Consider the following 52,046-nt stretch of genomic DNA (forward strand, 5'->3'; position numbering starts at 1 on the left):
GAGAATGAGTGAGGGGCAGAGAGCGAGGGAGAGAGAGAGAATCTGAAGCAGGCTCTGCCCTGCCAGCACAGAGCCCGATGTGGGGCTCGAGCTCACAAAACTGTGAGATCATGACCTGAGCAGAAACCAAGAGTCAGATGCTTAACTGACTGAGCCACCCAGGCACCCCGAAAATACCTTACTTCTCACTACTCACCGCTCCAGTCTCTTGCCAATGTTTCCCACTAGCCCAAACCAGTCAGATACCAGCTTACAGGAAGCCCAGGACATATAGCTGGCAAAGACCAGCTCCCCTTTCAGGTGCAGAGGAACACAGAAAAGCAGAAATAGATCTAAGGCTACAATGAGAGGTTTTCATTTGCTTTCAAATATATGTACTTGCTGGTGTTATATTGCTTTTTTAATTCCAGTGGGGAGAAAATGTAAAGTAAATAAATAAATAATTTTCAGAACAAAAACTCTGGGGGCACCTGGGTAGCTCAGTAGGTTAAGTGTCCAACTCTTGGTTTTGGCTTAGGTCATAACCTCACAGTTCGTGGGTTCAAGCCCCATGACAGGCTGTTTGCTGGAATTCTCTCTCTCCCTATGTTTTCCCCTCCCTGTTCAAAAGAGAAAGGAAGAAAGAAAGGAAGAAAGAAGGAAAGAAAGAAAGAAGGAAGGAAAGAAAGAAAGAACAGAAGGAAGGAAGGAAGGAAGGAAGAAAGGAAGGAAGGAAGGAAGAAAAGTAAACTCTAAGCAGTCTCTTAAACTATAAGTTGCTGTGTAAATGGGTATCACTTCGTAGGAGGGTAATTTGGCTACAACGCTCAACAGTTTGGGAGGCCTGGTGGCTCATCTGACTCTTGATTTCAGCTCAGGTCGTGGTCTCACAGTTTTGTGAGTTTGAGCTCCATGTCAGACTCTGCTTGGATTCTCTCTGCCACTGTCTCTCTGCCCCTCCCCCACTCACACACAGTCTCTCTGTCTCTCTCTCTCTCTGTCTCTCTCTCTCTCTCAAAAATAAATAAATAAAGATTTAAAAAATTTTCATTGGGGACACCTGGGTGGCTCAGTCAGTTGCGTGTCCGACTTCAGCTCAGGTCATGATCTCACAGTTTGTGGGTTTGAGCCCCACACTGGGCTCTGTGCTGACAGCTTGGAGCCTGCTTCAGATTCTGTGTTTCCTTCTGTCTCTCTGCCCCTCCCCACTTGGGCACACTGTCCCTCTCTCAAAAATAAATAAATAAATTTTTTTTAAATTAAAAAAAATTTTAAAGTTCATTGTACTTACTCTTTGTCCCAGCAATTTCATTTCATTTTTTTTTTTTAAGTTTTTATTTTGAGAGAGAGAGAAAGCATGAGTCAGATGCTTAACCAACAGAAAGCCACCCAGGCACCCCTGATATGATCATTTTTAAGCCAGGTCAGCCATGTCTACAAAGGTTTATGCTCCAAAATTTGAAAACCAAATTGTAAGACAAACATCTGGTTTAATTAAATGTCTACATATACATTATGTCAGCTTAATAAACTTGGCATTTATTAAAATGTCTTATGTTTTAAAGCTTATAGGCTAGATTTCCTCACTTCATAAGAAATCCTGAGCATGCAGGAAAGTTATTGAGGAATTATAGCTAATAAATTACTTATGGCCAAGTATTTTTAAGAAAAAAAATATTATAATATTGCCCTTTTATATCACACACACACACACACACACACACACAATATTTGATGTTTGTGCATCTGAAGATAATTGTTGGATGTAAAGTAGGGCCTGGAAATATAAAAGTGCTGAAGGTCTAGGCAGGCCTCTCAGAATTTCTTAGCAGTGGCATAGGTTGGTTACACATGCTGGAGGAAAAAGAAGAAAAGATAAAGTAAAGTTGGTCTGGGAAAGTTACTATATTGACCATATTGTTGTCTCATTCTAAGATAATCTCAGGGTGTCTGGGTGGCTCAGTTAGTGGGCTTCTGGCTCTTGATCTTGATCTTGGCTCAGTTCTTAATCTCAGGGTCATGAGTTCAGCACCTGAGTTGGGCTCCACACTGGGCATGAAGCCTACTTAAAAAAAAAAAAAAATGTGTATATATATATATATATATATATATATATATATGTGCATATATATATGCGCATATATATATAATGCTTGTATATATATATGGCTTATATATATATATATAGTGCTATATATGTATATATATATAATTAACATATATATGTTAATCTCCAAAATTTGTAGCAAAATTTAATTTCCTACTTTGTATGCATCCAAATTATTCCAGCTCTTTTCAAAAGAATACATTACTTTTATAATCTAGAAAGTAAGGGTTTTTAAACTAAAATAAAATGTTCATGGACCATCTCACAACACTATGTTTGGGGAGTATAAATTCTACAGCTTTTTTGGAGAATAAGATGGCGCTGCCAAAATAAATACACACACACATAGACACAGCTTTTGACCCAATATACCTTCCACAGTGCACAGAGATCTGCAAGAATGTTCAATCCAGTATTTTTAGTAAAGTTACTGGTCAAAATATTAGCCAGGATTATATTGTGGAACGGGCTTATGGGAGGGTACTTTCACTTTCTATAATACGCATTTCTACAGTATGCATCTTCCAATGTTATATTTAAATTATAGGGTTCAAATTTGCTTATGAATTGCTTCATTCACTCAAAAACTATTTTGTACTTACAATGTGCCACCAGGTTTGCCCCTTTGAATCTGCCCTCACTTGGAAAAGATTGGGTGAAAAAATAATTTAAAATTTTTTTTAAGCTTATTTTTTGAGAGACAGAGAGGGACAGAACATAAGCAGGGGAGGGGCAGAGAAAGAGAGTTACAGAGTCTGAAGCAGGCTCCAGGCTCTGAACTGGCAGCACAGAGCCTGATGTGGGGCTTGAACTCGTGAACTGCGAGATCATGACATGAGCCAAAGTCAGACGCTTAACCAACCAAGCCACCCAGGCACCCCAGGTGAAAAAATAATTTTAAAAGGGACAAAATAGGGGCACCTGGGTGGCTCAGTCGATTAAGGGTCTGACTTTGGCTCAGGTCATGATCTCACCGTTCATGAGTTTGAGCCCCAACGTCGGGATCTGTCTGTGCTGACAGCGCAGAGCCTAGAGCCTGCTTCAGATTCTGTGTCTCCCTCCCTCTCTGCCCCTCCCCTGCTGTTGCTCGGTCTCTCTCTCAAAAATAAATACACATTAAAAAAAATTTTTTTAAAGGAGACAAAATAGGGAGAAGATTAACTGCATGTTTTCTGAATACCAGAGAATCTAGTGGTACAGAAAGACTGGGAAGAAGATAAAATGGAGGGTCCTATCTGAAGAGTTCCTTGATCACATCATCTAAGGAAGGCCTACCTCACCAATGACTTTGGAAAAGAAACTGGTAACTAAAGCTAATTAATTCCTTTAACTGTCAGCCACCACCCTCCAAAACCCAGAGATTTCAAATTGACAGCAAATAGGATTACCTCACCCATCTTCCATAAAATTGTCTTAGTGGATACAAACTATTATCTTTGCTTTCTATATTCTGAAACTATTGAATATTAATAACAATCCCCAGCTTAAATTAAAAATAAAAAAGAACTTCTTCAAGTTTATTTATTTTTAAATTTTTTTTAAAGTTTATTTATTTTGAGAGAGAGCAAGTGAGCAGGGGAGGGGCAGAGAGAGGGGGAGAGAGAGGATCCCAAGCAGGCTCTGCACTGTCAGCCCAGAGCCCAATGTGGGGTTTGAACTCACAAACCGTGACATCATGACCTGAGCCGAAATTGAGAGTCAGACACTTAACCAACTGAGCCACCCAGGCACCCCTTCAAGATTATTTTTAACATGCAATATAAATCATAAGTAGACAACTATTTGGTCACTCTTGGTGGTCTATACAAACAGCTGTTGGTGACATTGATTACTCAGAGTTCAGGAAAAGTGAAGAAAAAAATAACATTCATTGATCAGGAAATACGGGACATACATGGACTCACTCTGGTTTCACAACATCCCCTCTATAAAAAGTATTGATAAAGTTATTTTGTGTATGGGGACCCACTAAATAGAGGCTGCTCCAGTGGCCCAGCCCAGGTCACAAATCTAAACCTAAGTAAACCTTGTGAAAGCATTTCAATCTAAAATGGAACCAGAGGATATGAAATGAATCTCATGAACATGCTTTCAGAAGAAAAGAATTTAAGAACAAAGAGACTGATTTCCATTAAATGCCTGATTTATGGAAGACTGAGACTTATCTCCTTTCCGATGGACATCTGCCAAGAGTCCATCCTCATCCTCAACCACCTAACTTATTGCTTGGACTCTGGCTGGATATCCCCCTCTTTACATTCCCTACACATTGATAATCCTGTCCCAAACCCTCAACAGACTCTCCTGTAGCTTGCTATAGCATGTGTTTCCTGAATTTCATTTCTTCTATTTCCAAATAAACTCAATTCCAGGTAGTTCAAACTTGCCCCAGTTTACCTCAGGTTGATAGTCTGCTCTTAGGAGAAATGCCTCACTGTCAAGGAAACCTAACATAAACCAATTACAATCCTCCAACTCAGCTAGCTTACCCTGCAAAATGGGACCTGCTAATCTTACAAGGAAACCACTAACCGCCTAGCCAATCATGCCCTGTTTCTGTGTTCCCTTTTCTAACACTCTGTAGGACTCTCTCTTGCTCAAAATCTCTCAGGAAGAGTGCTCACAGCTTGTCAGGCACTGCACTTCCCCAGTCCGTGTATTGTTTTACCTTGAACAAAGGACATCAAACTTGTTATGAAATTATATTGCTTTTGCATTTGACAGCATGGACTCCCAATTTTACAGAAGAACCAAAGAGGGGTTGAGTGTTTCTAGACAAGTGCCATGGAGTTCAGCAATATGGCTTCATCTATGACATGGCAGTCAATCCTAATACCACCCAGCTGAGTCTACCAGGCTAGGAACCAGAGGGTACTATGTAAGTATCATAGTGCCAGGAAGCCCTGGATTGGTTTCCTTTGCCAAATTGTTTCAAAGGTCTTGAATTTGACCTATGCCCCAACAGTTTTAAAGCAATGCATCTTGGGGCACCTGGGTGACTCAGTCGGTTGAGCGTCCGACTTCAGCTCAGGTCATGATCTCATGGCTCCTGAGTTCAAGCCCCATGTCGGGCTCTGTGCTGACAGCTCAGAGCCTGGAGCCTGCTTCGGATTCTGTGTCTCCCTCTCTCTCTGCCCCTCCCCCGCTCATGCTCTGTCTCTCTCTCTCTCTCTCTATCAAAAATAAATAAACATTCAAAAAATTTTTTTAAAAAAGCCATGTGTCTTGTAAAACTGCTTATTATCCATTTTTTCAAACATCAAAGAATAGCACAATGAACTCCATATACCCATCACTTAGTGAAGCACTGCTTTTTTTGTTTTTCCATTTAAAAACTTGCTGAGTCACATAAGAAGGTCCATGGGAAGAGACAAAATACATAACTGGTTGGCTGTCCTAGTTCTGCTATGAATAAACTGTGCAGCATCGAATACTTCATGGTGCCACTCTGGGACTCGGTTTTCTCATTAACTGAGATACAAAACTTGGATGGGATCTGGGGGACTTTCCAGACCTTATATCCTATGCTTTGATTCTAAAGTTCATTCATTCAATGTACACTCATTAAGCCACCATTACATTTTGTCTTAACTAATCTCTCTTTGCCCATTCCTACTCATCTACATTCTATTTTTCATCTAGTGGCCTAAAAAAGTCAACTTTTAAAAATGCACATCTGATCACCTTATCACATCATTCCTCCACTACAATCCCCTCAGCACCTTTACATTTCTTGTAGGGTGAAGTTCAAGCTGCTCAACAAGGCCTGTGAGGAGCTGCCAGATCTGGCCTAGGCCTGGACTGCTACCTCTTCTTTCACTAACTCCATGGCACTGGCCATTTCCAGCTCAGTCTCCCTTCATGTGCCTCTGCAACTACCTAGAGGATTCCTCTGGGCCTGAGTACTCTACCTACCTCCATCCCAACACAGACACATTCTGCTTGGCTAACTTGTTTTCATTCTTCAGGAGTCTACCTAAGGATTACATCCTCCAGGAAGCCTGCACCTGAACTATACCAAGTCCTACTAAGTCTGTTATGCTCTGTTAGTATTTGGATGTAGTGGCCTTAAACACCATTTTAGTTAATTAGTTACTTGTGTACTTACTTAACTAATTTCCTTCACCAGACTGTACATTCCATAATGTCAGTTTTTACTGTTTGGTCACCATGGTAATACCAGCACCCAGCACAGGGCCTGGTACAGAACAGGCATTCAAATACGTATTTGTAGACCAATGACATGTTCCCTGCTAGTCTTCAGGGATAAAAAGAAATTCAAAGTTTAGTGGGGAGGACAGACTGAGATGTGATAGACCGTGCATTACTAGAAGAGCTAGGATGAGGGAACAGATGAAAGGCAGTTCAGACCCATTAAAGAGAGACCCAATGTAATCTAGGCCAGGATAGGCTTACCAGAGGAGACAGCAACTTTGTGGAAGAAATCCATCCAACAAGCCTAGATACAAAGTCTCTACGAGAGCAGGGGTGCAGTGAGAGAGGACAGTCTCAGTAACTTTTTAAGAATGTTCAGATGCTGACATTCCTAGGTGATATTCCCCCAGACTCATTTGGCCTGTGGTCAGGTGCCATCCACGCTTTCTCACTTATAGAATGGGTTGGAAGAAGAGCATCTGTTGGTCAGTAATAAATTGGGCTTGCTTAGTAAATGAGTAAGAACTGGGTAAGCTCTTTTTTTTTCCCAAAGAAGGAAGTGGGAATTACAATTAAGGAGGTAGACTTTTCTTTAATTTAAGCTGCAAATGGCAGCATAATTTTTTTTTTTTTTTTTTTTTAGAATAATCACTGATAATGTGCCAACAAGTATAAGGTCATTTTGAGCTGGAAGTCCAAATAAATGGGGTCATTCACATCCAGAGAGAAATTTTAGTCTAATCATTGGCTATCATTATTTTATGATAGTCTTATAATTTTCTTCTATTTTATTAGTTTCTATAAGTATGAATTTAAATACTAATGTATTATATACTTTATAAATATTAGACTCTAAATTTTTTGTGATTCACAACTAAACAGAAACAAAGTTGTAGAGGGGCACCTGGCTGGTTCAGTTTGTAGAACATGTGACTCTTGATCTCAGGGTTGTGATATTAAGACCCATGTTGGACCTAGAGCTTATTAAAAGAAGGAAAGAAAGAAGAAAGAAAGGAAGAATGAAAGAAAGAAAGAAGGAAAAAGAAAAGAAAGAAAGAGAGGGAGGCAGGAAGGAAGGAAGAAAGGAAGAAAGTTGTAGAAAATATCAAACATTTCAGAAATGTGCATCTGGAAGATGAAATCTTATATATTATTCATGCTCAAGAATAAGTAGTATAAATAGCTACGCACTTAGTTACATAGGCTTTTTTTCCAACCATATATAAATATACATACAAAATAAATATTTTTTTCTTAAGTAGGCTCCACAACACAGCTCCTGAACTCATGACCCTGAGATCAAGACCCAAGCCAAGATCAAGGGTCAGACGCTTAACCAACTGAGCCACCCAGGTGCTCCCCAAGATAAACATTTTTAACAAGGATTATTTTGTATTGTCCTGAAACTTTTTTCCTTTAATAATATATCTTGAACCTATTATTTTATGCAGATCTATCTAGTTCTTTTTAATAACTTCCCAGAATTCCATTAATTAAAATTTTTAAAGCATTCCAAGGACAAAATTAAATATTTGCATCCTGAAATTAAGTCTGCATTAGGTTGTGCAAATGAAATATACTCTCATCATTTTCACTGGATTGTGTACCCTAGAAAGACTATAGCAAAATTTGCTCAGATATAAAACCCTCCAAATCTGGTTATATATAAAAAGAACAAAGTGAATTTGTTGGAGAAAATCTCCCAAAAGTAGGGACTAGCTGAATAGAAGGATAGAAAAAGTCAGTATGGAAGAAATAAAGAGGATGTTTCCCAGACCTGCTTATTTAGTGCATTTGTGATATGCAGTTTCAGGATACAATGAAAACTTTTTTCCCTCATTTACAGGAGGGTGGCCTTTAAATAGAGATAAGGGTTTGGTAGAATGGATAAAGAACATTGGTTTGCATATTCAGGTAATTTCAGACTGATGTCTAAAATTCCTCTGGGACCTGGTTTATTCTGGAGAGGGAATTCCTCCTCCCTTATCCCGCCCCCCCCCCCCACCTTAATTACAAATAGGTAAAAACCTATATGAAAAAAATCATATTTTCTTTTCAGATAGACTATTTTGTTGAAATTTCTTTAGTGTTTTAAGTGTTTCTTGAAGTGTTTTAGGAGTTTGGGTTTTTATCTCTGTGCAAGCAGAAACAAAAGGGGGTTTAAAGCAGGAGAATGAGGAAGGCCTGATTATGTTTGCAAAAGGTCACTTTGGCTGGTGTAAGAGAATGGATTATAGGGATGTGTAGCAGCCTAAGTGAGGTTCTATAAATAATGTACAAAGGTCAAGTCATTCCTTGGCTCAAAAGCCTTCATCACAGAATAAAACAAAAAGCTTTTTGGTGCTCCGCCTTCTTTCCCATCTTCCCTCTTGCACCACCCCCCAAAGCCACTGGGAGCTTCATGAGGGCAGGGGTTTTGTTTTCTTCATTGCTTTAGGGCCAATGCTTAGCAGACCTTTACATACTAGTGCTGATAATATTGGTTATCAAATGAATGGTTCTCCTTTGGCTTTAGAATAAAATTTAAAGTTCTTAACTTGGTATCCAAGGTCTATCTAGGGCAGTCTTATCATTAATGTCCAGGGCTTTTGCTGTAGCCACAGTGACCTCGCTTTTAACTTTCTCACAGTCTTAGAATTCCCTGTGGTCCCTGCCTAGAAGGATCTTGACTTCCTCTTTTCTTAGCCAATTCCTTTTCAAACTTCAAGTCTCAGCTTCTATGTGATTTCTTCAAGAAAACATTTTCTTATGACCTTTATAGACTCTAACAACAAATATCCAGTTTTTCACCTTCTTAGTGTTTATCACAAATAATTTTTTTTATTTACAGTGAAGAAAACTTCTTTAAAAATTTTTTAAACTTCTAGATTTTATTTTCTTAGAATTGTTTTAGATTGAGCAGACAGCACCCAGTGCCCATATACTTTCTCTCCTGTGAAAAAGAAAACTCTACGCCGAAACGGCATCACTTAGGCCAGGCCAAGTCACCAAATCAGGGCTTAAGCCCAAACCTAATTGCAGTTTCAACTTCCCCCCAGAAATAATATAGTCTTAACCTGTTAATCAGGAATTTTCTGATAAGTACCAATGAAGTCATCTGTCAAGGGGTGGGGGGTGACTTTCCATGCCCTAAAGGAAGATGAAGTAATCCACTTAATAAGACCCCTGCTTTCTCCCTCCACCCTTAAAGGAAAGGTGACTTTGCTTGGAATAATCCTTCCTTTTCTTTTACTAATAACTTTCTTGCCCCACCCTCCTTCCTATAAAAACCTTCCGTTTTGTACAACCTCCTCAGAGCTCCTCTCTACTTGCCAGATGGGATGCTGCCCAATTCATAAATCCCTTAATAAAGCCAATTAGATCCTCCAGTTTACTTGGTTGAATATTGTTTTTTAACACCCCCCAACACACACACAGTTTCCCCTATTATTAACATCTGTGTAGAGAACAAGATGGAGTCACATATGTCAAACAGTCAAGGACAGTGCAGCTAAGGCCAGATATTGCCAAAACCAGCACAGGCTGATGACACCCAGAATTTATGATTAGCAGAACCAGAAAAGGCCTTCAAAGGCCCAAAACTGATTAAACTCCTTTAAAAGGGAGGGCTTTTGGGGCATCTGGATGGCTCAGTTTGTTGAGCATCTGACTCTTGGTTTCAGCTCAGGTCATGATTTCATGGTTCATGAGCTCAAGCCCCGAGTTGGGCTCCACACCCCACAACATTCTCTCTCATGCTCTCTCTCTCTCAAAATAAACTTATAAAAATAAATAAATGTAAGGGAGGACTTTTTAGCAAACCATTAGACTCTCCAGACACTGACCCTCTTCACATATGACCACATCAGAAGGGCAACTGCTATGGGATGCTTTGCTGGATTGATCTCTGAACATAACAGATACTACACTGCTTGAAAATAATAAGCAGCATGTGCCAAGAGCTTACCCAGACCAGACTGAGTCATCTCAACTGTGTGTTCACTGACTGATTTTGCATTTGGTTTGTTAACTTCCTGCCCCTTGTTGTATCTTGTTTGTTGTGAGACTTTGTATTGTGCTTTGCTTTTTGTGATGTGTATGAAGCCAAGTTAAATGCATAGAGAAATGTTGTTTGAATTTGGATCCTGAACCTGCTATACAATTATGTTAGTCATAAAACATGACTAAATAAGCTGTATTGCGGATGGACACAACTCATGTGTGCACCTTCACAGCATGCTTTTGACAATCTTCCATTAAAATGGCACATTTGTTACAGTTAATGAACCAATATGTGTTTCTTACTTTCAATACATTATTGTGAACCAAAGTCCATACTTTATTCATTTTTTTCTGAAATTCTACTTAATGTCCTTCTTTTCCAACATCCTATGCAGAATATCACATTACATTTAGTATCCTCTTAGGCTCTTAGGCTGTCCTCTTAGGCTATGACAGTTTCTCAGGCTTTCCTTATTTTTTTTATTATTTTTTTTAAAGATTATTTATTTGAGAGAGACAGAGACAGTACGAGCAGGGGGGAGGGCAAAAAGAGAGAGAGAGAGAGAGAGAGAGAGAGAGAGAGAGAGAATCCCAAGCAGGCTCCACAATGCCAGAGCAAAGCCTGACATGGGCCTTGAACTCACGAAACCGTGAGATCATGACCTGAGCTGAAACTGAGTCGGATGCTTAACTGACTGAACCACCCAGGCGCCCCAGACTTTCCTGATTTTTGATAACCTTGACAGTTTTGAGGAATCCTGTTGAGATATTATTGTTTTCAAGTAAGTTCAAGTATGTTATTAATATTGTTTGATGTTATTTTTTCAAGTAAACTTTCTATTTAAGTATAATTTCCCAGTAGTAATTTAATTCTCTGTGGTGTAATTATTATTGATTTTTCCCAGTACACTATAATCTCCATGAAGGTTAGGGTCATGTCCGATTTAGGCATAGCTATATCCCCAGTGATTAACACATAGCTGACCCTCAATGTAAATTGCTGGATGAATAAATTATTTGCTCATGAAGAAACAATTTGTGTAGAACTTATCACTGGAAATTCCCAGTCGTAGGAATTCTCCTTGGGGCTAAGTATGGCCTTCTTAGTGTATCGGTACAAGTTATATTTGTCCCTGTAGTTGAATTCCAGATTCCTTCTTTCCATTAAGTTTTTCCACATTATTTTACTTTATAGTATGTCTCCCTTTTCTCAATATTTTTAGCATTCATTTTGCCATCTATATATGATCTTATTATTTGCTAATCCTTACTGAGCATTATAGAGCATATCCAAGGAGCTGGTACTACAGCAATGTATCAAGAAAGAAAGCGTCCTTAGGGCGCCTGGGTGGCGCAGTCGGTTAAGCGTCCGACTTCAGCCAGGTCACGATCTCGCGGTCCGTGAGTTCGAGCCCCGCGTCAGGCTCTGGGCTGATGGCTCAGAGCCTGGAGCCTGTTTCCGATTCTGTGTCTCCCTCTCTCTCTGCCCCTCCCCCGTTCATGCTCTGTCTCTCTCTGTCCCAAAAATAAATAAACGTTGAAAAAAAAATATTAAAAAAAAAAAGAAAGAAAGCATCCTTTTTTAAATTAAATTAAATTTTTTTTAGAAAACTTACATCCTTTTGACCTTTTGAGAGGCTTATAATCTACGTAAGGAGACTGGACATGTACATAAAGATAAATCACACTAAGAAAACATTGGGTAAATTGACAAATGAATGATATAAAACTGAAGTTGGGTCATCTAGGTGCCTCAGTTGGTAGAGTGTCTGACTTCAGCTCAGGTCAGGATCTTATGGTTCACAAGTTCGAGCCCTGCATCAGGCTCTATGCTGACAGCTCAGAGCCTGGAGCCTGCTTCAGATTCTATGTCTCCCTCTCTCTCTGCTCCTCCCCCACTCACGCTCTGTCTCTGTCAAAAATAAATAAAAATATTTTTAAAAGTTAAAAAAAACCCTGAAGTATTTACTAGGTCTCTGGGAACAGAGAACTCAATGGGACTAACAGAGTATGCTTTGAGGAAATCTGGAAACAAGATTCCATCTTCCAAATTATAAGAACACTTGGTCCTGGTAATGGATATTCAGTTGTCAGCCCTAGAGCCTGGAAATCTCTATAGCACTTCTCCCAAACAAAAGATATTATGTGTCAATGGGGTATGATAGAAGGAATATGAGCTTTGGAGTTAATGTCCCAGCTCTGTCCATTATAAACTATGTGTTCAAGGAAAAAAGTATGTAAGGATTCTAACATTTGTTAAGAAAAGTTATCCAAAATTTGGAAATAAGGCAAAAAGAAGGATGTGTATCTTTTCAGTGTCATACTTGAATTCTGTCTTAACAGACTTGCCCAAGGATGATTTAATTCTCTAGGGAAATCACCACTTTTGCTATGCTGTATACAAGTGATTAGGCTCTATACAAGTGATAACTTTCGTGTGAAGAGTTAACACGAAATTACAAGATAACTTGCAGTTTTTTGTCTGACAGAGAAGCAAATAATTTCTCTCCAGCAGAAAAGATACCTCCAAATGACTACAATCTTATTGCCCTATAGGACATTAACTAGTTTTATCCCTCACCTAGCAAATTTATTTCAGCCTGTCTTTCCTGGCAGACTTCATAAATCTCTATTCTTCAAATGGTTTTTGGACCAGCTTTACAATCTGCCAGTTCCCTCACTAATAAACAAATCTTACACACACACACACACTTGTCTGGGAGACTTTTTTTATTTTTATTTTTTGAGAGAGAGAGAGAGAGAGAGAGAGAAAGAGTGTGAGTAAGAAGGGGCAGAGGGAGAGGGAGAGAGAATCTTAGGCCAGTCCCACACCCAGTGCAGAGCTGGAAGCAGGGCTCTATCCCACGACCATGAGATAATGACCTGAGCTGAAATCAAGAGTTGGACATTTAACCAACTGAGCCACCCAGGCACCCCGTCTAGGAGCCATATTTTAATTTCAGGCAGGTTACTAATAAATATTTTCCTTACCCCTTAATTTCCTCTTTGTAGTTACTGTCATGTGACAAGATCTTTCCTTTGACTAGAGATTCACCCTGTCTCCACAGCTTGTTGGGGTTAGTTTTTCTGTTTATACCTTACTACCAAGTTTAGTTTTGAACATGTGAAATTTGAAATGTCCATGAAACATGTCAGTGGAGATGTCAAGAAAGTTCTGAGCTTAGAGTTGAGGGAAGAGCCTGGGCTGACCATATACATTTGGAAGACATTAACATCATCAAGAAAGGTATTTAAAGTCATAAGGCTAAATGGGCAGGGGTGAAGGAGGAAGAAAAAGAATGAGAGAGGAAATGCACAGTTTACCTGATGCAACATCACAGTGGAACTCCAATATTTACAGACCCAGGGGGGATGAAGAAGTAGGAAAGGACACTGAGAGGGAATGAGGACACCAGATTAAAAACAGTATAGTGTCAGAGAAACCAGAGGGCTGATCTGGGTGAAATGCTGCTTGAGAAGCTGGAAACTGTGTCAGTAGGAACTAGAGTGCATATATTAGATATGGTAACATGGAAGACAGCAGTGACTTGAGAAGGTGGAGTAATGAGACAGGCCTAGCTGGATTCCAATGGGCAAATGGAAGTTGAAGATGTGGAGACAGCACAGGTGGAAAACTTACATTACAGATATACCTGAGACTTCTTGCAGAGATCCAGACTTTATAACCATTTATTACATTTCTAGCAGGATCCTGATGATTTCACCAATGTGAAATCCAACAAGATTGGATGCCTACTACACACCACACTGTGTTATGGTAGAATTCTTGAGAGGAATATCTGAGGAAGCTTTCACTCAAGGGGAATGTGGGTTTTAGAGCCCGACTGCCTGGGCTCAAATCCCAGCCCTTTCATGAATTAGTTCAATGAATTTCAGCAGTTACCACAATATGAGTCTCAATTTCTTTTCTCTTCTTTTTTTTAATGTTTATTTATTTTTAAGAGAGAGAGAGAGAGTGTGTGTGTGTGTGTGTGTGTGTGTGTATGAGCAGGGGAGGGACAGAGTGAGAGGGAGACAGAGGATATGAAGCAGGCTCTGTGCTGACAGCAGAGAGCCTGATATGGGTCTCAAACTCATGAACCATGAGATCATGACTTGGGCCGAAGTTGTACACTTAACTGACTGAGCCACCCAGGTGCCCTTCAGTTTCTTCATCTGTAGAATGGGGAGTACCTACATCATAAGGCTATTGTAGAGATACAAAGGGTTTAGAATACGCCTGGCATATAGTAAGTACTCAATAAAGGTTACTTTCTTGATCTTTTTCAAGGAGCTAGTTTAAGTAAGAAAATAAAGAGGCTTATAAATACAAGGTATTCAGTGTCATGATCGAAGCATGCATTGGGGTTATGAAAGCCCCGAGGAGTTGCTTGGCCTGATAAGGGCCCAGGAAAGATTCTTGTTGAGGTGAGATATAAACCATCTGGACTATATCATTTTTTCTCATGATGACCCTATAAGGAGGATATATTGCATTTTACAAAGAAATTGTAGCTTAGAAAGCATCAGAAAACAGATGATGAAGTTTTTTACGGAACCCAGTTTCCTTAATTTTTTTTTTTTTTTTTTTTTTCTGCAAAACTGTGAAGACCTAGAAGTCTGCAGCTTGGAGATCATACATATCCTGAACAAAAACCATATCTCCAATCCTGTGCTTGATGAAATTTCTCAACTTGCATTTAAACTGCTATGAGGGAGGGAGGGAGACAGGGAGAGATAAAGACTTGGCTAGGGTTTTGATGCTCTGTTATATGGCTTCTTTCCCCAGTGGTGACTTGTGTGTTGTTAATATTGACTCTGGGACTAAAATTTAGTGCTTGGGGTGCCTAGGTGGCTCGGTCTGACTTTGGCTCAGGTCATGATCTCACAGTTTGTGAGTCTGAGCCCCAAATTCGGCTGTCTGCTCTCACCACAGAACCCTTTTGGACCTGATCCTCTGTCTCCCTCTCTCTCTGCTCCTACCCTGCTCACAGTCTCTCTCTCTCTCTCTCTCTCTCTCAAAAATAAACATTCAAAAAATAAATAAAATTTAGTGCTTACTTAACAAGAAAGGAGTGATAGTAAACCAATGTGACCAAATCCCTTTTGTTTAAAACTATCCATGTTTCTCCATGGTCAAGACCTCAACAAGTCTTGATTTAAGGTAGTTTCTTTCTATTCATATTCTTTTCATTCTTTTTTTTTTCTTAAGTTCATTTATTTATTTTGAGAGAGAGAGAGAGAGAGAGAACATGCACATGCATGAGCAGGGGAGGGGCAGTGAGAGGGAGAGAGAGAAAGAAAATCCCAAGCAGACCCCTCACTGTCAGTGTGGAGCCCAATATGGGGCTCGAACCCACAAACCATGAGATCATAACCTGAGTAGGACACTTAACTAAGAGTCAGATGCTTAACCAACTGAGCCACCCAGGCACCCCTTATATTTTTTTCATTCTTATTTTTTATTATTAAACTTTATTTATTTATTTTGAGAGAGCAAGAGAACATGAGTAAGGGAGGATCAGAGAGAAAACGGAGAGAGAGAGTCCCAAGCAGGCTCCATACTGATAGTGCAGAGATCATGACCTGAGCCAAAATCAAGAGTCAGACACTTAACGGACTGAGCTACTCAGGTGCCCCTTCTTTTCATTCTTAAATGTCCCTTTATGAAAAGTCTTTCTTTATTAACCCATTTAATCCCTGCTTTGAGACCTGGGTTCACTGGGTTTTAAGAATTCTGTGATCTAAAATCTTGCTACACAGAGTATAGTCTAGGGACCAGCAACACTGTCATTACCTGAGAGCTTGTTAAAAATGCAGAATCCCAGAGCTACTGAATCAGAAATTGCATTCTAACAAGCTGTCCATGCACATTAAAATTTAAGAAGCACTGTTATAAGATAGGTAAAAGGAATTTGGGAAAACTTCAGGAAACCAAGAGATTTTTGCACAGAAGTAGGACAGAATAAAACTAAATCTAATGTGAAAATGTTTCCTAAAATCAGATTGTTTCCAAAATCAGATTTACAAGTTCAAAATAAAATTTGTGACATTTAGTATGTGCATTCAGGTGAATTGCTACAACGTGTAAGCTCCTTTGTAAGTATTCAACTTTTTTCAGAGAGCTGGAATTTTATATTGATAAGTAGAACTTATCTAATGACAATGGAAAAGACAAATTTCTTATTTTGAACACAGCCCTGAGCAGGGGTGTATGTCTGGGTGACTTAGTCGGTTAAGCATCCTGCTCTTGATTTCGGCTCAGGTCATGGTCTCACAGTTCGTGGGTTCGAGCTCTGCGTCTGTATCTGTGCTGACAGTGCAGGGCCTGCTTGGGCTTCTCTGTCTCCCTCTCTCACTGCCCCTCCCCAGATTCGATCTCTCTCTCTCAAAAATAAATTAATAACATTTAAAAACTAAACAAATAAACACAGTCCTAGGACAAGGTTATCTCTAAGAACATGTCAAACAGAAGAGGTGAACTGACTTCTCTTGCCATATGTTTTTTTCCCTGCCAGAATTGAGTGTAGACACTTAAAAATTTGTTCTTTTCCTATTTCTAAAGAATTCATTTTACACTGCTTGTAGAAACCTAGCATTTTCTAAATTTTTTTTTTCAACGTTTTTATTTATTTTTGGGACAGAGAGAGACAGAGCATGAACGGGGGAGGGGCACAGAGAGAAGGAGACACAGAATCGGAAACAGGCTCCAGGCTCTGAGCCATCAGCCCAGAGCCTGACGCGGGGCTCGAACTCACGGACCGCGAGATCGTGACGTGGCTGAAGTCGGACGCTTAACCGACTGCGCCACCCAGGCGCCCCGAAACCTAGCATTTTCTATGACAATTTGTTCTTGTTCTATTCCACACAGTAAAGAATTTGATAATTTTTATTATGAGACACCATCTGTTTCCTTTCTGTGAACTTCTTGGCTTCATGGAATTTTTTGTAACCACTTCTACCTGTAATTCTATTTGCCAGGTTTATGGGTACATTTTAATATCACTAATGGGAAACAATTTGTGTATTTTATTTATTTATTTATTTATTTATTTATTTATTTTTTTTTTTTGAGAGAGAGAGAGAGCAGGCGTTTGCGGGTGTGAGCGGGGGAGGGGCAGAAGGAGAGGGAAAGAGAATCTTAAGCAGGCTCTACAACCAGTGCAGAGCCCAAGGTGGGGCTCAGTCCCACAACAGACCATGAGATCATGACCCCAGCTGAAATCAAGAGTCAGACCCTTAACCCACTGAGCCACCCAGTCCCCCAATTTGTCATTGCTAAATAATATCAGGACTAGGCTCAGAGAGTCACAGAGAAGTTCATGGTTATGAGGTAACTAATATTACTTCAGCAGATTTGAAATGCAATTGCTTATGGAAGATATTGGGAGCCCAAAGTACAACTTCATCCAGTATGGCTGGCATCCTTAGTTTACCTCACAGGAAAATGGCCAATGGTGGAAATCTGGAGAGAAAGGAACTGAAAAAGGAGCCTCTGGTGCCTGACTAATCCTCGAAGTGTGATGGTCTGGGAATCAAGACACCTATTAAACTGTTTTAAAAGTTCATAATGGAGGCATGATCTTGGGGTTGTAAATTCGTTCGGTGTATAAAAAATATTTTTTAAGTTCATAATGAAGTACTTTCAATAGTCTTAAAATTTCTGTTATTTCCCCCAAATCAGGATGCATTGAAGGTGAGCATTTTATTCTAACTTAATTAAACCAATATGTTGAATTAGGCTATTTTATATAACCCAGTCCCTATGAAGAACTTGTTTTGGTGCCAATTATTGAGCATACTGCACCAAACAAGCCAGGAATTTTGATTCCTATTTCTCAATTCCCTCAAACTTCCTTGTAGTAGAAAGAACATGATTTTAGATTCAAGAGATCTAAGTTTTGACCCCAAGAGAAACTCATTTTTCTCATCTGTTAAGTGGGACTGATAGTACTCTTACATGTGGTAAGATTAAGACAGATCTGTACAACCTGTGGCCCTTAATCACTACTCAATAGATGTTAGTTCTGTCTTTGGCACTGCCTAAAATATCTTAATCCTTCAACCAAGACTGCTGAGCATTGAGCAAAATGGTTTATGGAAGACAGCCCCTTAGGGCATTGCCCTCCCCCTAGCTAGGACCTCCTCTTTTCCCTACCCGGCCTCAAATTCTTCAGCTGCAGCCTTGCACTATTAGGAATCACTGTGATCACAGCAGAGGCAACTTGGGGATCTCTTGGAGCTCTGAGATGGAGTTGCCACCCCACACTGTGATGGTAGACACACATTGTGGGAAGGAAAACCATAGATACCAGTTGAGCAAACCCTGGGGAGTTTCCTTGGCTCTCAATGAAGCCTTTAGCAGTGCCTGCAGCCTCTGCCACTAGTGATGCCACTGTTACTGAGGCAATAGTCTCCATTGTTTCAGGCAGCCTCCCAGGGTAATTGACAGCGACAGGGGTTAGGAGAGGTAGAAAGGCCAAAGAACAGACATCAAAGGCAATTATCGCAAAACCCAGCTTGCTGTGAATGGGGGCAGTCACTCAGAATCTCATTTTGGAACAAAACTCCCCAGACAGATTAAAAATTTTGATTGTCACCAAAGTAAAAATGAGACCCAGGAGCTTTCTATGAAAAAGATGTTTTGACCCAAAGCAGACCAGCATCTGCTTCCTGAGGTTGGGTGTTTCCTGGTTTGCAAATATACTCCTCCTTCCCAGTACCTCAAAATCTGTTTGATTGCATTTCCTAAGTAGTCACATCTGTTTTCCATTCCACAGCACAGTCATACATTCCTTCCTGCCAGCTTGCAGTGAATAATCATGCAGCACCTACTATGTGCAAAGCATTGCTTCGGGTAGCATGAAAATCTGGCCATAGAGGTGGGCAGGGGAGCACATTAATGCAAACCAGAGATCTTACAATAATTATCACCCTGTTGATTATTTTTGTCAGTATTGGCTCCAGGCCATCAGGAAAAATTCCTCTCCAGTTGGCCATAAAATCTGATAGAGCCAATGTTTTTGATGGTCCCAGAGAATTAAGCTTCCCATATTTTTCTGGTTCTTAATATTGGGAAATAGATCCCAAATTCAAATGGTCTCTCTCTGTTTTTTTTTTGGTTTTTTTTGTTTTTTTTTTTTAAGTAGGCTGCATGTGCAATGTGGGGCTTGAACTCATAACCCTGAGATCAAGAGTCCCATGCTCTACTCTCTGACCAAGCCAGGCACCCTTCTCTTTTTTTCAAGTATTTTTTACACTTATATCTTAGTGTGTATACTTCTCAACTTTTATTATTATTTATGTATTTTTTTGGTAATATACCTACATAACCCTAAAATTGAGATCCCTATATCTTATTATTTTACAATTCCCATTTTTTATTTAATAATATAAAGATGTTTACATATCAATAAATACCCAAATTTTAAGTTTTTTTGTTTTGTTTTGTTTTTTTAGTAAGTTCCACACCCAACATGGGGCCCAACTCACAACCCTGAGATCAAGAGTCACATGCTCCTGTGACTGAGCCAGCCAGGTGCCCCCCCCACCCCCATTTGTCTTTTCCTTCTTACTACACATTAACAGCTAAAATTAAACATTCCTGGGCGCCTGGGAGGCTCACTTGGTTAAATGTCTGACTTCAGTTCAGGTCATGATCTGACCGTCTGTGAGTTTGAATCCCGCATTGGGCTCTGTGCTGACAGCTCAGAGCCTGGAGCCTGCTTCAGATTCTGTGTCTCCTTCCCACTCATGCTCTCTCTCTCTCAAAAAAAAAAAAATAAATAAAATAAAATAAAAATTAAATTTTAAATTTTAAATTAAACATTTTATTAATATTACTTATCCATCCTCTATTTATTTCTGTTGACTGTCACGTTCTCACACCAAAATGCGACCTCCAGACTGCAGAGAACTTGTCTGCTGTGTTCCCTATCTGAAACAATGTCAGGTACATATAGGAGGAACTTCATAGATATTTGATAAACAAATGATTAAATGAATAACGAAAACATTTTACTTTAAATTTTAAGATGTAACTACTATTTTATTAAATTTTTATTATTTTACCTTTCTGGACTTCTAATTTACTCCATTTAAAAATAATCATGGCAATCACTAAATTGTACACCTGAAACTAATATTACACTGTATGATAACTATCTGGAATTAATTAATTAATTAATTAAAAAATTTTTAATGTTTATTTTTGAGAAAGAGAGGGAGACAGAATGTGAGAGGGGGAGGGGCAGAGAGAGAGGGAGACTCAGAATCTGAAGCAGGCTCCAGGCTCCAAGCTGTCAGCACACAGCCTCACACGGGGCTCAGACTCACAGACCGTGAGATCGTGACCTGAGCTGAAGTCGGATGCTTAACCAATTGAGTCACCCAGGCGCCCCAATTTATTTTTAAAGATTTTTATTTTTAAGTAATCTCTACACTCAACATGGGGCTTGAACTCACAACTCTGAGATCAAGAGTTGCATGCTCCATTGACTGAGGCAGCCAGGCATCCCTGACTGGAATTTAAATAAAAACTTAAAAAAAAAAATCATTGAACATTCACTCTTAAAAGCATAAAAAACTTTAAGTAGTAATATAAAATTTGGGGAAATTTTTCTTTTAATATTTGGGGAAAATGGCTTAAAGAAAGGCCTGGACTAATTCTAAATATAATTTTGGAAAAATAGGGAAATTGATTTTAAATAACCTGTTTGAAAAAGTTAACCAGAATAACCTGAAATCTGATATATTCTTTACAAGAAGTCATGATAAATCTTTCCATGACTGAAATTCAAGGAACATTGAATCCCCGAAATGACCAGAAGAATCGCTGACAGAAGCATGGACAGATGAAAAATTTTAAATATCATAATTATATGCTCCATTATATATTCACTCACTCCTACTGAGCTTGTCTGAAAACATGCACTTCTTTATGCCTGGCTCACAATTCTTCTTTGAGCATGGATACTTATGAAGCATGGAACTTGCAGGCTGCAAGGGGCTAAAGTTGTTGCTTCTTAAGAATGTGTTTATAGATCTCTCTGAATGAGAAACAGAGAATAGTATTCTTCTTTTGTTCCTCTCATGGAACAAATGAAGCTCAGAGTAACATGCAAAAGTCAGAGGGAAAATGAGACTCAACTATGATAATAAAAACTCTGGATTCTTCTGTTTGTTGATCATGATTAAAGATATCTGTGCATGGCTTTGCCAAACAAAACAAAACAAAAACAAGAAAAAAGCCCTGTAGAGATAAGAAATTTCCCCTTCATATTAACAATGTTTATTATGAGCATTCTCAAGGTGCTATGGGAAATTCAAAGATGTCTATGACAGGACTGCAATCCTGGGCCTCACTGTCTTTATAATCTTAGAGAAGATAAATCCAAAAGCCAGGCCCAGTATAAAATGAAAATGTGGGTTCCCTTCTTAAAAAATTTTTAGGAGTTTCAAGAAAGTGACAACAGAGCATTAAATCAAACACAGAGCCTTTCTAATTGCAGGGCCCTGCATATATTACACACCCATGAAGCTGTCCCTTAAGAAAACAACAAACCATTAAGACCAAAGAGAATGAAATAAACACTAGAGAATACACCAGGTGCTGAGTAAATAAAAAAAAGGAAGAAGCCATTAGGTATTCTTGCTACAAGAAAGGGGCTAAAAGATTATACACAAAAATGTCAATACCACATCCAAGGGCTGTGGCTGTAGGGCTGAGGAGGGTAGGGAATTGTTACAGGGAGATTTTCTTATTTGGTCTCTGTACTTCTGTATTGTTTGGATCTTTTACAATGAGTTTGTATTTATGTATTTGTAATTTAAATAACTGATTTACCAAAACACCTAAGCTATAGCTTATGGTTTCTTAATGCTTATCTCAGGAGTCAGGAGGGAGACAAATCTCACTATTCTCTATTCCTGCACTAAGCCAAAACTTAGTGGCTTCAAACAATAATAAACACTCACTAGTTCAGATAATTTCAGAAATGTGTGAGCACCTTAGCTGGGCACTTCTGGCTCAGTGTCTTTCATGAAGTTGTGGTCAAGATGCACCTGGGGCTTCAGTCTCATCCAAAGGATTGGTGGGGCTAAAGGATCTGCTTGGAAGATGGCCCACTCACATGACTGGCACACTTGGCACTGGCTTTTGGCAGAGGCCTTGGTTCCTCATCATGTGGACCTCTCTGTAGAACTCAGATGTCCTTATGACATGGAAATCGACTTCCCCCAAAGCAAGTGACCCAAGACAGTAAGTCAAAAGTTGAAATGTCTTTTATGACCTAGAACAGGAGTCGGCAAGCTACAAGTGGCCAACAAAGCCAGCTGCCACTTGTTTTTATAAATAGTTTTATTAGAACACAGATATACTCATTTATTTACTTATTGGTTGCTTTAATGCTACAGTGAGAGTTGAGTAGTTACAGTAGAAACCATATAGCCTGCAAAGCTTTAAATATTGACTATCTGGGGGCGCCTGGGTGGCTTGGTTGGTTAAGCGTCTGACTTCGGCTCAGGTCATGATCTCACGGTCCGTGAGTTCGAGCCCCACGTCGGGCTCTGTGCTGATGGCTCAGAGCCTGGAGCCTGTTTCCGATTCTGTGTCTCCCTCTCTCTCTGCCCCTCCCCTGTTCATGCTCTGTCTCTCTCTGTCTCAAAAATAAATAAACGTTTAAAAAAAATAAAAATAAAAATAAATATTGACTATCTGGCCTTTTGCAGAAAAGTTTGCTAACCCCTGGTATAGGCTTGTTAAGTCACACACCATTACTTTCATGGTATTCTATTGATTACAGAGATAAACCCTAATACGGTGTGGAAGGGGGCTACCCAGAGTATGTATACCAGGAGGTGGGCATCACTGGGGACCACCCTGGAGGGTAGCCTCCCTCCAAGGGACTCTCTGAGATCCCTATCATTGCCCTTACCACCTCAAGATGGTAACTATCTGTGGGTCAGCCTCTCCCACTATAATACTAAAGCACCTGGAGGCCTGGGCTGTGCGCTGTTCTACCTTTGCAGTCCAGTGTTAGCACGGCAGCAGCTTTCAGCACAATAGTTGCAAGAGCTCAATAATGTTTAGGTTCTGCCTGCATGTAAACTGGGAGTGGCAGGAAAGCTTGACTTCACTGGGCAAGGGACTTTTTTTTTTTTAATGTTTATTTATTTTTGTGAGAGAGAGACCAAGCAGGGGAGGGGCAGAGAGAAGGGGAGACAGAAGTTCTGAAGCAGGCTCTGTGCTGACAGCAGAGAGCCCAATGTTGCGCTCAAAGTCACGAACCCGTGAGGTCATGACCTGAGCCAAAATCAAGAGTCGGACACTTAACGAACTAAGCCACCCAGGTGTTTCTTTCTTCTTTCTTTCTTTCTTTCTTTCTTCTTTCTTTCTTTCTTTCTTTCTTTCTTTCTTTCTTTCTTTCTTTCTTTCTTTCTCTAAATGTTTATTTATGGGCAAGGGGCTTTTGAATAAATCTTGAAGGATGGGTTTGATTTGATTAAGTAGAGAAAACAAGGCAAAAGAAGGGAAGACAGATAAATAGAAGATTGAAAAATAATAGCAGTACAGCTGTTGATTATTTGTCTGCTGAATTATCATAATCTGCTCTTCTTAAAAGTCTGTGCACTAGTCAGGATCTTTTTGGCTGCAAATGGCAGAAGCCCAGCCGGAGGACATACAGTGGTACAAATAGGTCTCAGGGCTGTCCTGGAGCCAGACTATAATGTCAGAGGAATCCCTTTCTCCATATTTTCCATGTACCTCTGTGTATGGGCTATGTGGCCTCTGGTTTGGTATTGTAATGGAAGAGGCTGACCCAAGAAAGGACTCTTTCTCTAAGGCTGAATAGAGAAATTCTAGGAAATGATTCTGGATTGAGTCACAGGCCCACCATCGCAATGGTGGTTGAGAGTTTGCAAAGGATGGGGTACTTGAATTGGAGGTGCCAACAGAACACCTGACTTGAGTCAGAGGAGTTGTATTTCCCTAAAAGAACCAGATTGCTATCACTAATGCAAGAGAAGAATATTGGGTGGACAATGGTAATGTCTATTTTAACAGTAGCTTCCATATCTTTCTTGACCTTAATGCCCAGAAAGAAAATGAATTTTATCATTAGGACCTGCTACATGTATACAGTACTTTGGGTTCCCTGAGAGGCAGATTCTGGATGGAGAACTGCATACAACTCATTTATTGGGGAGTACTCTTGGATCAGCACCTGTGAAAGAACAAGGGTTGTAGGATTGGACAGAGGGATAAGTTGAGTTGTGATGCTCTTGCAACCTAAGTGAAGCTTCATTTGCTTCTATAGAGAGTTCTGAAGTTGGCTCATCAGTGATGTCCCAAGTTGTGGCAAGAATAGGGTGACCAACCATCCTACTTTGTCTAGGACTGAGTGGTCTCCCAGGATGCAGAACTTTCAGTTTTATTTATTTATTTATTTATTTTTAATTTTTTTTCAACGTTTATTCATTTATTTTTGGGACAGAGAGAGACAGAGCATGAACGGGGGAGGGGCAGAGAGAGAGGGAGACACAGAATCAGAAACAGGCTCCAGGCTCTGAGCTGTCAGCACAGAGCCCGACGTGGGGCTCAAACTCACGGACCGCGAGATCGTGACCTGGCTGAAGTCGGACGCTTAACCGACTGCGCCACCCAGGCGCCCCAGGACTTTCAGTTTTAAAGTTAGGAAAGTTCCAAGCAAACCAGGATAAGTTGGTACCTCTAGGAGAGCCAGACCTTTGTACCCACTTTCCAAATCAACCAGCCATTGGAAGTGGGCTTTCCCTGGGGAGGGATCTTAACCCTAGATGACTTACTTCCCTCAGACCAAGGGCAATTTCTGGGGAGAGACTCATTTTGAGCATTCAGTCCGCAGTAGGCAACATTCCTGGCAGCTGGGGAGTGTGTGTCTTAATCCTGTAGGGGGTGAACAGGGTAGTATACCACAGTATCTACTACAATACATAAAAATAAATAAATGTTTCAGGAAAAAATACCTACTTTTGCTATGTATAATGTACTCTGATATTTTCTATTCTGTTCCATCTGAAAAAATATACTGACTCTCTGAACAGACACTTCACAAAAGACAAATAGCCAATAAACAGTTGAAAAGGTGCTTAACTTCATTAGTCATCAGAGAAATGTAAATTTAAACCACAATGCAATACCACTGTACTCCCAGTCAAATGGCTAAACTGAGAAAAACAATGCCAATTGTTAGCACGGATATGGAGTAACTGGAACTTTCATACAGCATTTATGGAAGTATAAATTGGCACAAGGTAAAAAAAAAAAAGAACTATTTAGCATTGTCTACTAAAGCTAACCATACATATATATTTTGACTTAGTAATTGCACTCCAAGGCATATACTCAAAAGAAATGTACATATGGCCATGAAAAATCTCTAAGAATGGTCATAGCAGCTAGGGCAGATTGTGTATTCCAAAATGGCTGCAACAGTCTCCCATCTCATATGCTTTCCTATAATGTAACCTAGAGACTCTTCCCTAGGCTGAGGTAGGTTCTGTGTTTCTGCCCTTTGAAACTAAGCAAGCTTGTGACTCACTTGTAACAAATAAAATGGTGTAGAAATAATGCTGTGTTAAGTCAAATGCAAAGTCAAGTCAATGGAGGGTAGTAGAATATACCACCCCAAAATATGCCATTTGGGCATTAGGATCCTTTTGAGCCGAATTCAATTGAGAAAAAATAGATATAAGGAAAGCTCTCTGCCTTCCCTCTATGTGCTTAAATGCAGGACATAGTTCGTGAAGGTGTCTCCCCTCTTCTTTCTACCAGGAAGGACAGAAGTTAATCACCAGAGACAACTGTAGAACTTATCAGCCCAGAGATGGCAATAGAGGTATCTACATAACAAACCGTGCTAGGGGGGCCTGGGTGGCTTAGTCACCCAGTTGAGCATCTGACTATTGATTTTGGATCAGGTCATGATATCATGGTTCATGAGATTGAGCCCTGAGTCAGGCTTTGTGCTGATAGCATGGAACCTGCTTGGGATTCTCTCTCTGTTTCTGTCTCTGTCTCTCTCTCACTCTGCCCCTCCCCACCTTGCCTGTGCTTTCTCTCTCTCTCTCTCAAAAAATAAATAAATAAATAAATAAATAAATAAATAAATAAATAAATAAAAACCTTGCTAGGGGCGCCTGGGTGACTCAGTCGGTTAATCGTCTGACTGCGGCTCAGGTCATGATCTCACGGTTTGTGAGTTCGTCATGATCTCACGGTTTGTGAGTTCGAGCCCTGCGTTGGGCTCTGTGCTGGCAGCTCAGAGCCGGGAGCCTGCTTCTGAGTCTTCCTCTCTCTCTGCCCTCCCCCACTGTGCTCTGTCTCCCTCTGTCTCCCAAAAATAAATAAACATTAAAAAAAATTTTTAAAGAAACTTGCTAACCCAAGCCTTACCTCCCATTAGTTCTCCCATATATTTCCCTTCCCACAATTTGTCATCCTAAAAACTTGAAGTCCCTTTCATCTGCTTTGTCATTTCTCTAAAACTTTATTATTCTTTTATTAAGAATAACACTTTTTGTTAAGAATAACCACGCTTTGTGTTACTCATTACTGAGTGTTCCCGTGTGTGTGTGTGTGTGTGTGTGTAATGCACATATTAATAAACTGTTTTTCTCACGTTAAGCTGGTTTTCTGTCAATCTAATTTACAAGGCCCCAGCCAATCAACTAAGATGGGTGGAGGGAGAACCATTTAACGTCTCCTATCAGAAAAATCCATGCAGTTTCTACCTTGCTCCTGGGGAACCCTCATGCTTGGAACTGAGCTACCCTGTAAAAAATCCAACTGTCCTGAGGCTACCATGCTATAAGGAAGCCCATCAACCAGAAGAATCCACATATAGGTGACCTAATTGAACTACTTAGTCCTAAGAGTCTTCCCAGCCCAGGCGCCAGACACGTGCCAGTGCTTCTGTCAATTCGCCTCCAACCACTGAGTCTTTTCACCCAGAGCCCCATACCTCCCTGGAGCAGAGATAAGCCATCCCCACAGTGCCCCTTCCAAATCCCTGACTCACAGAATCTGTGAGCATGATAAATGCCCTTTTTTTTTTTTTTTAATGTTTATTTATTTTTGAGACAGAGAGACAGAGGATGAGAAGGGGAGGGCCAGAGATAGAGGGAGACACAGAATCTGAAGCAAGCTCCAGGCTCCAAGCTGTCAGCACAGAGCACGACGCGGGGCTCGAGCTCACGAACTGTGAGATCATGACCTGAGCTGAAGTCAGACACTCAACCAACTGAGCCACCCAGGTGCCCTGATAAATGGCCATTTTTTTATACTACTATCTTTAATGGCCCAAACTTGAAAACAACCCAAATGTCTATTAAGAGTATAATGGATAAATTGCAGTATATTCATGTAGAATATTCTAGGGCAATGAGAACTATTGATACACACAACAACACTGATGAATTTCATAAATATAATGTTGAGCAAAAGAAGTCAAATACAAAAGAATTACATACCATATGATTTTATCTGTATGAAACTTCAAAAAGGCAAAACTTGGGCCAACTGGCTGGCTCAGTCAGTAGAGCATGTGACTCTTGATCTTGGAGTTGTGAGTTCAAGTCCCATGTTGGGCGTGGAGATTACTTAAAAATAAAAATTTATTTTTTAAGGCAAAACTATAGCTAGTGTAGAAATCAGGCTGGTGGTTAGTTTTGGAGGGAAGTAGCGGCTAGGAAGGCAGAAGAGGAGCGTTTCTGAGATGTTAGCGATATTCTATTTCTTCAGGTCAGGCTGGCTACATGGTGTGCCTATTTTATAAAATTTTATAAATTTTATAAAAAATTATTGGGCTCTATACTTTTGATGTGTGCACTTTTATGCTTATAGGTTAAACTTCAATAAAAATTTTAAAAGATTCTGGCCATAGCCTACAAATTGATTTCCCAACCCACAAACAGAGTACAACTCACAGTTCTACGTAAATGGTGCCCTTTGGAAGCTGTATGGGATAGTGGCCGATGGTGATCTTTCCTCAGACAGCCAAATGGGTATCTCAGGTTCATAAACAAACATCCCCAACACAAAGCCTCCTGCCTATCAGAGCCAACTGCTGGCTGTTCCTGACTACAAAGGCTGTGGGGAATATTATCCTTTCCCTTCAGATGAGGATTGAATTGGAGTGCGACCCTAAAGAAGACAGAAATATCTTGGCGTTTTAAGAACATGGACTTGGGAATTTGATAGATGGTCTTTGAATGGCATGCTGTAAGTTAATTTAACCTTAAATATATTTCATTTTTCGGGGGTGCCCGGGTGGCTCAGTCAGTTAAGCATCCAACTCTTGATTTCGACTCAGGTCATGATCTCTCAGTGCATGGGATTGAGCCCTTCGTCAGGTTCTGCACTGACATTGTGGAGCCTGCTTGGGATTCTCTTTCTGCCCCTCCTGTGTACATGCATGCTCTCTTTCTCTATCTCAAAAATAAATAAACTTAAAAGTACATACATTTTTCTTTTCTTTTTTAGCAAGCTCTAGGCCCAACATGGTGTTTGAATTCATGACCCTGAGATCAAGAGTCACATGCTCTAATGGCTGAGCTAACGAGTCTCCACCTTAAAAATATTTCTTTGGCACTCTGTGCTAGCATTTTACATTTACAGTCTCATCTATTATCAGAACAAGCCTATGAAGTAACTTAGTTGCTAGGATTCTCTCCATTTTGAAAGATGAGGCAATTTAGGACTGGAGAGTTAAATAACCTGTTGGAGTTCCCACACTTAATTTAGATGGGTTAGAAATGTCTAAGGATGGAGCCTGACATATTACTATATTTTCTGAGTTGCCTGAATATATGGGCAAAAAATTGAAGGACTGTGAAGTATGAAACTAGTCAACCAAGAGTGGAAGAAAGGGCTTACCGAAGATGCTGAAGATTCTTGGTCAAGGGCAACATCAGGTTAGAAACACATGAATCTGGAGTTTGAGTTTCATCTCCCTTTGATTCATCTTTGACTAAGTTGAGTCATTTCACTGTTTCTTTTTGTGCTGTTTTTATGTTTTGTTCCCTTCCACAAATCACTGCTTTTAGAGAAATGATTAAGATCTTTGTGTCTTTGGATCTTTGTATGATTAGCTTCTTTGTATCATTCACATCACTGCTCAGTTCCACCTCAAAAGGCCTTTCCTAACCTTGTCTAAAAGATCCGCCTGGCCACTGTCTCACTTGTTTTATTATTCTTTAGTTGTTTTTTTTTTTTCTAGGCAATTATCAATGCTTGTAACCATATTATTTACTTGTTTATTGCCTGTCTCCTCCTATAAAACTTTTTTTTTTTTAAACATTTTTTTAACGTTTATTTATTTTTGAGACAGAGAGACAGAGCATGAACGGGGGAGGGTCAGAGAGAGAGGGAGACACAGAATCTGAAACAGGCTCCAGGCTCTGAGCTATCAGCACAGAGCCTGACGTGGGGCTCAAACTCAGGGACCGCGAGATCGTGACCTGAGCCAAAGTCAGACGCTCAACCCACTGAGCCACCCAGGCGCCCCCTATAAAACTTTTTTAATGTTTATTTATTTTTGAGAGAGAGAGGCATAGCATGAGCAGGGGAGGGGTAGAGAGAGAGAGGGAGACACAGAATCCGAAGCAGGTTCCGGGCCCTGAGCTGTCAGCACAGAGCCAGATGCAGGGCTCAAACCCATGGACTGTGAGACCATGACCTGAGCCGAAGTCGGACGCTTAACCAACGGAGCTACCCAGGCGCCCCTATCTCCTCCATTATAGTGTGAGCTTCACAAGGGCAAAAAATTGTTTGCTTTGTTTACTCAACATCCCCAGTGCCTAGAATAGAGCCTAGGAGTGTACTGGATGCACACTGGGTAAGGAAAAATGGAAAGTAGGAAGGAGGGAAGGGAGGAAGGAAGGAAGGAAGGAAGGAAGGAAGGAAGGAAGGAAAGAAGGAAGGAAGGAAGGGAGGATGAGAAGGAAGGAGAGAAGGAGACTGGTATAAAGACATTTGAGGACTTTGAGATGACATTTTGTGTTTAAGACTATATTGGCAATACTAGCTGCTGTAAGAGATAAATCCCTTAAAATCTCACTGGTTTAATACAAAAAAGCTTATTTCTTACCCAAAAATAGTCTAATGAAGATGTTCTTGGTTGCATGGTTCTTCTCTAAGTAGTGATTCAGGGATTCACTCTCCTTCCATATTAAAAATGTGGCTTCCAAGATTGCCTTGGGAGTCGTCTCCATTCCTGTCAGCTGGGAGGGTTCAAGGGCATGGAGGGTGATGCATGGGAGTTTTAACGGGCCAGGCCTGGAAGTGCTCCATATGACTTTTGACCACATTCCACTTGGTGTACTTAACTGTAAGGGAGGCTGGGAAAGACAGTCTAGCTGCATGCCTAGTATGAGAAGGAAACAGGTCTGATGAACAGCTAGCCTATCTTGCTGCTGTGGTTAAATAACTCGGTCCCTGTTAAATATCTGGAAATAAAGAGTTTAGAGTAAAATAATTCACTACTGTATATTTGCATTTATAAAATCTGCAAACCATTTGTTTCAGAGAATTTCCAAAGTCTCCATCTATGGTAAAACCATTCCCTATTCTTGAGAGGTTTTATATTCCTCAGGGAGAGGAAAGAGAGGAGAAACTTGAACTTGACTTTTGTAAAAACTCCATTTGTATCTAAATTGCTTTACAAGATTGTGAAATGTTTAAATATAAGCTATAGTTTTGACTTGATTACAAAATCTGGCACATTTGCCCCCAAAGGTGTGGATTTTCTAACAGTGTACCTGTCAATACTGAAAAATACATTTCCTAAGGCTTGAAATCTTACCACCTAGAAAGGAACGGATATTTTTTTAATTTCCAAATTCTAATTTAGGCCCAGGTGAAGTCTGGTGTTTCCACTGATTGCCTTACTATAATGTTTCTTTTTTAACTTAATGCTTGCAAGACTATAAGCTCTGAAAGAATGAGTTTCAAGCCATTGGTCAGAGGGGTAGAAAGGGGATAATAGGAAAGAAATAAACATCCACACTTTTTGTCAAGACTGTGCTAGGCACTGTGCCCATGCACTTGACTTCCATTAATCCTCACACTGACCCTACAAAGAAGGTAGTGGGATCCCATATTTATTGGTGAGGACCCTTTGTCTCTGGGAGGCTAACTAACTCACTTGTGTTCCCAACACAGCAAGGGACACAGCTTGGATGTGAGCTGAGGTGGGTCTGGCTCCAAAGTCCATACTCTTGACTTGACCAGACTTGGAAAGAGAATGAAAATGAAGAACTTAAGAAATGAGCTAGAGATCAACACTGATGAGCCCTGGAATCTGATTCCTTAGTCTTCTTTTTGCTGGAAATGATTGACCCCTTTATATCTCTGTTAGCCACTACACTGTAGAAAGACTGAAGTCACCTCTACAGTTAGAGCCTCAGATCCCACTACCAGATCTCTGATGTTTGTAATCACTATTAAAATCACCTTGCAAGGAGTTTTTCCAAAGTAGCTGTCTGTAGGAGCAATCAAGTTCCATTCCTGATTTTGACTGGGAAGTTTTGGCCACACTGATCACGCCTCCATGGGAAAAATGAAACTGACAGATTAAGGGAGCAATTCCAAGAATAATTTTGGCATTCGATTTAAGACTGGAAAATAATTTTCCTTCTTATTTGGGCAAGGAAAATGCCTCAGGGACAGTAAAAGCCTACAGGAGAGGTTTAGCTGAAAGCCCTTTTTCCTCTTCCCCTTTGCCAGGCTCATGTCTGTTAAACAGCTGAACTATTTGCTACCTTCCTGAGTTTGTACTCAGTTGTTTAAAGCAGGCCTGGAAATATGCACATCAGTAAAGTAAAAAATTAAGCCAAATAGCAAGACTTCAGATTGGGACAAACAACAGTCTTTGCAAGTACAAGAATTAAGCTAAAATTCCAGCCTTATCTAGGAGGTAAGTTTTTTGAACCCTAATTATTATATTTTGCAATATTGAATATATGTATCATTTTTGGAAAAGCCACTCCTTTAGAATCTTCTTGGATTGATACTATTTTCAAGTTTCCTTTCTCAGTTATTGCATATAAAGGAACAATTGTGCTAAGACTCATTCCCTGTAAACTAGTACAATCTTCTTGGAATCTTGATGAAGCATACATTGGCAACATTTATCAAAATTGCAGCACAAAATTACATACTTTTTGACTCAGAAATACCACATCCCGGAATTTATATTATATATATACTTGCACATGTACTGATATATGAACATGGTTATTCTGCACCATAGTTTATATAAAGGCAAAAGGATGGAAACTGAAATGTCAAGAGGACTAGCTGAGTAAATCACAGTACACATAAACAATGCAATAATATGCAGCCATCAGGATGAAAAAGGAAGCTAATATTTAATGTACTAATATTTAATAATCTCTAGGATATATAGTAAAACCTTGGCTTCTGAGCATAATTCATTCCGGAAACATGCTTGTAATCCAGAGCACTTGTATATCAAAGTGGATTTCAAGAACCTTTGGCTCAATTGTGATCATGTGACTTTCAGTATCATATACTACTCGCATTGCAAGACATCACTCATTTATCAAGTCAAAATTTATTAGTAATGTTTGCTCGTCTTGTGGAACACTTACAGAACAAGTTACTCATAATCCAAGGTTTTATTGTATTGGTTTTTTTTGGGGGGGGGTTGGGGTTTTTTTGTTTTTAAGGTTTATTTATTTATTTTGAGAGAGAGAGAGAGCAGGAGAGGCAGAGAGAGAAGGAGAGAGAGAGAAAGAGAGACAATCCCAAGCAGGCTCCACACTATCAGTGCAGAGCTGGATAAGGGGCTCAAACTCATGAACTGTGAGATGACCTGAGCTGAAATCAAGAGTAAGCTGCTCAACCCACTGAGCCACCCAGGCACCCCTCTAGGATATATTGTAAATGAAAAAAGCCAAATGTATAACAGTGGTGCAAGTATAGGCAAAAGTTAATTTGTATAGGGTGTATATATGTTTTTGCTTTATATGCAGAAACTAGCTCTGGAAGGACACAGAGAAACTTGTAACTTTGGTTATTTGAAAGAACTGGGTAGCTGGTGAAAAAAAGACTTCCTTGTATGCTTTTTGTATCTTTCAAGTTTTGAACTATATCAACAACATGAAAGGATGATGTTTTAATTGAAAAGGCTGAGAATTAAAACACATCACAAAATAAGAATAACTAATAGTTTCTTTAATAATATTTCTTTTTCCTTTAAAAGATAATAAATAACAGAAATTGTGGAGTTATACGTTGCACCATAAGACCTGGACAGTTGAAAGCTCTCTTTACAATAACTTTGTTTGTTTGTTTGTTTGTTTTTAGTTTAATTTTATTTTTTATCAAAAAATTTTTTTAATGTTTATTTATTTTTGAGAGAGAGAGAGAAACAGAGTATGAGTAGGGGAGAGGCAGAGAGAGAGGGAGACACAGAATCTAAAGCAGGCTCCAGGCTCTGAGCTGTCAGTACAGAGCCCAACGTGGGGCTCAAACCCATGAAAAGCAAGATCATGACCTGAGCTGAAGTTGGACACTTAACCAACTGAGCCATCCAGACGTCCTGTTGTGGTTTTTTTTTTTTTTTTAAGTGTATTTATTTATTTTGAGAGAGAGAGAAAATGAGAGTGAGCCAGTGGGGGGGTGGGGTGGGCAGAAAGAAAGGAAGAGAGAGAGAATCCCAAGCACTGATAGTGCAGAGCCTAAGATGGGGCTTGAACTCACAAACCATGAGATCAAAACCAAGAGTTAGACACTCACCAACTGAGCCACCCAGGTACCCCTACAATAACTTTGAATCAAAGAAAAATCCAACAGAATATCCAAGACTAAACTGCAAACTATATAGAAGACAAATATTATGAAATTTCTAGATATTTTCATGGTTTCAAAGTGTCTCTTCATATATTGTTTATTAGTTGTAAGGAGCACAAGAGTATACAGTGAAGAAACTGGGCAACACCTTGACTGGATGATTGAAATTAATATAATCATAGAGGCAGAAAGATATCTTGTGATACCCTGAAAAGGTCACAAATCACTTATGGGAATGTGAAACCAGGTTGTAATCAGAAGTAAACCCAAACTGAAGAACTGATCTATATTCTTTTTTTTGTTTTTTTAGGTTTATTTACTTACTTTGAGAGGGAGAGACAGAATCCCAAGCAGTTTCTATGCCAACCAGCACAGAGCCCCACACAGGGCTCAAACTCAAGAACTGTGAGATCATGATCTGAGACCAAGTGTCCATTGCTCAATGACTAAGCCACACATGAGGCCCATCTGACCTGTATTCTTTTAAAAATGTCAGTGCTGTGAAACACGGGTTATTTCACATTAAAAGAGACTAAACAGACATGACAACTAAATGTCTTCCTGGACTGGGTCTTGCACTAACAGGAAAAACAATATTATAAAGAACATTATTGGAACAATTCACAAAATGAGACTATGGATTATAGATTAAAGTAATGTACCAATAGTTTTGTATGAAATGTTGTCCTTCAGGGGTGTCTGGCTGGCTTAGTAGGTAGAGCATGCAACTCTTGATCTTGGGGTTGTGAGTTCAAGCCCTATGTTGGGTGTAGAGATTACATTAAAAAAAGAAAAATCTTAAAAAAATGAAATGTTGTTCTTCAGAAGTACATGTAATTGTAGTAAGAGGTGTAGTAAAGGAGAGTCATATATGCAATTTACTCTCAAATGGTTGATAAAAAATTATGCATAATTATGCATGCATCGATATACATCTATAGAGACAGTGAATTATAAAGCAAATGTGGCAAAATGTCAAAAATTGATAGATTTTTTGTGAATGTACTAATTGCAACTTAATTGTTCACTTTAAAATGGATAATTTTAGGGTTCCTGGGCGGCTCAGTCAGTTAAGGGTCTGACTCTTGATTTTGTTTCAGGTCATGATCTCGTGGTTCATGGGTTCAAGCCCCACACTGAGCTGTATGCTGAGAGCATGGAGCCCACTTGGGATTCTCTTTCTCTCTCTCTCTCTCTCTCTCTCTCTCTCTCTCTCTCCCCCCAAACATAAATAAACTTTAATAAATAAATAAGTGAAATAGTTAATTTTATATTATGTGAATTTCACCTCTATGAAAAAAGATTGATGGATTTCAGCAAAGGGTATTAGGGTATCCAGAATTTCTGTGTACTAATCTTGCAATATTTCTATAAATTTGAAATTATAAAAAATAAAGAAGAAGAAGAGGGGTGCCTGGGTGGCTCAGTCAGTTAAGCAGTTAAGCATCCGACTTTGTCTCAGGTCATAATCTCACAGCTTATGAATTCAAGCCCTGTATTGGGCTCTCTGCTGTCAGCACAGACCCTGCTTCAGATCCTCTGTCTGCCTCTCTCTGCCCCTCCCCTGCTTGCACTGTCTCTCTGCCTCTCTCAAAATAAATAAATAAACTTAAAGAAAAAAGTTACAGAATCTCTATGTGTCACTTAGTTTCCAGGAAAATGGACACCCTAATAGGTGGTTCAACAGAGAAGATTTAATTTTGAAATTAAAGCACTTTAGACAGATCTTAAAGGACAGAAAGAAGGAAAGGGACACTGAGGTAACTTCAAGGTAATGCCTGCAGGTAGCAGCTGCCATGCTCTGACAGGTCCCACCGAGCTGAGACTCAGGCCTTTGAGGGGGTACAGTGGGGCTGGTTCAGGGAGCATGGGAAAAGAATCTGGAGGCTAAAACCAGCTGCTGTTGCTACCACCATAGTAAAAAGGCATTGATGGCTGAAGTTTGAGTTTCCTTCTCCTGCCTTCAAGCCCCCCCTCTAGTATCTCCTACTGGTAGAACCTAAAAGCAGCCAGCTGACACAGAAGGAATACAGCTTGCAGAGTTCCAGCCCCACCTCACAAAGTCCAGCATGGAGGATTCAAAACCACTAGCATGTAAGACTCCAAGTACTTGGAAAAGCAATTCTTTCTGGATTTGGATTTGACAGATAATAGCTTAACAATAGACGTGCTCTACATATCAGAATTCTGAGATGCATATATAAAGCCCACCTTGAAAGAAAAGTCACAGTCTTAAATACAAAGACTAGTATAGATTGATTCACGTTATTTAATAATAATGTATATTTATTTAATGTATCTTATTTAATAGTAGTAGTATTAGTATTAGCATTTGTAACTTCTATAAACTGACCTCAAACACTAATCTAACAAATACTGAACCACTGCTCCTATGGAAAATATAGAGTTAGCTTCCTGTGGCCCTCTGGTCACAATATTTTTGTCAAATAATCAATGCATAACTTTGTTTATGGGTGTTTTGCTTAAAAACAGCTTGTTTATTATATATTGTTAATAGATTAACATTGAAGTCATGCCCAACAGCACTATAACTCATGTCTAAATAAAGCTAATCTAACACATGTAATTTTTCCTTAAGGTACATCACAACATTCTTGCACTTAGGAACATTAGGCAGCACCTCAGCACTTAATGTAAAGGTATAAACAGTGAAATCACAAGTAAATAAACAGCCACACAAAAATGTGGAATAAGAAGGCAGAGTGTCACCTTATTCAACCTCAGATAGGAACAAGAACAACAACCAACTCATTTTTTTTGCCATTCTGCACATGTCTGAGAATGACTTCAAAAGCACCTGAAGACTGACTGTATGTAAGTGTGGTAGGCAATATTGACATAGCTCTAGTGATCCCTAATACCTGTATTCACACCCTTGTGAATTCTCTTCCCCTGGAGCATGGACTAGACCTAATGATTTCCTTCTAATAAATAAAATTCAGCAGTAGTGATGGATTGAAACTTCTGTAAGTAGATTACTGTAGGGGAGGAAGAAAATCCTTTGCCTTTTATCCTTCTAAGTCCTCAGCTAGTGCCTTTGTAACAAAAGACATATTAAAAGAGAAAAACAAAATGACATTATTAACATGCATATCTCATAAATACATGGGAGAGACTTGGAAAGAGTAACTCAAAGAGGTGGCTTAGAACTCTGACTTATATATATCTTCAACAAAGAACAATAAATCTGTAGAGAAATGACAGGGCAAAGGAAAGTAATTTTACACTTCCAAGGGTAGCAAACTGTGGGAAAGTAAATATATGGGAAACTAATGGCAAATAAAAGCGAGTTAGGGAGTGCCTGGCTGGCTCAGTCCAAAGAGCATGTGACTCGATCTTGGGGTTGTGAATTCAAGCCCCACTTGGATGTAGATGTTACTTAAAAATAAAATCTTAAAAAAAAAAAAAATAAAAGGCTATTTAGTAAAATTTGTTATGTAGATTCCTCTAGTGTCACCTCCAGGATGCTATGGGTCTAAAATTGTCTCTGGTAATTAACTTTTGTCCTCTCTGGTAGAAAGGGGAGGAGGGATACCTTTTAATATTTATGCCCTACTTTTGGGCAAATGGGGGAGGGCAGGGAGATTTTTCTTGTATCTGCTTCTCAATTGTATTCAGCTCAAAATAATTCTTATTTTGGTTTGTTTTAAGTTTATTTATTCATTTTGAAAAAGAGAGTGCATACATGCAAGTGGTGGAGGGGCAGAGAGAGAGGGAGAGAGAGAATCCCAAGCAGGATCTACACTGTCAGTGCAGAGCCTGATGTGGGCCTTGATCTCACAAACTGTGAGATCATGACCTGAGCCAAAATCAAGAATCAGACACTTAACTCACTGAGCCACCCAGGTGCCCCTCAAAATTATTTTTATAACAAAGAGACCTATTTTGGGGTGACATATCCTGGGTGGCATATTCCTTCATTACAAAATACTGCTACTGTCATCTTACTGGTCCTTTTTATCCCTGGCTGTTCTCTCATGCCTGCTCTGTTGGTGAAGGCCAGCTGTCAAGGAATTAACAACCAACCTCAGACCAACAGCCAAAGGGGAACTGAGCCACTGAGTGACTTTGGAAGTCGTTCTATCCCAGTTGAATCTAGGGATGACTGTGTTATCGGCCAATACCTTGAATGCCGCCTCACCATAGATCCTAAAGCAGAGGGCCCAGTAAAGCTGGGATTTTTGACCCACAGAGACTATAAGATAATAAATGTATGCTGTTTTACAGACACATGGGAAGACGCTCAACATCACTAATCTTCAGGGAAATGCAAATCAAAACCACAATGACATATCACCTTACACCTGTCAGAATGGCTATTATCAAAAAGACAAATAACAAGTGTTGGAGAGAGTATGGAGAAAAGAGAACTCTTGTACACTGTTGGTGGGAATTTAAATTTTTTTAATGTTTATTTTTGAGGGGGAGAGAGAGAGAGAGAGAGGCAGAGTGTGAGTGGGGGAGGGGCAAAGAGAGGGAGACACAGAATCTGAAGCAGGCTTCAGGGTCCAAGCTGTCAGCACAGAGCCTGACACAGGGCTTGAACCCATGAACCATGAGAATATGACCTGAGCTGAAGTTGGACAATTAACCTACTGAGCCACCCAGGTGCCCCACTGTTGGTGGGAATTTAAGTTGGTGCAACCATTATGGAAAACAGTATGGAGTTTCTTCAAAAAATTAAATATAGGACCAGCAATTCCACTTCTGGGTATTTATCCCAAGGAAACTAAAATACTAACTTGAAAAGGTATATGAACCCCTATGTTCACTGTAGCATTATATACAATAGCCAAGACACGGAAACAACTTTAGTGTTCACTGAAGGATGAATGGACAAAGAATATGCAGTATGTAGGGATGCCTGGCTGGCTCAATTGGTAGAACATGAGATTCTCAATCCTGGGGCTGTGAGTTCAAGCCCCACATTAGGCATGCAGCCTACTTTAAAAGAAAGAATATGTGGCATATATAAAAACAATGGATATTACTCAGCCATAAAAAACAATGAAATCTTGCCATTTGTGACAACACAGGTGGACCTAGAGGGTATTATTCTAAGTGAAATGAGTCAGAGAAAGGCAAATACTATATGATTTCATTAATATGTGGAGTCTAAAAAACAAAACACATGAACAAACAAAAAGCAGAAACAGACCCATACATACAGAGAAGAAACAGATGATTGTCAGAGGGAAAGTGGGTATGGGAGGATGGGCAAAAAGGAATGAGGGGAGTAGTAGGTATAGGCTTACAATTAGGGAATGAATAAGTCACAGGGATGAAAGGTACAGCAACAATGCATACAGTCAATGAAATTGTAAGTGTTGTATGGTCACAGATGGAAGCTACACTTGTGGTGAACACAGCATGACATACAGAGTGTCGTATCACTATGTTGTACACCTGAGATGAATGTACCAGTGTGTGTCAACTATAATTTGATTTTTTTTAAAGTATGTTGTTTTACATCACCAAATTTTAAGGTAATTTATTAACAATAATTAGTAATAGGCAACTAATACAATAAGAAAAAATAAACAAATTAAGCACTGAGTATAAAAATATTTTTAAAACCAGAATAAACATAAGGAAAGCAAAGATTGGGTGCCTGGGTGGCTCAGCCGGTTAAGCATCCAACTTCGGCTCAGGTCATGATCTCACGGTTTGGGAGTGCGAGTCTCACATCCAGCTCTGTGCTGACAGCTCAGAGCCTGAAGCCTGCTTCAGATTTTGTATCTCCCTCTCTCTCTGCCCCTCCCCCTTGAGTGCTCTCTCTCTCTCTCTCTCTTTCAAAAATAAATAAACATTAAAAAAAATTAAAAAAAAAAAGGAAAGCAAAGATCAAATCCAAAAATCAACAAATTAGAGATTTAAAAAATTGTAGAACTGAAAAATAAATCCAAGAACCAACTCTTTGAAATGCAGTAAACTACTAACTTACCCAAGAAATAAAAAAGAAGAGGGGCACCTGGGTGGCTTAGCCAGTTAAGCATCCAACTGTTGATTTTGGTTCAGGTCTTATCTCATAGTGAGATTGAGTCCCATGTCAGGTTCTGCACTGACAGTGGGGAGCCTGCTTGGGATTCTTTCTCTCCCTCTCTCTCTGCCCCTTCTCTACTTGCACACACATGCACTCACTCTCTCTCTCAAAATAAATAAGCATTAATAAAAATAATAAAAAAGAAGAAAACATGAATATACAAAATAAAAATGAAGATGGGAAAATAAGCACAGATACAGAAAATTTTTATTTTATTTTTTGTTTATTTTTGAGAGAGAGAGAGAGCAGGGGAGGGGCAGACTGTGGATCTGAAGTGGGCTCTGCAATGACAGCAGGGAGTCTGATGCCACACTTGAACTTACAAACCATGAGATCATGGCCTGAGCTGAAGTCAGACACTTAGCTGACTGAGCCACCCAGGTGGCCCTAAAAAAAGATTGTAAAGTACTTGGTTGAGAGGTCAGTCTACTCTCTGTTGGTACTGTGTCTCTTCGGCTTGAGCAATAGCTCCAATAAAGTCTTGCCTGCCTTTACTGGGCAAAGGAAAGAAGAAAGAAAGAAAAAAGTACTTGATTGGAAAGAAAGAAAGAAAGAAAGAAAGAAAGAAAGAAAGAAAGGAAGGAAGGAAAGGAAGAAAAGGAAGGAAGAAAGAGAGAGAGAGAAGGAGGGAGGGAGGAAGGAAGAAAGAAGAAAGGAAAGTACTTGATTCAACTTCATAAATTATTAAAATTACTAAAAGAAAATGTTTATTTCATACATAAGTCCCTTCCTTTTCCCTATGGGGAAGTCAAATGATATAAATATAGGCTTTGTGGCTTTATCCTATTCTCTGTAATTGAGGGTGAAATTGGGTGAAAATCTTACAAAGCAGTATTTTTCAATCTGCATGTCACAACCTATCAATGGTTATGAAATCTGTGTAGTGAATCTTGACCAGAATTTTAAAATAACATAGAATATAAAAATCAGAGTGGACTACATGTTATTAATAAAATATAATAAGGATAAGTGTTGTTTTCATAAAACTTGTACTTCAGATACGTGTGTGTGAATGTGTACACATTAGTTGTGGTATAAAAGTGTATTTTTTACTCTTTGTCCAAGTCAAAAGCATTTGAGATTCACTAGTGCAGGTCTCGGGGTATGTGGAAAGTAATTACATACACAAAGATAACTCCCTAGAGTATCTTTAATTGGGAGTCCCAACACAGAAACAGGATGGTACAACTTTTATCCATTAAAATGTATGCCACAATCTTATAGGTTTCAAACTGACTCATTTTTTCCAGGGGTTAACTGTGCTTTCTTTACCTGCTGTATAGTGTCATTGGCGATTTCCATCTGTTCCAATGATCTTGTATTTCATGGCAACTGTTAGACTTCTTCAGTTTTATCCACTTTAAAATTATGGGTGCATGTTTTTTATATCGAGAATTTGTTCATTTCTTGCTACATGGTGGATTCCTGAATTTTATGTTATTTTTCCTTTAGTTTTAAGTTATATATATGTTTTCCATATGGAATCTATCTGCCAAACATATGGAAAAACAAAATATAAACACTGAAGATCAAGTCATTTCACCAGCCCTTTGGGTTGCCCTTACCTCCTAACTTAACTCCTTCTTCCTGCTCTTCTCTGCTTTCCTCCTAAATATTGCATTGAGAAGGTATATTGGCATTCCTCTCTCTCAGCCTTCACTCTGGGGGAAGGGCTGCCATGGTATAAATAGACGAATGGAAAGGCCTACGTATCAGGGAACCGAACACTGGCTAACAGCCAACAAAGACCTGAGCTCTGACAGCAGCCACACAAGTGAGCTTGGAAGTGGATCCTCCCCTAGTTGAGCCTTGAGACGACTGAGGATCTGTCCTGGCTGACAACATACTTGCTTCCTTGTGAGACCCTGAGCCGAAACGAAGGACCCAGCAAAGATGTATCTGGATTCTTGACCCACAGAAACTGTGAGATAATGTTTGCTGTCTTAAGTTGGTATGATTTGGGGTAATTTGTCACACAACAAAGGGGCAAGTCACCCATTGTTTGAGCTTTGGTTGGAGATGTGGCTCAGCCTCTATCAGAGGTGTTGAAAGGAGCCAGGTATGGTTTGTCCTCAATTCCTGATGAATTTGGGCACATGTGAGCACATGACCCAGGCTCACCCTATCCAGGAAGGGCCTAGGATTTAGCGACCTAAATCCCTAAAGAAGTAGGGATGGCTGAGGAATGATTCTTTACAATGCCCTCCCCTCACCCCCAGCTACACCAAGTGTTCCAAAGCAGAGGTGCCAATGCCAACTTCCTAGCAAGTCTGTTCCTTCAGAGGACTCTGGCCCTCAATTGCCCTTATCTTTAAAATGGAGATAACAACAGTTCCTTTAATGTAGGTTTGCTGTGAAGATTACATGAATCCAAATGAAGTGCTTAGGTCAGCATACTGGCATACAGTAAGTGCTATTTTATTTAAAAAAATTTTTTTAATGTTTAATTAGTTTTGAAGGAGAGAGAGACAGAGAGTGAGCGGGGGAGGGGCAGAGAGAGGGAGACACAGAATCCTAAGCAGGCTCCAGGCTCTGAGCTGTCAGCACAGAGCCAGATGTGAGACTTGCACTCCCAAACCGTGAGATCATGACCTGAGCCGAGGTCAGACACTTAACTGACTGAGCCACCCAGGGGCCCCTAGTAAGTGCTATTTTAATGTTGACTTTTATTATTATTTTACACGTGAGGAAATTAAGGCCCAGAACAATAATTTGCCAGGATTGGAACTCATACTGAACAAGTGGAAGGGGATATAAGAAAATGGGAGCTCCTTACCCCTTTGCTTTTAGGAAACTTGTAGAAAGATGCTCTAAAATTGAGAGTTGCTGACACTGAAGACAGAGAATCAATGGGAGAGTTTTGAGTAACAGTGTGGAGTCATGCTTTACCACTCCCAAGGCATTTGGTCTCCCCTGCATGGGAGAGAGTTCAGATTCCCAGTGTAGTTTGCTTCTTCAGGGTTGAGCTGCTAAGAAACCTTGAATTGAGTAGTGGGATCAGGGCAGCTCCACGTTTTCCCTGCGGGCTATCTCAAATAGTTAACACTTCCTGAGAGCTTACCGTGTGACTGGCACTAGTCTACCACATGCTTGTTTTTTTTGTTTTTTGTTTTTTTTTTTTGGCATTAACTTATCCCAGAAACCTTATGGGGTAGTTATTATCTCCATTTTACAGATGAGGGAACTAAAGCACAGAGAAGTTAAGTACCTTACCCAAATCACACAGCTAGTGAATAGCAGAGCTTTGAATTTGGGCAGTTTAGCTCCAGATGATGCTCCTAACCACTGTGTTTCCCTGCCTCTCAGGTGAAGTGGTTCAGTCCTCCCAACCTCTAAGCAGTCTCGTGCAAGCGCTCATCAACTACCTCATGTGCTGGTCACTATGGTCGGCTGAGTGCTGGTGCCCAAAGATACCCAAACCCTAATGTCCAGAACCTGTGAATGTTACCTTGCATGGCAAAAAAGATTTTACAGATGTGATTAAACAGAGATTATCCCAGATTATTCAGGCAGGCACTAACTGTAATCACAAGTGCCCTTATGACAGGGAGCCAGAGGGGATTTGAGTATAAAAGAGCAAGTAGGAGACCTGAGGGTGGAAGCAAGAGGTTGGAGTGATTCAAGGAAGGAGTCAGGAGTTAAGGATGAAGGCAGCCTCGAGAAATTAGAAAGGGCAAGAAAATGGATTCTGTCATACAGCACCAAAAAGAGCCACTCTGCCTACAGCTTGCCTTTAGCTCAGGAAAACTGATTTCAGACTTCTGACTTCAGGAAGTGTAAGAAGGGGCACAATAATGGCTCAGTCAGTTAAGCATCCGACTTTGGCTCAGCTCATGATCTCATGGTTGGTGAGTTCAAGTCTGGCATTGGGGCTCGCTTCAGATCTTCTGTCTGTCTGTCTGTCTCTCTCTCAGCCCCTCCCCCACTCGAGGTCCTCTCTCTCTTCCTCCCACTCTCTCTCTCTCAAAAATAAACATAAAAAAAAAAAAGAAGCACCATATTGCAGAGATGCTGAACCAAAAAAAAAAAAAAAAAGTGTAAGAAAATAAATTTGTGCTTTTTTAAGCCACTAAATTTGTGGTCATTTGTTACAGCAGCAATAGGAAACCAACACAGTCACCAACTTCAAGGGTGCCTCATTTCTGGGGTCACGGCATTAGGGCAGGGATTACAGGCAATTCTACCCCCTTCGTCCCTGCCCCCCATCAGTCATCTGTCACATCATATGCCAGCAGCTTCCATTCCTTCATTCACATATTTACTGAGTGCCTCTTAGGGTCTAGGCACTACTAGGAGTCCTGGGCTTATAATCAGCAGTAAACAAGACAAAAATGTTACCTCACAGCTTCCATTCCAATGGAAGAGAGAGACCAAACAAACACAAATGAAGAAATAAATTCTCTGAAGACAATTTGTTTAGCTTAGGCCTCAGTCATCACTCACCTGGGAAACTTCACCTGCCTTTTCATGAAAGACATCCTTGTCCAGTTTCTTTGTGAGCCAGACCTTGTGTGAGGCTCCTTCACTCTTGGGCCCCCTCACCCCAACCAATGCATTTACCACACCAGAGTTCTTTCCTTTTTTAAAAATTTTTAAAAGTAATCTCCATGCCAAACATGGGGCTTGGACCCATCACCCCGAAACCAAGAGTTGCGTGCTCCACCACCTGAGCCGGCCAGGTGCCCCCAGTGTTATTTCTTCAATGGCCCATCATCTCTGAGGGATCAAGACCAAATTCCTTAGCATAGCTCAAAAGATCCTTCTGGCTTTGGTTCCTGCTCCCCACTCAGCCTCATCCCACCCTTCCCTTGCTCTGCCTGACCTTGCCCTCCAGTTCAGCTGACCCGCTGGTGTTTTTAACAAGGCCAGGACCCTTTTCTAGTCCTTTGTCGGCCTACTCACCTGCCTAGGATGCCCTTCCCCATTCCTCTTATGGAAAGCCTTACCAGGACCCCCAAGTCTGGGTTGGTTTTCCAAGGTTGGTCTCCTCCTTGGGGAATGGGACTGCCCACTTCATTTGTCTTGGAATTGTTAGTGTGCTGTACAAAACCTCCAGGCACACAAGAAGCCCTCATAAACATTTCCTGAATGAACGAGTGTAAGTGAAGAGGTTTCGCACATCTAACCCTAGGAGTGAAGAGAAAGAAGTCATTCATGAGAGCTAGGTGTGCCTTTCAGAGAATGTGAAATTTCAGACATGCTTCGTGGAAGGGCCAAGGCTTGGCAGGGCTTCTCCAGGCTGGCAAGCTGGAGCGGGTTTTGGGAGACCAAGCTGAGCTTAGAAGGTTGGGGAGGAGGCTGAGGGGAGGAAGCTTATTAGTCATGGCTGCAGGAAGGAAGTTTGAAGAAAACAGAAAGGTTTTTAAAATCACCTTGTTGAGGTGCGTGGGCCTTCATTATTTAGGTGTCAGAAAACTATTACAGGGGGCAAGTTGTTGGGCTTCGATGTACTGGACCATTAGGAGGCCCTTCTCTAGAGACGTGTTACAAAGAGCCACTTCTTAACGCACGTCTCTGCCTGGTAAACCACCCATACCTGACGGAAAGAACTGGAATGCTTCTTCTTTTATTTGGGCCAGGCTGCTTTCAGATGGCTCAGACTGCCCCCCTGGGAAGGGAGAGGAAAAAGGTAGGAGGAAGAAGTCAGAGCTAGGAGGCGGTCAAGCCCCAGAGAAGGCAAGGTGCTAGAGAAGCCCCAGAATCTTCAGTGGGCTGATTCTGTGATCCGAAGGCACTCTTAAAGCTGGAAGGGGAGTGGTATTGTCTTTGTGTCTAAAGCTTGTTTATTCCCCTGGGGCTGGTTCTTTGATTGCTGTGCTTTAGAATATTTGCATATCAATTAGACACAATGGGACAATAGTCACACAAACCCCCAGGTGGGCTGGTCTCTGGACAGAGTTGAAGGAAGGTTGACCTTCAACTCTTCTGGGAATCTCTATAGCAATTTAAGGGACTGAAGAGCTTATTCAGACGATGGGCTGGGTGGGGCCCAAACTTGTATTCTTTTTTAACTGTTTTCAGGCTGAGAGGAGATAGGAGAGGATGACATTTCTCTCTGGTACCAGCTCCCCAGCTCCCCTCACTCCAGCCCTGCGTGCTGCCACTTTTCTCCACATCCCCCCACGCGCTGCCACTAAAAGGGCAGCACCCCACTCCAGTTGCCACCAGATGTAGAATTTTCCAAGGGGCTAGCATTTCTGGTTGTTCCTGATCTGTGAGTGAATCCTGATGCCAAATCTCTTCCCTGTGTCTGTGTCTTGATCCCTTCACCAGCCCCACATGGTGTCATTTCACTCAACATTTCTTTAAAGACTGGTGTTGTCCTCTCATACTGAAGTGGTTGCTACTAGTGACATTGTGGAACTTTTGCAGAAAAATGGAACCCTTCAGTGACTGAGGAATAAAAAATGTTTAAATATAATTTCAAAAAAATTGAGGACCTTAGATACACAGACATCATGCCTCTTGTAGAAAAGATTGCTCATCACTAACCCATGCTTGGTTTACTGCCTTCTCAAAGTTTCACAGGAGAGGCATACAGGTCCCTTAGTAGCCAAGACTGTGGGATCTGTGAACCTTGAGGCTGTGTCATTTATTCCGGAAGCTGACACACAGCTGACATTCAGTAAATACATTCGTATATTTAGGAGCGAAGCCACCAGTAGTCTCTGGGCTGACTTCTCCCTCACGCCCCACCCTTTCTGCATAAATCATCAACTCAGGTCTCACTCCTGCAAAACCAAACCAAACAAGTATCTCCATAACCCCTCCCCCACCTCACCCCACTCCCTCACTTGCCCCTGCCGGCTTCCTTAGCTCCCTTTGTAGGAAAAAAGAGCTCCACTTCTATTCACTCACTATCCCCCAATATTATGAAATCTGCCTTGAGCATCCATTACTCACAGAAACTGTACCCACTACATTCGTCAGTAGCCTCTTCATTGAGAAACCAGTCCGGCCCTGTTTAGTCTTTAGCGTGTGCTGCTGTTGATGGTTTTACCTGGACATCATGGCTTCCCCAACGACATGCTATTCCAGTTCTCTAAGGACCTTTTCAGGCCACTTCTCCCCTCCTCCACTTCAGAGCCTTTTGTAATTTTTACTCATGACCTCATCAACACAGGAGTTGCCAAGGATTCTAATGCTGATCTCCACCCCTCCCCCCCCCACCCTTTCGCTCATCTAGACCATTGCTCCCAAATGTGCTCCACCTGGACCAGCAACATTGGCATCATTGAGAGCTTGTGAGAAATGCAGAATCGCAGGTCCTACCTTGGGCTTCCTGCATCAGAATCCGCACTTTTACTGAGTGACTCATCTGCACCTTAAAGTTGAAGAAATTCTGGTCTATAGCAGTGTTGTCCAATAGAAATATAAAGTGGGCCCCATGTGTAATTAAAATGTCTAATAACTACACTTAAAAAGCTGAAGAGATACAAGTGAAATTAATTGTGATCATGTAGTTCATTTAACTCAATATATCCACAATGTTGTAACTTCAACATGTAACATGTATAAAAATTATGGAAATATTTTATGTTCCTTCTTTTGTAGTAAGTTTTTGAAATTCAGAGTATATTTTATACTTACAGCACACCTCAATTCACCCCACCACAATTTTTAAAAAAATGTTTATTTTTTTTGAGAGAGTGAGCAACAGAGTGCAAGCAAGGGAGGGGCAGAGAGAGAGGGAGGCAAGGAATCCGAAGCAGGCTCCAGGCTCTGAGCTGTCAGCAGAATTGGAAGAAGGGCTCAAACTCACGAACCAACTGTGAGATGATGACCTGAGCCAAAGTAGGATGTTTAACCAACTGAGCCACCCAGGTGCCTCCACTCTACCACGTTTTAAGTCGTCTATAGGCACGTGGCTGATGCCTACAGTATTAGTCAATGCAGCTGTAGAGTTTAGCATGAATATAAGAATTTAGGGTTTAAAGTGAAATAATCTGAGTGTGATCTAACTTCAGCACTTCTTAGCTTTGTGATCGTGTGCAAATTTCCCTCTCTGCATTTCCTTTCCTCATGTTAGCAGAGAATAATATTCACTATCTAACAGAGTCTCAGTAAAGATTAGAGATAATGAATATAAATGTATGCAGCACATGATAAATGGTGACTATCTATACTTTTCTTTTTGGAGATTTATCTCATTACAGTAAAACCATGGTTTACGAACATAATTTGTTCTGGAAACATGCTTGTAAACTGAAGCATTCATATATCAAAATGAATTTCAAGAACCATTGGCTCATGTGATATTCAGCATCATGTACTGCTTGTCGTATTGCAAGCCATTGCTCATTTATCAAGTTAAACTTTATTAGAAATGTCTGCTTGTCTTATGGAACACTCGCAGAACAAGTTACAAACCCAAGGTTTTGCTGTATATGCAAGGTTTGCCTCCTTGATAGACAACATGTTAATAATTATTATTTGCAAAAGGCTTTTTATAAGTGTAATGGTTATTAAAAGATTGTTTTAGTGCTTCTTCATATGATTCTTAGTAGCTGATTCAAAATGTAAACGATTTATTTTTTTAAGTTTTTATTTAAATTCCAGGTAGTTAACGTATCAAAATGTAAGCAATTTAAATCTATTTAAATCCTTGCTTTCTAACGTTATATAATGGCAGACTCTGGAGCCAGACTTCCTAGGTTCAAATCCTAGCTTTGTCACTTACCAGCTGTGCCTCAGTTTCCTCATCTAAAATAGGACTTCTAATAGTCTCTATACTATGGAGTTGTTGCAAAGAGTAAATACATAGAAATTCCTCACACCAGTACCTGACCCATAGAGGTGATGTGGGATTGTCGAGCCTACCAGTCAAAGAATTCTTGAGATGTTTTAGGTGCAGAATGGTAGTTTGGGGCACCTAGGTGGCTCAGTCAAACGTCCAACTTCAGCTCAGGTCATGATCTCACGGTCTGCGAGTTCGAACCCCGCGTCAGGTTCCGTGCTGACAGCTCAGAGCCTGGAGCCTGCTTCGAATTCTGTGTCTCTCTCTCTCTCTCTGCCCCTCTCCCATTTGTGCACTCACGTTCACACACTCTCTCTCCGTCTCTCTATCTCTCAAAAATAAATAAACATTAAAAAAAAAAGGAATGATGGTTTTATTACAGCACAGGGACAGGACCCATGGACAGAAAGAGCTGCATTGTGATTGTGGGGAGTGACTGATAATATAGGGGTTTCTATCCTATGGAGGTGAAGGTGCTACAGGAAATTGAGTCTAGAGTTCCTGATGGTCTATTAGTGTTTTTCTTGTAAATCATTAAGACAGTTTCAAACTATAGTGGAGTTTCATGCCCTACATGACTGTGATCTTTATTAATTGACCATTTGTTTTTCCCCTTCATTTGTTCTTAAGCAGTTACTAGTGCCTGGGGAATGTTATATATATATCCCACCTTAAGGGGGCGAGGTTGCAGGTGTCAGTTCATGTTTTGTCCTCAGCTTGCCTTTTGCTCTCTCATCAGGAGGCACTACAAATTATAACAATAATAAAGGGCCCATTAACAAAAACAATTATGAAGAGTTTGGGGGTGTTGGAAATGCCTATGTTATGATGTTAAATAAAAGAAACAACACAAAATAGTTCTTATAGTATGATCACAACTATATTTGAAACAAAGAAGCTTAGGGATGCCGGGTGGCTCAGTTGGTTAAGTGTCCAACTCTTGATCTTAGCTCAGGTCATGGTCTCACAGTTCGTGGGTTTGAACCCCGCATTGGGCTCTGTGCTGATGGGGAGAAGTCTGCTTTGGATTCTGTCTTTCCTCCTTTCTGTTCCTTTCCCACTTGTGCTCTCTCTCTCAAAATAGATAAGTAAACTTTAGAAAAAAACAAAAACAGGGGTGCCTGGATAGCTCAGTCAGTTAGGTGTCCAACTTCACCTTAGGTCATGATCTCATGGTCCGTGGGTTCGAGACCCACACTGGGCTCTGTGCTGACAGCTCAGAGCCTGGAGCCTGCTTCAGATTCTGTGTCTCCATCTGTCTCCACCCCTCCCCTGCTCATGCTCTGTCTCTATCTCTCAAGAATAAATAAACATTAAAAAAAATTTTTAGAAAAACAAAAACAACAAAGTAGCTTAGAATTGTGGCTAGGGGTGAGACACTAAATGTTAATTGTGGTTGTGTTTGGTAGATAGAATTTTGAGTGATTTTTTTCTTTCTGCTTTTTACGATATGCATTAATTTTATAACAAGGAAAACCAAATTAACTTTATTTCCTAAATTGTTTATTGGCTGAGAGAATGGGCTCTGGAATAAAACTCCCTGGATTCCCTTGAGGGCTTTATGTTAAGTGAAATAAGTCAGACAGAGAATTGACAAATACTGTATGATCTCACCGACATGTGGAATCTAAAAAAAGCCTAACTCATAGAAACAGAATAGAATGCTGATTTCTGTGGCTCTGATGTGGAGGAAATGGGAACATGTTGGTCAAAGAGCACAAATTTCTAGTTATAAGATGAACAAGTTGTGGGATCTAATATTCATCATGGTGACTACAGTTAACAGAACAGTACTGTGTTATATCCTGGAGAGTTGCTAAGAAACTGATGCAGCCACTCTGGAGAACAGTGTGGAGGTTCCTCAAAAAACTAAAAATAGAACTACCTTATGACTCAGCAATTGCACTACTAGGTATTTACCTAAAGGATACAAAAATACAGATTCAAACGGGTACATGCACATGTTTATAACAGCATTATCAAAATAGCTAAATTATGGAAAGAGCCCAAATGTCCATCACTTAATGAATGGATTAAAAATGTGACATATATTAATGTTAACATTAATTATTAATAATATTAATAAAATTAATATGCACATATATGCGTATAATGGAATATTACTCAGTTATCAAAAAGAATGAAATCTTGCCATTTGCAATGATGTGGATGGAGCTAGAATGCATCATGCTAAGTGAAGTAAGTCAGTCAGAGAGAGAGACAAATACCCTATGTTTTCACTTATATGTACAGTTTGGGAAACAAAACAGATGAACATATGGGAAAGAGGAAAAAAGAGAGGGAAACAAACCATAAGAGACTCTATGGTAGAGAACAAACAAAATTGATGGAGGGAGGTGGGTGGGGGATAGGCTGGGTGGGTGATGAGTATGGAGAGGAGGGCACTTGTGTTGGGCACTGGGTGTTATATGTAGGTGATATGGGTCATTAGGTTCTGTGCCTGACACCAATATTACACTATATCTTGACCGGGTGGAATTTGAATAAAAATTTGGAAGTAAAAAAAAGTTGTTGAGAGTAACTCTTAAATGTTCTCACCACACACAAAAAATTGTAATTATGTGAGGTGATGGATATGTTAGCTAACTTTATTGTGCTAATCATTTCTCAATATATATATTGAGAATATATATGTGTGTATCATATATATATATGTATATATGACACATAATATACATGTATCAGATCACATTGTATGCCTTAAACTTATACAATGTTATGTGCCAGTTATATCTCAATAAAGCTGAAAAAATAAAATAAGAAATGGGGATAAAGGTCCATTTCCTAGATGTCAGAGAAGCAAATTTTAATTACATAAAATATTAAAATAAAAAAATTCCCTAGGCTCCAATTCTGGGTATGCTTTTCACTACTGACAACCTTGGATAACTTGCTTAACTCCTCTGTGTCTTGACTGATTTCCTCACCTATAAAATAGGAATAATAATTACACCTAACTCATAAGAATTATAAGAATTAAGTTATACAATACCTATAAACTGTTTAGGAAAATCGCATATAATCACAATGCATTGTGAAGAAGAAGAAGAAGGAGAAGGAGGAGGAGGAGGAAGGGGGAAAGAGGAGGAGGAGGAAAAGGAGAAGAAAGGGAAGAAAAGAAGAAGAAGAAGAAGCAGCGGAGAGG

The 52,046-nt window shown here is 40.1% G+C and overlaps 1 long non-coding RNA gene across 1 annotated transcript; it reads right to left on the reverse strand.

Annotated features, from left to right (window-relative positions):
* Window positions 1-1,315: 1,315 nt before the first annotated feature.
* On the reverse strand, window positions 1,316-47,201 carry LOC123595948. Its single transcript, XR_006711449.1, has 3 exons — window positions 47,144-47,201; window positions 45,090-45,751; window positions 1,316-1,833 (listed from the first exon to the last, which is right to left on the reverse strand). It is a non-coding gene; the product is annotated as an uncharacterized LOC123595948 (long non-coding RNA).
* Window positions 47,202-52,046: the final 4,845 nt, after the last annotated feature.

This window comes from Leopardus geoffroyi, chromosome B1, assembly GCF_018350155.1.
Source record: "Leopardus geoffroyi isolate Oge1 chromosome B1, O.geoffroyi_Oge1_pat1.0, whole genome shotgun sequence".
NCBI classification, from domain to species: Eukaryota; Metazoa; Chordata; class Mammalia; order Carnivora; family Felidae; genus Leopardus; species Leopardus geoffroyi.